The sequence below is a fragment of the Coffea arabica genome, chromosome 2e (genome assembly GCF_036785885.1).
Source record: "Coffea arabica cultivar ET-39 chromosome 2e, Coffea Arabica ET-39 HiFi, whole genome shotgun sequence".
Taxonomy (NCBI): Eukaryota; Viridiplantae; Streptophyta; class Magnoliopsida; order Gentianales; family Rubiaceae; genus Coffea; species Coffea arabica.
In genome coordinates, this window is record NC_092313.1 from 52,390,847 (window position 1) to 52,462,494 (window position 71,648).

A 71,648-nucleotide genomic window follows, 5' to 3' on the forward strand; every position below is an offset into this window, starting at 1 on the left:
TTCTCTTTTTTCAAAATTCCCCAATCTCCTTCCCCAATGTGGGGTGCGATCATATGTGCAGTCGAAAAGAACCACCAATTTTTGCTCAAATGAGGATGCAAGGGATAAATAGTGTTTGGATTGTAGAAACGATGGCCAAAGTATCATTCTTACACTTCATGACAACCAAAGTAACGAAACGGTCATTGAAAATCCATTCCCCTATTTGATATTTGAAAATTTTCCAATATAGGGTAGAGATCATTAAGGCCTTTATTTGAAACGAAATTATTCTTTCATAGGCTCAAATGGGAGAGCAAGTGATAAAAATCTGTATAGGTAGTGAAACGAATGCTCAAAGTATCATTCCAAATTTTCAAAACAAACAAGAATAATGCACATTTTTGCTTTCACTTAGATGTGAATTGAATCCGGTTAAACCAATGGATATTTTCAAGCAAAGATGGCCCCAATTTGCGATTTATCAATCAATGTGACTGATTTTATTTTGAGGTTCAGTGAAGGAAAAAAGATATCTCATTGGGCCTTCTGAATGACCTCTTTTAATTCTGAACACTCTTATTGTGAATTTTCAGGTCGGAGGTTGAAAAAATCCCAATTTAGTCTTATTTCTTAAAATTCATCATGAAATCTCCAATTAATAAGAATAAAGAATGAAATGTACATAAATATACACAAAACAATGATTGTCCAAAAAGTTTATTGCTGAAAAAGTTTGAAACAAATTTTCTCATTCAATTACGATACAAGTGAGAAGAGAGAAACTTGTAAAGAGCTCCACATATACACTTTTTGTCTCCTTTTCAAATATACAAAATTTCCCTTTGGAAAACAATTACAACATCTCTCAGAGGGTTTTCATCGTAGGATCCGCCCAAGAATCAAATAACACTTGTACTCTTCAAACTTTATTGGATTAAAATTATCATCAGATATAGAAGAATATTTTTGCCTTATTGAAATATTTTTATGAATGCAGGGGAGGGGGGAAACAAAAGAAAAATACCCCGAGTTAGTAGGCAAAACTGCAAAATCGGTATGCATGTCCTATGGGAGAACCCTTTTATGCCAAGGGTAGGCCTAGCATGAGGATGCAGTCCTCTGAGGTAGGCACTATACTATACCTGATGGATCTGATCAACTTATTGAGTGAAGAATAATTTCGAAAATTTTGGTCAATTGGAGTGACGAGAGACATTCGTCAAAATGAGGTCAACGTTCGAATGGATTGATCACTTTTGATCGATACAAGATATTGCAAAAACGCACGGGTTTGACCTTGACGAACTTCCTATCAAAGAGATTGGAATTCGTTTGATAAAATTTCTCAGTGAAGCATGAGTCAAAAACCCAACTGATTAAATAGTTGGATATAATGGATGGTTTTCTCAAAATTGACTAGATTTCCCAATTTGGAATTCGATATCGAAACCCTAATTGGTCAATTGACAATTTATTAAAAATTGACCGGATTACCCTAAAAAGGGAAACAGGTCAAATGAATTCAAAGAAATTTATCCAAAATTAATCAGATCACCCTAAAAAGGGTAAATTGATCAAATAGATTGAACGAAACTTGATTTATTCAAAATCGGCTCGGTTGCCCTAAAAATGGGTAAATTGGTCAAATGAATGAAATTGAATTTAGGGATTTATTCAAAAATCGGCCGAATGACCCTAAAAAGGGTAAATTGGTCCAAAGACCCTAAAAAGAGTAATTTGGTCAATTGAATTGATAATTTATTCAAAAGCGACCGAATGACCCTAAAAAGGGTAAATTGGTCAAAAGACCCTAAAAGGGTAAATTGGTCAAATGAATTGACGATTTATTCAAAATCGACCGAATGACCCTAAAAAGGGTAAATTGGTCAAATGATTTGACGATTTATTCAAAATCGACCGAATGACCCTAAAAAGGGTAAATTGGTCAAATGATTTGATGAATGAATTTATTCAAAAATGATTAGATTGAACTAAAATTGAATGAATTGAAAAAAAGTGGATTGGACAAGATGGATGATTTGTTCAAAAATCGATTGAATTATTCGCCCACTGGGTGGTTTCAAAAAATCATTACAATGCCTTGGTCTATGAGCCTCTAAAATCAAAATTTGGCCTCTATATTTATCGTCTCAACAATGAGGAATCATTTGTGAATTTTCTTGGAATTAATGTCCTTTTATGCAAGGGGATTTTACCAATTTTGAGAAAATGGCCAAAAGATGATTATTAGATGCTCATATTCCAAAGATCACTCTATGAAAATGATCGGATCCTACCTTACCTTGTGCACTACCCCTTCGGACGGTACGAGAAAGGTAAACGTGCAAGTCTCATTTGGATTATATATCCGAGACATGGGGTGGTTTATTCCTAACACGGGATCCCCTAAATGGCATTCCCTTTCTAGGGTTTATGCATGATGCCAGTTTATTAAAGCTATGTAAATATGTGACAAACATGAAATGTGAGCTAAAGGACATAAATAATGCAACGGGGGGAAAAGGTCTAAACATGAAATGTATTCACTGAAAAGTAAGTGCAAAGACTGAAATTTAGACATGTGAGCTATCTAGTGGGTGAGTCACTAAAAGAGTGCCAAAGAGGCCCCTTATTGCTAAGGCACATGAATGCAATCCAAGAAAACAAAAGAATGGTTAGTGCAATTGATAGTACACATAACACATTGGGAGCAATTAAGAAAAAGAAATACAATAAAGCGAGTAAAAGGGGTAGAACCCCCTCCCTCGTGCCTAATGTGCTTAAGAAAAGGTGAGGCCGACTCTACCCTAGGTTATTCTAATATGGATGCATGCGGTTTGGTTCACTAATGCCTAGACTCGATAAAGCTTCGGCTCCCAAGCCTTCAGACCTAAAGGCGAAGGGTCATCACTCCCAGGGCCTTCGGTCGGTGGCTCGAGTGATCCCTTAGGTAGCGCTATGGGCGCAGAGCACACCATCCGCCTACCCAAGGCAATCGATCCTAATCCTACAAGGCGGTGTGGGATGGCGCCCACGAAAAATAAAATAAAATGGGATAAAGCAAGTAAACATGCACGTATGAAGTGTTCCCCTATTTTGAGGGAAGGGGTCGAGAACCAACGCGAGGCTCTAAAGGTGACATACCCCCTCCCAACTGCAATGCAAGCGTGAGATATCAAGTAAACATTCATTCAAACATACATTCATGAGTCGAAGGATTGGTTTGATCACGTACATAAGACAAAAGGTCCTAAAAATGAAAAATGCAATCCTAATATCCACATGCTATGCATAGAAAGGGTAGAAAAAGGAAACGAATGATTAAGTCAAAAAATGCTTGGACCCACTTAGGAAGTCCCCAGTGGAGTCGCCAACTGTCGCGCCCCACTTTTCGATTGGGTGAATGTGAGTGATGAAGTGTGGTGTGAATGTGTGCAAAATGAAAAGTAAAAGGCCATGGGACTTTGGAAAGCGACGATTTGGCCAAATGAAATTTTAAAAAGGGTTTTTTAAATATGAAAACGGAGTCGCCACTTGGTATAGATTTGGGGTGTACCAAGTCACCCAAAAAGTGTTTTTTAAAGACAAAGTAGTAAAACCCTTTTTAAAACGACTCCTAGTCCACGTAAGCCAAAGAAAAAGGTTCGGGGGTCACGTTTGACAAAGGGGAAGGCAAGGATAGAATCCAAGGCACCCCTTTGACCTAGCCAAGGCTAGTTGCGCGACTTAACCAATTTTTCCTAATTTTTCTACCCAAGGTATGTATCGCGTATTGGATATGTCTATATGAATGCAAAAACCTAGACCTAGGGGGATTGGGGGAAATTTCTCTTCAAAGGTTGAGTGGTGCCAATCACATTAATTGTGAAGCCCAATAATGATCCTTTTGGAGAGGTCACACCTAAACCTAAATGACGTGAAAAATGAGTGGAATGCATGCCATGTGAAAGTGTGAGTTTGTGTGAAGCGAGAAAAATGATAAAAGTAATAAGATAAGAGTGCAAATGTAGATGAAAGTACTCGTGTGCGAGTGAAGATAAAATGCTCGTGTGTAAGTGAAAATAAAAGGGTTCGTGTGCAAGTGGGGACAAAAAAGTGTTCGTGTGCAAGTGGGGACAAAAAAGTGCATGTGTGCAAATGAGACAAAAGTGAAAGTGTAATGATAGAGTGGATTGAGAATGCATGAGCCTAGGGAATTCATGCATATTGGGTACGGGGAGACCTAAATCGTGACTCAATTTGCCCTTTGATAGAGGGAATACAAGCGTGCTAAGGCTTAGAAAAAGCCACACTCGTCTATATCCCATATTTAAGGGGACTCTTCAGGCAAATGTACCCTAACTAGCATGAGATGCAAGACCTAAAGTGAGGGGACAGGGGAATCGAGGAGCATGCCAGATGATAAAAGTAAGGAAAAATGCATGATATGTAGTGAACAGGCGAATAATGCATTAATGAAAAACAAAGGAAAAATCCTATTGGGTCTAGCGTTGGACTAGCCCTTTCTATGAATTCCTAATGAAATAATGAGCCACAACTAGCATTGGACTAGTGTGGTGACGTACATTCATCCATCACATTCATTCATGCTATAGAAAGCGAGTAGACATGCCAAACACTTATAAACACATAGCACATAACAATTAGCATGCTCGACTAGATGCAAGGCCCTAACAAAGCAAATTAACACGTAGTAACAATTAGCATGCAAGACACATAAGACAATTAAAGCCCTAACTATTACATTTGCTAGCTAGGCACATGACTTCGATAGGTCTTCATTGAATGCTCCTCCAAGCCCTATCTATTACATTAGGGAGACCCTACTACAATCTAAAAGGGGGAAGAGGAATAAAATAATTAAATCCCTAACTATTACAAGCCAAGAGGTGTACACATACCCCAAAATGAATAACTTAAATAAAAAGCAAAAGTAAATAAAATAAGTGAAAGAATTAAAGAAAAGCAAAGAAAGCAAAGTAGACATGCATATTCACATAACACGTAGGAGCACGTAAGAAAAATAAACTCAAGAATATAGACGTTACCTCCCTTGCAATGGAAATCGAGTAAATGAGATATTAGCTTCAAAACAATACAAAGGTCAAGGTACCAATTTATTTGGCAAATAATCACAAAGGATAAAAAATAAGCATGAATTTGAATCAATTAAATCATGTCAACAATTCACATTTAAGAAGTCAAGAGAAGAAGGGACTTAATTGCAAAAATGAACAAAGTTTTGGGGTCAAAAATTAAAGAAAAATAAAGCTCAAGGACTTATTTGCAATTAAAGTAAGGACCCAATTGAATGAAATTGAAAGTTTTTGGGGCCATAGTGAAAACACTCGAACGTCAGGGGACTGGAATGAAATTTCGTTATCAGGCTTCTTGGCATAACAGGCCATTGGGCCATTTGTATTTATTTCGTGGGCCAAGGCCTTCCTAGCCCAACCGAAAACCCTAAGAGCACAAGCAGGCCAGCCTATCTTCAAGTCCGAACAAAATTCAACTAAAACAGACGGGATTCATTTCTCAAGCCCATGTCACAACCCAGAAAAAACAAGTCATCAATCCACTTATCAAACCCAAACAAATTATGATTACCCACAACCCAAATCATAATACCAAACCTAACAAGATTAGCAAATCAACTAAAATTATTATGCCATAATTATAATCCAAATCTAAGAATTAATCTATCCAACAAATCGCATAAAATATGCAAACAGAGGAATAAGCTTAAAGGGCAAAATTAGGTCGATTTTCCAGATTTTGGGTCATAGTGAAATTAGACAGGAATTGAGGGGCTACACTGAAATTTACAGAGATTCATACTTCATGCTTCGCAGAATCCTTCTTCTGCGATGCAAACTTTCAATGGAAAAGTTTCTGCAACTTCTGATGTTTCAAAACACCCGACAAGTTTACACGGCAACAACATCACATCGTTATGGAATGCAAAAACAGCAAAATTAAACAAAATCAATTTCAAAAGTTCATGGCCTCTCTCCTTGCGCCAACTGATGAAAATGCACAGATTCTGGCCAGTTTCGGACTGGCCAGATTTCATCCTGAACTCATGCAGAAAAAGGAATAAAAATCTTCTCCTTTTTGGTTCAAAATTTTACTCAGTCATTTTATCAAACAACTAACGGTCATTGGAAAGTTCAACAACTCTCTGCCTAATTTACACTACAACCGGCCCCAAAATTTATCAGCAACCAAAACATTCAATCCAATTCACGTATGCAGCATGTGTGTTCAACCAAATGAGGTCAATTAACAGGAAAATTGCACCCAAATGAAACCACAGAAAACCCATGTCAAAAACTAGGCAGGCACTGAAAATTCTTTGGAGAGAAAGAAACTTACAGTGTTCTTGTTCCGGTGAAATTTTCACAGATGGTGATGGTAGATTCGATGAGGTTATGGCAGCTCGGTGAATTGGAAACCTCTGTTGCCGTTGCTGCTCAAATCATCCATGGAAGAGGAGCAGATGGAGAAGCAGTTGACGAGAGGCTCTGGTCGCGGCCTTTCCCTCTTACTTCTGCCCGAAGCTCTTCTGAATGGCCTCGGCTTCTACCTTCACGGCTGCGGTGGTTTCGATGAAGGTTGCGCGCGGTGAGGCAACGGCAGATGGCGTGAGGAAGAGAGGAGATTTGGGGTGGGCGGCAGTGCGCGAAAGAAAAACAAGGGGAGAAAACAGGGGCGGCCTCTGCTTCTCGTTTCTTTTTCCAGAAAATTCTTCCCCTGCCCGAGCTCTTCTTCCACCTTGATCAACCTTTGTCCGCCGCTCTTTCCTTGCTCTTTCCTTTCGTACCTCTTCTCAATTTCCATTTTTTCCCTCTGTTTTTCCTCTCAAGGCCGAAGCCCCCTGCTTAGCTCTCCAGATTTTCATCGTCCCCTCCCCTCTGTTTTTCCTCTCAAGCTCTGTTCTTTTTCCTTTTTCTTTTTGTTTTTTTTTGCCTGTCCGAAGCCTTTTCTTTTTTTCCTCCTTTGTGTTTCTGCTATTCTTTTTTTCCGTTCCGCCCCGTAGCTTGTTTTTTCTTTGTTTCTTTTTTTCCACAAATTCCCTAAGCCCAACAAGTGTCCTTAACACCTACCTCTCTATACACTTGTCCTACAATTCCTTAGACACTTGTCTAATGATTATTTTGTACACTTGTCCAACATGCACACTTCCACCTATCCACACATTTTTCTTTCTTTTTCATTTTCATTTTTCAAAAATCAATTAAAAATAAATTAACAATTTTCAAACCAAATTTAAGAGAATTAAAGCCACTTTTGGTGTCTAACCCAATTAATAAATAAATAAATAAAATGAAATTAAAAATAATAAAAATTTGGTGTCTACACTTGGTCTAGGCAAATGTACTAAACCAATATAAGCACAATGTATGGAAGTAAAACCCAAAAACTTTTACAAACATATATATACATTCCAAACAAGGCAAACAACACACATATCAACAACCAGTCAAGTCAAGTACAAACATGGACAATCCACGAGAGAATGGCCTCATCAAAAGAAATATACACGTAGCTAATCCAAACGTACAAAACGATTAGCTAAGACTCTTTTCCCTATCCGCCCTATATACAAAAAACAAAACTATCCCAAAACTCTAGGAGTCGTGACCTAGTCTGACGACGAGCTAGAAGACCCACCCGACGAGGTGGATCCAACCCCAGCCTCGGGTCCCGTACACGAGTCCTCGTCACTCACGCCCTCGACCACGTCCGCGCAGAGGTTCAGGATCGATGCGGCTCGAACCTTCACCTTTCGGGCTCTCTTAGACTCGCGCTCACGCGTCTCCCTCAGCTGAGTACAGAGATCATCAACCCTATCCTCTACCTCTAGCACGTCGTACTCCAGACCCTTAATACGCTCAGCCTGTTTCTCATTGGCCGCCCTAAACTGGTTCACCTCGGCCTCAAGCCTAGCATTATCTGCGGCCAACTCCTTACGCTCCTCGGCCACGGCCCACACTAAGGCGTTAGGGTAAGCGTACTTGTGTCGACACTCGCAACGTCGGAGGCGGTTAGCCGGGCTCCAACGCACAACAGCCCCTCTGGGCCGGATCTAGTACGGGATCACTGGGAGCGCTCCACGGGGTAGCTCTCTAGCAGGGGGACTACTAGGCTCACCATGACCGTCCATCCTACACCAAAAGAAGAAATAAGTATAATAATCTTAAAGGACGTAACCAAAATAATCCTCAAATCGAGCATTTCTATTACACCCAGGCTAATTCAAACCTAGGCTCTGATACCACCTGTGACAGCCCCACCTTCCCCTAAGGCGAACCAAAGGGGTTAGCGGACTGCCTGCCCAACTCTCGCCAGGACTAACGGTTCAGTTCAGAGCGATCTAACACGTTCCGGAACTTACAAACGCGAGTAAACAAGTCAAAATCCCAAAATAAAAAAAAAATGAAATCGGAGCCGGTCATGAATAGTAACCAACCCGTCAGAACCCAACCAAATATCAAGCAAACATTCACATCTTGAAATTTAGCATTTACAATCCAAAGTGGCATACAAAAGTATTCAAAAGTGGATACATGTATGGTTTGCCAAATCAAAAGAGAAACGGACCCAAAAGTACATTTAGGGTTTCAATCTAGGAGTTATACAAAAGATATGTCCATCTAGCTCAATTCGGCAACCAACTATCAATTGCAGTCCAAAAGTATTTATTTTCCTGTAAGGAAAACAAAAGGAATAGGGTGAGCTTACGCCCAGTGAGATAATACCACTCAAGCAGCAAAGTTCACATAAGCATAAAGCTTTTCATTCCAATTGATCAAAAGTAAGCAAAGGCACACATCAAAAGTGGTGATAAAAGGATACGGGCGGCTCTCAAGAGCCCTTTTCCTCGTTTGCATTCTTGATCGAACCTTATTGACTCTCCGTCAATGTTTTAAAGTAACCAACCGTAGACTCCACTTTACTTCCATTCCTTCCACCCAACATACCCCTACCGGGCCCGAACTCCAAACACTTGCAATGTGGTATTACTCGAGTATACCGGAATCGAGAGTCTCTCATACTACAAGATTCCATATAACAGTCCCCAAGGTTCATTAATTGGCACGACCAAGCCCTCGCCGGCTCGATTCAATCAACTACCAATGGGGTTGAGCTCAATGGTAACAATCATGGTCGTTGGATACTCGTCCAAACGACACCAAGTCAAGTACTTTCATTTCATGTAACATTCCAATAACATGATAAACATTCAACGCATCAAGTTCAAGTATCAAAGCCATACAGTAACACACAAGTGAGTAGTACACTCACCAAGCTTGAAAATGATATTTCATACACCTCCGTCAAAGGAGCGTCGTGAACCACCGTCACGCCCTAAAACATGCAAACAAGTACAATGAGACTCGATAACGAGTCATAAACTAATGTCAAATACTACCAAAATAGGGTTCCATAAGCATACTGTAACAGCCCCACTTTCCCCTAAGGCGAACCAAAGGGGTGAGCGGACTGCCTGCCCAACTCTCGCCAGGACTCACGATGCAGACTAGAACTATCTATAGCGATCCGGAACTTACGAACGAGCATAAACGAGTCAAAATGGTAAAATAACCCAAAATTTAAAAAAATGAAATCCGAAGTCGGCCATGAATAGTGACCGACCCGTCAGAACCCAACCGAAATAGCCAACAACATTCACATCTGAACTTTAGCGTTTACAAATCAAAATGACATACAAAAGTTTTCAAAAGTTAATATATACACACGGTTTGCCAAATCAAAAGAGAAAACGCCCCAAAAGTACACTTAGGGTTTTAATACATGAGCTATACAAAAGATATGTTCAACTAGCTCAATTTGGCAGCCATTTGTCAAATCCAGACCAAAAGGGTTTATTTTCCTGTAAGGAAAACAAAAGGAACGGAAAGGGGTGAGCTTGCGCTCAATGAGGTACCAAACAGATAGCATTAAATCATGGCATTTCACATTTAACAAATCAGATACACATGTCAGATGTAAAGCAAAGGAACCAATGATTCAAATCAGAAGGATACGGGTGGCTCTCAGGAGCCAAATTTCCAGCGCAATACTTGATCCAAACCGGTTGACTCTCCGTCAACGTATATAGAACCAATGCGTCCGTAGACCCCTCTTATCACCGAATTCCGTCCACCAAACACCCCTTTACCGGGCCCGCTCACCTCAAACGAACAAAATGGTAATACTCGAGTATACCCGGAATCAAGGGTCTCAATACCCAAAATCTCCGAACAGACTACCGTGGTTCGTTATCTAATCGTCCAGACCCTTGCCGGCCCGACTCGAATAACTTAGCCACAGGATTGAGCTCATAGGTCATAGAAATCCGAACAGATGCAGACACAGATAACAGATTCAAATTTTGCATAGTAAATTGGCATATGAACAGACTAGAGAACGAGTGTGATAAAGTACACCCTCGTCTCGAACAAATAAACAGATTGCATAGCAGAAATCAAGTTAAACAGCAATGGAGGGGAGTGGTACACTCACCGGCTCAACTTCAAAAGTTTTTACTTCAGATTGGCCTTAATCGCCAAGAAACCCTAAAATAATCAAAATAAACCAATTGAAGGTTTCATATCCAAAATCGAGTAAACGGAATGCACAAGTGAGGCTCGACTACACGTCGTACGCCTTGCCCAAAAATACTAATGCAAGGGTGCAAAAACATGATTTTCTTGGAAACAAAAGATAACATGAAGACCTAGGGTCAACAACCCAAAAGCCCTTCATTTCCATCAAAAGGCAAATCCAACTTAAAGAACCAAACGGCCTAGAAAATCGGACAGCATTTCCCCTCAATTTCTTACTTTTCCAGCCATTAAGGCTTCATGATTTCCTCAAATCAGTCCCAAAACCTCACACAAAAGTCATCTCATCCCCCAAAAGCCGTTCACTAGGCTCAAAGCAATACAAGTACAAAAGTTAGCTAGGAAATGACCGGAATAAGAGTAAGCCTTAAAACATGCAAACAAGTACAATGAGACTCGATAACGAATCATAAAGCCATGCCAATCACAACCCCAATAGGGTTTCATATACATATATAAGCATAATAGCAAACCAGAAAATCAGAAAATATAACTCATTTGATCAATCAACAAAAACAGGTTTGGCCTCCGTATGCGGTAATGGCACAAAATGCGCTACGCTTATCGGATGAGGGCGTAAACCCACCATCTCGAAGCTAAAAGACAGGGCTACAACAATGTAGAAGGCCTCTCAGTCCAAATCCTAGCACCACTAGGTCAAATGTGCCAAATACTAAACCAGAATTACCAAAACAGGTTTGCAAAACACACAAAACTGTAATGAACACAACTCAGTCTATACAAGTCCAAATGCCGAAATTCCAAAGGCATAAGCTAGCTAAGACATCCAGCTACATTTCATCAGAAGACACTAACTTCAAAATCCAAACCAATGCCAGTCAAAATAGACAATTACTATCGCAGTTCGTACATTCTGTTCACCCAGAACAGCAACAGTAAAAATGGCATAACTCACTCTACACTACTCCAAATGCCCTGAAATTTTGCAGGCACTTCAAACTCATCAATACCTACAAATTTCATGTTTTGAGCAAAGTCCAATTCGGCCTCTATCTATGACCTAAAATTTCGGACAGAATGTTCAACCAAGAACCCTAATTTTCCAGAAATTCTTCCAAATTCAAAATTGATTGCAATTTCCTATCATATGCACCTACTAGAGCTAAAGCCCCTTATTACCAACCATCAAAAACAACCACACCATCAAGATCATATGAAACCAGAAAATTCATCATAAAATTGAAAACTCCACCAAAACACTTCAAATCAAGAAACAAGTCACATAATCCATCACTTTAGGTCCCATTAAGCACCATATAAGCATCAATAAGTGTAGTAGAATGTTTAATCATCACTTACCTAAGAAATAAGAGAAGAGGAGTTGTAGACCACCCTAGCTCTTCAAGAAAACTTCACCAAACAACCTCTATCACCAACTAGAAAGATTTTTATGGAGTAGAAATGGATGTAAGCAAATGTTTTTGGGTGATTTGCACCAAGTAGTAGCTAGAACTTGAAGAGTTTCTTCTTCCTTCCTTGCACAAGAGGTTCGGCCAACAAGAGGTAAGAAATGGTAATTTTTTGTGCATTTTTGAGATATTTAACCAATTTTTGGTCAAAAGTCAAAATAGTGAATAGTAACTCTTAAGTCAAAACCAATGTAGTGGTGACACTTGTCACCTACATTAATGAAATCTTATCTTTCTTTTTCCTCTCACATCAATCAATCTCACTCTCTACTTATCTCGTAACACCCGATAAATTTTACACAGTATCCGAAACTTAACCTTATTGGCCGAATTTTTCCGAATTTTTCGTACTAGCGGGTCCCACGTCCAATATATATTCTTAATTTTCTAAAAACTCTCCAATACGAGAAAAATTATCTAAAAACTATAATTGCTCATAAAATTTATCTAGAAAATTTTCCGGATACAGAAAGTGCATAAAACAAGCCATGAAAAATGAGAAAACCTAGAAAATGTAAATTACGGGTTCTCACACATACATAAGCATGAGAGGAAACCAGAAAAATCCGGAAATGGAGTTAAGTGTTAACCCAAAAAAACAGTTTTTGACACCATTTTGCGGTTTTGGTACCAATGGCACTACGATTATCGGATGGAGGTGCAAGATATACTGTTTCGAAGCTAAGAGATAGGGATACAATGTTCCAGAAGGTCACTCAGCTCAGTTTCGAGTGCAACCAGGTCAAAAATGCAATCTACTACACCAGAACTGCAAAAATAGGTTCACAAATCGCATTCTGGTGCAAACATCATAAATCAGGCTACCTAAGTCCAAATCCAGTAATTCTAAAGTCATCCGAAAGATAAGATACAAGGCTACATTTCATCAGAAGACCTCAACAACCAATTCTGAAGCATTCCCAACCAAATTAACCAATTACAGACGCAACTATCAAATTCGGGTAAAACCAGGGCAGCAAGGGTAATTCCATCTTTTCTCAAGTTAGGCTACTCCGATTGATCTGAAATTTTACAGACATCTCTAAAATATCATTCTCTACAACTCTCATGTTTTAACCCAAAGCCAATTCAGCCTCTAACTATGAGCTACAGTGCCAGGCAGAATGAAGAACAATGAAACCCTAACTTTTCAAGTTTCTTTCCAAAACAGAAATTGCTTGCAATTAACCACTTTTTCCACTTTCTAGCTTCCTTAAATATCATTTCCAATCATCATACATGACCACATAATCATATTCATATGAAAACAGAAAAATCCCCAATAATTATAAAACTTCACCAATTCAACCAAAAATCAAGATATAATCCATAAAATTGCATCTTATACCACCACCAATCATGAATTAAACATCATTAGAGGGAGGAGAGAGGTCCTTCACTACTCACCTTAGTAATACAAGAGAGAGAGCAATTAGACACCTTAGCTTTCCAAACAACTTCACCAATCACCTCACCAACCCTAAGTGAAGATGTTTTATGGAACAAAAGTAAGTTTAAGTGGTTGTTTTGATGGATTTGAGCTAAATGGAAGCAAGAACTTGGAGAGTTTTCTTTCTTTCTTTCTTGAAGTTGGCCGGCCAAGGAGAAGAAGAAAATGGTGAAATTTTGGTAATTTTTGTGATTTATTTGGTCAAATGGAGAAAGGTGAATAGTGGTCATCAAGTCCAACCACTCTCTAAGTGACACTTGTCACTATAATTAATGCATCTCTATCACTTTGTTTCCTCTCTCACCAATCCAAATAGCAACCTCTAATTATCTCTTAGCACCCGATAATTTAAACCCAGTATCCAAAACTTAACCTAGTTGGCCGAATTTTTCCGAACTTCCTACACTAGCGGGTCCCACGTCCGATATATACTCTTAATTTCTCAAAAACTATTCGATACTAGAAAAATCATCTAAAAACTATATCTGCTCCTTAAAAGTATCTAGAAATTTTCCTAATCACGAAAATACAGAAAACAAGCCATTGAATATAATAAAACCTAGGAAATAGAATAATTACGGGTTCTCACATGGTCAACGTCGGAAATGGAAATTAAAGAAACGGCAAGTGACAAGAAACTTTGACACAAATTATAAAGGAACCACATCTTAAAAGAGGCAATTACACGACGCAAATCAATAGTTGGTAAGAGGGTTGGCGAACCGGATAGTTACACGGTTGACGGCTCTGTGGACCGTATCTTAGACATTTGAAAGCCAATTAAAAGAGACTAAGGGGCATTTCTCAGTTGTTTTGACTTTAGCAAAAAGTTGTTTCATCAGCAATAGCAAAAAAAAAAAAAAAAAAATCGACCTGGGCAGCTCCTCTGAATTCAAGTTTCCCAAATTGAGTTGTATTTTAATTTATATTTGTATTAGTTGCACTGTAAATGAGTTACCATAGTAACTTACAATCGGACCGGATTCCACCTGCAACTGCAGAGAATATTTAATGACCAAGAGAAATTGGGTTGAACTCGATCATTGGCTTGAAATTCAAATCAACAGTCAACTGCCGATCGTTGGTACACTCGGGAGGAGCTATAATGGTTTTGCCAAGAATTGAAAGAACTGAAGGCACAAGGAGCTATGGGGCTGTCGCTTATTCACCAAGGGTAAAAGTGCCGCGACCAGATGCTTATAGTGGAGCATGGAAGGCACGTAAAGAACATCGTCTATGAGTTGAAACGATATTCCGATGCGCTTGACATCGTGATCGTGGGTGATGCAACCAAATTGCGCACAAACCCCCACTCGGCGATTGCACTTGCTACCACATCCGCCACAGACTCCTTATATTCGTGTCACAGTTGGAAAATGAAAATGTCAATTAATTCGATGTATTTCGCCCAACATTTGAAGATTTCCATATTTTTTTGATAATGTGGAACTCTTTATATATATATTTTTTTTATCACAACGATAATATTTATATAATTTACTCTAGCCTAATTTAAAAAGGAAAAAGAGCCGACAAAAAACTCCGTCAGAAAAATCCACTTGAAAGTGACAACTAAAATTAGGTAGCAACGTAGGCAAGGGTTAAACCCTGGTCTTCCATCTTCACCAGGACTTAAATGTCTTGATGGTACCAACAGCCTGAGAGGCCTCTTGGGCTGTTGGCCTGGAGCTCTTTATATAGTTTCCCGTAAGAAGGTCTACGAGGTACACCCATTAATCAGTTAAGTTGATAAATACACTCATTTGGATAAGAAGGTCTACGAGGTACAGATGTCCCACCCCTAGCTGCATTAAAATAGATGAAATCTACACAGACCCACATATATGGCTCCTTCTTGGTTGTAATTGACAAGCAACCAAGTTGATTACGCTGTATCCAGCATTACTCTATTGTTCTGGTCCTTTTATTACAGAAATTTATATAGGCAAATATGCTTGGTTGCTTGTCTATCCTGGAAGAGGAATCCGAATTGACTCTTTTTGTCGTCTTGTCAATTTTGTAAGCAATTCTATCAACATGGTTACTTTCTTTATGATAATCCGTGGTGAAAATTTTAATATATCCATTTTTTTGTCAATTAGTAATTTCTACAGTGCTCTTATGTTAATCTATCATATTAAGAGAGTCTAATTGGGCCAAGAGGAGTTAGATGAGAGAGATACATCCGGATTAGAGGGCCGCAATACTACACAACCTTTATATTTAACTCTAGTGCAAGAATTCGAACCCTTATTTTACAATTTACAACTAGGAGTGTAACTTATGTGATCTCGTAAGGCAATTTAATTTAATTATAACCAACTAATAAACCAAGTAGTTGGACACACATATTAGTGACAACGATGAAATGTCATGCCATCATTCTTTTGTATCCCTTCATGACCAGGCACCAACCCCATAATAAAAAGGCATCCGAAGCCATAATAATCAACTTGTACTTTTGGCACACAAAATATTATTTTACTTTTATTAAAAATACACTTTTTAATTATTCTTTTTTATCTTTTTAATCTCATTTTATTTTACATGTATCACGTTATAAAAAGTGTTATAATAATTATTTTTAAATAATCACACACACATAATAAAACAATGTTCAATTTTGATTTTGATAGATTGTTGAATTGGTTGCTCTAATTTTTCTGCCAAATAAACTATCTATCTTTTTGCCACATGGACGTCTTTCATGTTTTTTTTAAATTTTTTAATTTTTTTTCTGTTTTTTAGTAACAATTAATTCCCTTACTTTTTTACTTCCTTATTTATAATATGGTTTCTTATTTATAGTCAATTTCAAAAAATCTATTAATAACCTACCTTATATAAGTTTGTATTAATTGTACTTTCTTTATTTTTTTTGTCAATCAATTCATATCTTTTATTTTCTAATCATCTTCATTTACGTCTTTATTTCTAATATTGGTTTGATTTTTATTGCTATTACTAAAATTTGGACAAATGTAGCATATAATGTTCACATTGACAGTTTTTTCCTGCACTTTCATCTGTAGAAGATTCTTATATATTCGCTATTCACTTTCTTTTTTGGTAATTTGCTGAGTTTGTTGTATTTTGTCAAAAATACAATTTTATCTTTTTGAAATGTGAAAAAAGAAAGATTGTATCTACTTATATTTCTTGGTGGATTTTATTCTTTATCTATTTTTTATAACAATAATTTATAGTCCTTTTTACTCTCTTATTTATAGTAAATTTCAAAAAATTTATTAATTTCCTGCTTTATATACAGTTTTATAATTTATGCTTTAATTTATTTTTTTGTCCATGGTTCTCCTATTTTAATTCTCTACAATCACATTCTCTTTTCCTATTATTGGATTGATAATTTATTACCATTACTAAAATTTGGAAAAACTTTCATTTTTTCCTTGTTATTCTATACTTCTTTAATTGTAGTAAATTTCAATCTATTAATTCCCTATTTTATATACATTTATATTGAATATATATATATATATATATATATATATATATATCTTTCTTGATTTTTTTTATCAATCGACGCATTATTTTCTTTTCTTAATTTTCTTCAATTACTTTCACATTATTATACTTAGTTATTTATTTGTAATTCTAAAGTTTTGATAATTTTGATTTTTATTAATGAATCTATATTACACAATTTTAGCATATTACTCATACAATTCCATTTTAATTAAAAAATCTATTTAATTTGTATAAATAGTCATTCTTTCCTAAAATATTCTTTTTATTTTTATAATCTCTCCATTCAAATTCGATTTAGGCCAAAGTAGTGTTCATATAAACACGAGGTTGTAAAAGTTCTTCCAAATTACTTGTTTGCTTTTAAAATTCCTTTTAGTTGTGAAAGAATCAAATATTTAATTGCACTTATTTCCTAATATATCTCCTTCATTCATATGTTGATTTGCCACCATTAATTAGAGTAAACATAATTGAATTATGGGATAAGATTCAATTGAAACTAATTATTAAGTTTTTATAAATTAACAAATTCTAATATGTTTAATTTTAATGTTTGTCTTACAATTAGTATATTAAATTTTTAAAATAGCATTTTAAATTCTTTTTTAACAATTTTTTTGAAAAATAAAAATTATAGAACATAAAAAAAGTGCCTATACAAATACACAGAAAAGAAACTAGTATTTTAGATAATCTCCTATTCTGGAAGCTTTCATCTTAAGTAGCTTTTTGTCTCCATTTTTTTTATTGGTCAAGGAATTTGTTGTTGTGAAGTCACGAAGAGGGAAAACAAAAGTGATATGGTTAGTTTGAAAAAGAAACTAACTAATAGTAAAGGTAGCTTCGGTAGTTTTTTTTTTTTAATCACAAACAGCTTTTGCACTTAATTTTTTTTTTAAACAATCCAAAACTATTTTTTTACATTACAAATATCATATTTGAAATATGCATCACAAAAAAGTATTACAATGTTGTTCTAAAAGTTTTTAAGATAATCCTCTATCAAGTACTATAACATTATGAATCTTCGACCTGACTTCTTATCCCCTCACGCAGGATCCGTTGTGCTTTTAGCTGCTAGATAACACGCGTATTCTTTTGACAAGAGAATCCAAAAAAAAATAATAATAATAAATTTCTAACAACCAAAACCACTCCTAACCCGATTCCAACTACTCTTAGCTGTTTTGTCTAAAATGCCCTTTACCTACTGCCTCCCATTATCCATTTTATATATAACCTTTCTTTAACCACCACCCCACCAAAGCATCTCCCACCTTTCCTTCTCCTTTGATTGATCATGGCACTTTTTCTACTGCTTCTCACGTTCATCTTCATCCTCCTTCCATACTACCTCTACCAGAAGCTCAGATTCAAGCTTCCCCCCGGTCCCCGGCCGCTGCCGGTCGTCGGAAACCTCTACGACATAAAGCCGGTCAGATTCCGATGCTTCGCCGACTGGTCACGGGCCTACGGTCCCATCATATCTGTATGGTTCGGTTCCACGTTGAATGTTGTAGTCTCCAATGCAGAGTTGGCTAAGGAAGTGCTGAAAGAAAATGATCAGCAGTTGTCAGATAGGCACAGAAGCAGGTCTGCTGCTAAGTTTAGCAGAGAAGGGCAGGACCTCATTTGGGCTGACTATGGACCTCATTATGTTAAGGTTAGAAAAGTCTGCACACTTGAGCTTTTCTCACCTAAAAGGCTGGAAGCTCTTAAACCAATCAGGGAAGATGAAGTCACAGCCATGGTTGAGTCCATCTATAAAGATTGCACTCTTCCTGGTAAGTTTCAAAATCTTTTTTTTTTTAAATCTTGTTTATGATCTTAACTTATGTTAGTTTTCTATTTTCTGATTTGGCACTTGATTTGTTTCATATTATATTGTGACAAATAACAAAGATTACACCACTAGTAACAAAGAGTAAGTGTGGCCTTTTTTTCCCCAGTCACTTCTTGCAATCTAATGTTAATAGTCATGATTACCGTTTTTTTTTTTTTTTTACCTTCTACTTGCAATCTTTCCCACCTTATTATCCAATTCAATATTCTCCCACTAATATTTTTTTCTTGATTATTCTTTATTAGGTTCATTGTGGTTCCTGTTTTCTTTAATGAATGAAAAGCTAAACTGTCCTCCCCTAAGAGTAATTGTGGCAACTCTTCATTATGGCTTTTTTTCTTTTGACCACTGGTAAAGTTTCCAGGGTGATTAGCAATAAAGGGTAGTATTTTAGAGTTAAACTTGATGTTAATAGTTCTAGTGAAGGTGATTAGTATATCATCCAAAATATCGACAGGAAGTGTGACATTTATAGCAGGATATGTCAAAGCAATTTACTACAAGCAGAATTCATGATTTCTAGACCTTTTCACAATTTTCTAAAACTTCCTCTAATTTTTAAAATTTTAACTGGAAAAGCAGGACAGTTCTTTAGGTATTATTTATTTGTTTATATATATATATATATATATATATATATTGTGGGGAATGTTTTATTTAGGTTTTAAATGTTTATTTGTTTATTTAGGTTTATATATATATTGTGGGGAATGTTGGTTTGACTAAGTGATTTTTGGTGGCGAGAGAAGTTGGTTTTGGTCCTGAAGATGACAAACAAGGCTGCCTTCTAATTTAAGCGTTGTGGGTGGGTGTTTGGTAAACCAATTCATGACATTGACACCTAAGTTGGTACGAAAAGACGTCGTCAACTAGGGAAGTCCCTGCATCCTTCTGTGTGTATAAAGTTTGAGCAGGGTTTGGTGTAAAAAAAATGTCATTATTTATTTTGTCAAATATACCCTATTAATATTCGCTATTATCTATTTACATTTTATCTATTAAATTTTTCATCCTACACGACTACCAATATATTAAACACACATAAATACGTACACATACTCCTTTTGTTTTAGCCTAACAAAACTTCCAATGAGAACTTTCTATCCCAAAAAAAATGAAAAACAAAATTCTTCCATCAATATTTCTAAAACAACATCCAACAACTCCTAAAAATTTAATATATTTTAAAAAAAATTCCTTTTGGATTTGCACACACATAGGATGTGTCATTCCCACTAGTTTATGTGTGTGTGTAAGCATGTAGAGGAAGTGTAAATAAAAAGAGAAAAGAAGGACAGGAATGTAAATAAACACGCTGAAGTAGAGATACTAATATAGTGAGTCTTTTGGAACAAAATATAGTAACAAAATAGTAACTGACATGTATGTTGTGGGAAATGTTGCAAATGTTGAGGAAAAAGTGTTTCAATATACCCATCTGGTCTATGTGATGGTGATATTTGGAACACTATGATAGTATAATACATGGTTCATGTCCCTTTCAATTGTAATCTTTCTATACATATTAGAGGTCCAAGCCAAATTATACACACTCAAAAAAAAAAGAAAAAGAATAATTGCAATCTTTTTATACAGATTAGAGGTCCAAGCCAAATTATACACCCAAAAAAAAAAAAGAGGAAGAAGGGCAGCTCTGACAAACAGTTTTACTTTGTATCCCGAAAAAGATTTTCAATACTAATTCTTCTGAAAAACACATTTGAATTTAAAGCTTATTCTTAAAAAATTTTGTTATGCACTTTCTCTTCTATTGTTGCAAGCTTTTAAATTAAAACTTTTATTCACTAGCTTATCCTTTTCCGGACAAAATAGAATAGGCACGAAGCTGTTATCATCGTGTATAGTTGTGTCCGATTGTTATAATTCTTATACTATGCAGTGTTCACTTTTTATAAAATCAAAATCCACGCTTTTAATTAATAAAAAACAGCAAATTTTAAGCATACAACAAAATGATACAAGTGCACACTAAAATATGAAACAGGCATAATAATCATACAAAACCATACCTAACCTAACCGTGCTTTGTCTCAATTCCAAATAGAAATGGGCAGTATTTGATGGTCTTACAACTATTGTAACTTGCAGAGGGTTCAGGGCAGAGTCTACTAATGAAGAAATACCTAGGAACAGTGGCATTCAACAACATTACAAGACTTGCATTTGGCAAAAGGTTCGTGAATTCCGACGGAGTGATGGATGAACAAGGAAAGGAGTTCAAGGAGATAACTGCAAATGGCTTGAAGCTTGGTGCATCGCTCGCTATGGCAGAGCACATCCCATGGCTACGGTGGTTGTTTCCACTCGATGAAGCTGCTTTCGCGAAGCATGGTGCTCGAAGGGACCGCCTCACTCGAGCCATCATGGAAGAGCATAGATTAGCTAGAGAAAAGAGCGGAGGAGCCAAGCAACATTTTGTTGATGCATTGCTCACCCTCAAAGATAAGTATGATCTCAGTGAGGACACCATCATTGGCCTCCTTTGGGTACGTGTTCCATCACTTCTTCGCCTCACTTGCATGTTTTACGTTTATCACGAGCATTTCGATTCATGCAAAACTATATCAATTGCTATCCTAAAATCTTATACCAACTCGTGGAAATTGATGTTCTTAATGTAGAAAAAACCCAAAAACATGGAAAAACATAACAAAAGCTTGGTACTTCATTAAAAAATATTCCCCAGAAAAAAAGGCTCAAAACAGCACATTACCTTATTTTTTACTTGTGGTTAAGTTCTTCAATTACTGTAATAGACCTTATAATCAACTTGATTAAATCTCTACTGTTCAAAATGTCTTGCAATACAACAATCTGAACAGATTGTCACAGCCTAATGTTCTTTTACCTAAATTAATTAAAGAGCTGGTGAAACTGAATTGCCTATCTGCTATCAGGACATGATCACTGCTGGAATGGACACCACTGCAATATCTGTTGAATGGGCAATGGCAGAACTAATTAAAAATCCAAGAGTCCAACAAAAGGTCCAAGAGGAACTGGACCAAGTTATCGGGTACGAGCGTGTTATGATCGAGACGGACTTCTCAAACCTCCCCTATCTACAATGTGTGGCTAAGGAATCTCTGCGATTACACCCTCCTACCCCATTGATGCTACCTCACCGGTCCAATGCCAGCGTCAAGATTGGTGGCTACGACATTCCCAAGGGCTCAAATGTGCATGTCAATGTCTGGGCAGTGGCTCGTGATCCTACCGTGTGGAGGAATCCGTTAGAATTCCGGCCAGAGAGATTCTTGGAAGAGGATGTTGATATGAAAGGGCATGATTTCAGACTACTTCCATTTGGTGCAGGAAGGAGGGTATGCCCCGGAGCCCAATTAGGCATCAATTTGGTAACTTCTATGTTGGGCCATCTCTTGCACCATTTCAATTGGGCTCCTCCTCATGGACTTAGCCCAGATGAGATTGACATGGGAGAGAGCCCTGGACTAGTCACCTACATGAGGACTGCACTGCGGGCCGTTCCCACACCAAGATTACCATCTCATCTATATGAACGTGTGGCTGTGGATATGTAACTTCATTATTTGTTGGTAATTTCTTTATTTTCCTTTGAGGATTATTTTTAGTATTATTGTTGTATAGGGCAACATAAATTCACCACTGGCCTTTCAATTAAGGGTTGTGTTTTGTAATGTTTTCAAAACAAAGTTTGGTTATATTGGGTCCCCTAAACTTTATTCTGTTTAACAATACCACAAATCAATTTGCCAATTAAATGTAATGGTTAGCGAGGATTTGCATTCTACTTGACTTTTTTTATTTGGACGAAGGGATAAAATAACCATTCCACTCCCCAATTATTTGAGTATGAACTAATGTCGGTCCCGTGTGTTCTCATTAAAGCCAGTTTAGCCCTTTATGCTTGTTATGTTTGATTAATATTGTCCAATAAAGTTCTCGGATGTTTGTTTAATTCTTTAATTTTGACTGTGTACAGCATAAGTTACAATGTTTTTAATAATTATAATGAATACAGGGTTGAGATATGGCTTTACTTGCAAATGATTTACAGTATTTCCATAACAAAACCAAAATTGAGTTGAAGACATTTGCCAAATTCTCAACAAATTTCAGTCAAATGCACTGATCGAACATGAAATACAAGAGGTAAACAGTTAAATTAGTTTACATCCAAATGATGGGATTAAATTGTTCATTAAGTTCTTTTGAAATTGAATGTTGGTGCCACTTCGATTCTTTATATTATATTATTACAAACACACAATAGCAACTATGAATCATTGTCACTTTTTTAAACAAGTTTTTCTAACAGGTGTTTAATGGATATTCGTTAATACACTTAAATCCCACCTAACCTATCAAGTATATGCACACTAATAATTAATACCCCCTCTTACACCTATATACATTTTCTAATTAATTTACTTTTTAAAAAATCTAACATTTGAAATATATTTTAACAAGTGCTCAATGAACATTCATTAAACATGTTCTTTTTAAATATTAAATTAGATTGTACTACCAAGAGACGTGACACAAGTTAAAATTTCAATATTATAGTTTTTCTTTTTTACCAAGAGACGTGGCACAAGTTAAAACTTCAATATTATGATTTTTCTTTTTCTTTTTCTTTTCCTTGAATTTCCATGGTTTTTCTTTTTCTTTTTCTTCCATGGATCATGATCACTTTTCTAAATAACAGTCATGTTTGCGACCCACGAGTTACCCTTTCAATATTATGAATTTTCTTTTTTTTAAAAAAAAAATTTCTTTTACGTACCATAGAACATCTGTAAATCCAATATAAATGCAATTCAGCGTCGTACCAGAAAATATCAGTTGATCAGCTTTCTCTGTAAACACAAGTATAAAGAACGAGTACATTTCAACTTTCAATATAGTAGAAGTTCGAACTCGACCTTAGCTGGCTTCAAACTAAGACCTGTTAACGAGAAGTGTAGCAGAGTTGACACAATAACTTAAAAATGGAAAAAAGCTCCTCAAACATGGAAGGGGAGCTAGAGGATTACTATTGTGCTGCAATCACTTCCGCAGAACACAGATCTAAATGCACCGAAAATGCAAGCATTTGGGAACATACCAACTTTCAGGGAATCCAGTAACAAGAAGATCACAGCAGTTTTGCCAATCACATACCTAAATGCACTGAAAATAAATCTAATATTATTACATATCAGCATTACATAAAGTACAGAGTATATTACATCTAAAGCAGATCTGAACAAGGAACTAAAATTAAAGGGAAACAAAGAAACAGAGACAGAATACAGCCGTTTTAGGACTTATCAGCCCTAGTGCATTCACATATACATCATTGTCTCATAGCAGGAAATTCATGCTATCTGGCAATAGAAAAGATTGAGCCTACTACATAAACAAATTCTTTCATCCTTCCTCATCATAATCTTCCTCTTCCTCATCCAATCTTGAGCTAAGGTGAGCAATTTGAGAAGGATCAATAGCCATCCTATCCATCTCGGAAAGTGCCCACCCAGGATACTCTTCACCTTTTGTATCAGCAGGTCCAGCTGATGAGGTAGACGGTTCTGTCAGAGTTGCAGCTGTTTTGTCTCCACCTTCACCTACACCTGAGTTCAGATCGATATTTTGCAAAACATTATCATTGTCACTGCTTTTGATGTTTTCTTTTGATGATTCTAACTCTGCCAAAGTATCCGCTGTGCTTCCAGGACTTGAGATTTGCTTACTGCTTTGCTGGATGGACATAGAGGATTCTGATTCATTTTCATGCCGAATAGCTTCTCTATCAGTTATCCGGCTACTACGACCACGCCCTCTTCCTCTTCCGCGACCTCTTCCCCTGCCACTGCTACTTGAATGGCAAACCTCCTGTGGCCATGACAGAAATCTCTTTCATTACAGCTATAAACTAAATCAAAGGCCAAAGTAATCTTTGTCTGTGTACGGGCAAATGACTGGAATGCATGAGCCACAGAGGCTCTAGATTCCAGAGAATCAAGATATTTAGCAGATAATAAGCAGAAAGATGCAATGAAAACAAATTCAGATAATACTCAACAAGTTAATAAAGATCCTGACAGTGTCAGTAAACAACACATGGAATTTTATGTCAGATTGGTTTCAAGGGCGAAACAGCTAGTGTTATTCTGCTAAGCCACAAAAGCAACAAGCTGTAAGTGCTTATAAGTGGGCAATGCTAGAACACGTTCTTGTCTTCAGTTTGGTGACCATAGTTTTTATATTCTAGGTGTTTGATGAATACGAAAGCGGAGAAGATTAAAAAGATTATGATGAATACAAAAGCAGAGAAGATTAAAAAGATTATGATGAATATTACTTGAAAAGTGAAGAGTGATAGTCTTACAAGATAAGATGTGGAATTAGAGTAGATTGATTTCAACACAAGGAAATATTAATTTTCAGTTCTCAATGCAAACCAAACCACAAAAGCGACAAACTCTAATTTCAAGAGTATTCGACAAAGCTAGAATAAGTTTTTATGGCCAGTTAGTGATCTATGAGAATCCCTCTGCCAAGCAACTAGGTGAAAACCTCTCCATGAAGTAAACCTGTGATGAAGAGTGTACATTTGATTCTTTAAAACTTCTTGTAATTAACATGGACGGTATTTTAATTGGTAAAGTCAGATGATAGTGTTTTACCATTCTGTTCTTCCTGAATTCTTCATCACTGTCATTATATTCTTCAGGAAGAATTTTCCTGTTATGGACACCACCAGACAATGCCACCTTGTCAACAGAAGAAATGGACAAAACTAAGTGTAGGGTAAAGAAAAAAGAGTGTAGAATTATTCTCAACCTTCTTTTTGACATGTCAGCAGAAGCAGCATCAGAGTGGCCATAGTCAGGAACCTTGCTGACAACTTCCCTCAGAAAATCAAATACATTATAGCTTTGGACACAATGCTTTCTGCACATTAATACAGAACTTAATTAGCTGTGCTCAGAAATTCCAACATAGAGTTAGAGCAGTCATGTTGCCTCTTTTTTTTTTTGGTCTGTCTCTTCTACTTTCTTTTTGGTTTGTTGTACTTGAATAACAAGAAGAGGGACTTTAATAACACACAGAAAAACACTGGAGAAGTTAGAACCTAATAATTCAACCCCATTCAGCTAACTAGTGTCATGAAGTGACTGGAGATCCAGTCAAAACCTTTTGTCCCCACCACTTTTCTGTTTCTTCCCCAGGTAAACAACACAACAGAAAAGGAAGAGACAACAATATACCGGACAAAGAAGGGAAGCAATGCTAACAATGATAAAATGCACATATACTCGTGATTCATTTGAAGAGTTACAAACTTGAAACAACCGATTAAAGCCCCATTTCACTGACTACTGACTGGAGATTTGCTCCCTCCCTAGCATACCCAACTCCTCACCTGCCCCAACCCAGGTTTCTTATTTCTTCCCAGGTAACAGACTGACAGAACGACAAAAGACAGACAATCTGCACATAGGAGGAGCAATAAGGATGCCAAAATCAAAATGGTAACAGAAAAAGTTCTTAACAAAAGATGGAAACCAACAGCTTCAGCTAGTGATGACAGATAAAGATTTAGGAATGTAAGCGGTTTTCTCAGCCAACATTTTATCAGTAGTAAACAGACTTCTCCCTGATGTATTTAAACTCCTTTTAGGATTTGGCTCCACATTACTGGTGTTCCCTCAGCATTTGTGCAAACATAGATATGAAAGCATGACTTTGAGATCAAATACTGTTTCAGAGTAAGCAAACTCAAGGATTAAGCAGCTTCAGGAGTAAGGAACTTGGTGGCTGTAACTGTTTTAAACTTAAGGATAAAACAAGTCAGTCCAGTTTAATTGCCTAAGGAATCTGGTATAGGAAGTAACAAGATTAGTTGTCTTGTGAATTCCATGAAGCCTATATTAAATAAACTAGGAGAAAAAAAAAACAAAGGTTCTTCTGATGTACACATATATCAGCAATGTTCTAGGATTGGTAAACCCAATCTTCAAAGATGGTACTGGATTTTTTGCAGACATATCCTCACAAGACAAATACCTACCTGTACCAATACATAGGCTGGACATGATCAAAATTTAACTCATATTGAACGAAAAATCAATTGGACCAAAACATGAGTACTTGTTCGCATATCACAACAACTAGCAAAACTCTTTTCGCCCACACCCCTGCACGGCCATTTTCTAGGTGTTAAGAAACATGGTTTCAGAACTGTATTTTCTTAGTCGTCCTTTAAAGTAGCCACAAACTATTGAAGAAAATGTTGATGCAAATTTGGCAGCCAGATAGCAGCAGACAGAGGATACAGATGGGTATACACAGTATTCATAATAGAAGAAAGAAAGATCAAGACATAATATCAACTTCCAACTTCAGCTAAAAAAAAAAAATGCTATCTTGTAAGCAACACTATGATTCATAGTTTGGGAAATTAAACAAAACAACACCTACATCCCCATGACAGCAACATACATTAATCTAGAAATAGATGATACCTGCTAATACTGCATGAATGTTTACAATGTATAACATAAAATTTTTTCATTCCTAACCATGTTTTGGGCAGTGTTTTGTTCTCCTATCAGCAAATAAACTCAAATTTTGTAGGAGTTTAAGTTAAGATATTGGCCAATCATTTATTTGGCGGTATTTTGTTCTCTGCCTTGGCAGATAAGTTGTGAGTTTGTTGATTTCAGTCTTTTTCCCCTAAAGCAAGGGAAACATCAAGTATTCACATTATTCTCAATTGAGTTTCTTACAAAATCTTTAACATGTACAAAGAAAAATATTTTATTACTTCAACTTTACATTCATGGATTTATTTTTTTGGTACACACGGATCCAGATTACCAGTAAATTCTTCCTTATTTTGCGTTACTTTTTGCCCAACCAAACCAGGCCTATATGTCAAGAAACTAGATTACTAATATAAATATATTCTGACATTTTACAACCAACCAAACTGGTCACCTGCCAAAGTTAACTCTATAGGTCAGCAGCTTTGACACACATTTACAGCTACATCACCAGCAGAATGCCCTTACATACCGGAATCCTAATAAAACCTAGTGACTATGATAATGTAAAAAAGAAAGTTTAGCTGAATTATCTCAATAGACGACATGAGTACTCAGCAATGTAAAGCTATCTAAATTCGTCCATTCATCTGTCAATCTCTTATTACAAATCCAGTGCATTCTAGTTAAGAAAATCAACCATCATCAGCAGCAACCTTCAGCAGCTTTATTGCTTCTGAAGTACAGTCAAGACTGTTGATTGGAGCCCAGTTAGAGACACTGGACAGACCTCAACAGGTAGTAGCACCTACAATCTAAAAGATAGAGAAAGCACTAAAGCAAGGTTAAGGGTCTTAAATTGGTTTGACGATTATTGTTATACAATAATACCGAAATGCTCTGAGGGCTCTGAAACTGATATTTTCAGGCTTAATGTGATGCCCTGTTGCCAGCATAAATGCCGCAATCTAGAGGATAAAAAGGAAGAGGTCGAAAAATGTAGTCATACATCAAGTGGGTGAAATTGAATTGCATTATAACTCCAGCAGAAACTTATTGTGCGATATATCAGTAAAAGAAAATCAAAATTAAAACCACAATGATTGCAAGTCCAAAGCTGAATCAATTGACTTCCAAACCAAAGTTTATTTCAACTATATTAGGATTCCAAAGAAAGGCCAAAAATAAATCTAATCACCTCTTTTAGAACCCTTTAGGCATCATAATCTAAGGTCATATTGCATCTCATTAGTTCCACAGAAAATAAATGACTTTGGAAAGAAAATCAAACTAGTTTACACGCCAACCATTGAGGAAATCCCACTTTATTAGGGACTAGCAGTCAAGATGAGATAAGAAATAAATCAAAATGCCAAATTCTAGAATTTATATCAAAAACTACCTAACCTTCAAAATAACTGAAGTACACTTGGCAGCTAAACCCCTAAAGGACAGTTTAGATACCAAAAAATTGAATTAGTCCACGCATAACAACTTACTACTTGAAACTTTGTACGATCTTAGCTGCATCAATGATAAACCTGAGTCAACTATTGCCATTATTCTCAATAGCTATAATAAAAAGGACCCTATACAACTGATAGATCTATGTGTCCAATTAACTCATGGTCCTGATGGGCTTCAAGCAGCGTTACTCGCTTACCATTTAATGTAGGTCCGAAGGCTAAAGCTAAGTACCTTTCAGACAGAAGGCTAAGGCTGAGTACCATTTAGTGGCTCTAGTACCATATAGGCACTCAGCAAAAACCAGCCTTCTTGGCAACAAGGCCTTGTACTCCCTCTAATTAAACTACAAGGATGATTGGAGAGGAAATGGATCCGAAGAGAGAAAAGGGAAGAGTTACCCACACACGAGAACACTAAAGTCCTTTTTTTTTTTAACTTTTTTCACACACAAGAACACTCAAGAAGATTATTTCTAAGATAACTCGCATAGGATTACAATTCAGAAGAACTCCTCTTATAAAGGCTGGGAGTCTTCTAGACAACTACATTATTGGCTCATGAAGTAACCCATGACATCACACTCCATTATTACAAACTAGTGGCTTAATACATAAGCCATGACATACGGATTGAGAAGACCATGTTGCCCATCGGAGAAGTTGTGGATCAGGGATTGACTTTTGCTTGAACTAGCACATTTTAGGAAAACAACGCACATCCATTTCTACTAGGAAATAGTGACAAATGAGATGAAAAGTGAATCTCTTGATCTCATTTTTGACTGCCAAAATTTCTATAAAAGGTAGAATGACAATGCTGCTCTGAGTCTTTGAATTTTCCACTTGCACATCCACAGAATTTTCTGTGTCTGTCAATTTCTTTGAGCAGAATTGAACCACAATACGTATCACTTGCAATTGTCTGCAAGATTCTTTTTCCTCTGTCTAGAATATGAAGTGTAAGAAGACTTTGCAATTAGGCTTCTGTCTGTGATGATCCCCAGGGAGGAGAGTTTTTCTTTAGCATCTTGGTCACTGAGTTACCTTGGGGAATAGAATCTCAAGCATAATTCACAAAGAAATTAGTCCTACTGCAAGTCAAGATGCTAAAACTAGTTCTCAGTTGATAATTTCACCTGATTATACCTTCTGATCATAGATAATCACATTTTTTCACATTCTCGTTTGCTCTTGAATCTAGATTTTTTATTTTTGATAGCCAAAAAATAAATAAATAAACAAAACCCATCCACCATAAAGTAGCTTTAGCTGATTCTGATTATGCACTATAACAAATTTTTATAATCAGCTTTTGCAAAATCTAAAACAAATGAGAACAAAGTCTATGTCATGACCTATGCAATAAGCCACTAGTTTGTAATTATTTAGGGTGAATGTCACGACTTACTTCACAAGTCAATAATGCAATTGTCTAGAAGTCTCCCAACCTCTATAAATAGGAGAGTTCTTCTCAGTTGTATTCAGATTGTAACTACCTTTGGAATAAACTTCTCGAGTGTTCTTGTACATGGCTTGGCAAATTTCTCCAAAAACAAAATCATAAAATCATATCCATTTCTTAATCCAGCGCTACCACACTTCCCATGTGCGGTGGCAGGCTAAACTTTCTCTTTTAAAAAAAAAATAAAAAATTAATGTGCAGCTACACATTGTTGTTGTTGTTATTATTATTATTGCATTCCAGTCCCTAATGCAAAATTGTAATTTTTTTTAAAGGTAGGTGTGTTGCCGCACATGATATATCAAATTTTTTTCGTAAAGTATCAACAATGAATTTTTTTTTTTTTGGCTTGAAAAAGCAGAATAAAGCCGTTGATCAACAGCATTTGGAGCCATTGGATTTAGCCTGTCCCTATATATAAACCCCCATTTGCTTCTCGTACATTGCCACACAACCTCATTTTCATCTATTCTCAATCTCTCTCTCCATTCTCTTACTCCCTCTATCCCCAACTCAAGAAAACTTTCTATCATCTTTCTCTTTATTTGCTTATCTGTTTGAAACATTTTTCAAATTTGGTGGTCGAAAGTTTGGATCCCAACAAAACCTACAACTTCAGTGGAAGAAGCATTTTCCATTCAGGTAGTAAAGCTTTGCCAAAATCCAAACTTTTGACCATCAAATTCGAAAAATACTTTAGACACATTGACAAATAAAGAAAAAGACAACAGAAAGTTTTCTTGAGTTGGGGATAGAGGCAGTAAGAGAATGGCAAGAGAGAGATCAAGAATTGATGAAAATGGGGTTGTGCAGCGATAGAGGGACAGGTTAAATCCAACAGCTACAAATGCCGTTGATCAATGGCTACCTTTGAATTCTTTTTTTCGTCACCACTCCTCGTGCATATCGAAAATAAACTAGCGATTGATCAATCGCTATTATCTGTTGAACGGACTTTATTCTTCTTTTTCGTCTTTTTCAAGCAAAAAAGAAAAATTATTCATCACTTCGAAAGTGCGGTGACTCTAACACTCTTTAAAAAAATTTCATAGTGTGTCACCACACATACCTTACATCCCATGTGCAGCGTCATTGGTTTAAAAAAAAAAAAAAAAAAAAATTAGCCAGTTGCTGCACATAGGAAGTGCGGCGATGCTAGATTAAGAAACAACTATGACAAAGCCCCAATTTTGTTTTTTTTCAGCATTATTTTGAGACATTTGACATAAGTAACTCTTCCTTTTTCTCTACAGATCATTTCCTCTCCAAACATCCTGGTAATGATCCTATGGTTTTATTAGAGGCAGTTTAGCTCAATTGCAAGATAAAACTCAGTGACAAAGTGCAGCACCTTAGGCTGGCTTTGGCCTAGCTTACCTTCAAGGAGTTTCTTCCTACTTTCTGAGTTTAAATTTGCCTCTAATACACCTATACAAACAGGAAAAAAAATGCAAAATTGAATATGTGCCAGCAAAAGTTAGAAAAGGTATCCTGATGGTGGGTATACTAGCCAAAAGGTATCCTAAAGGTGCTTAATAGAGGGCTCCACTAACAGAGCAAAGGACCTTTAATGATTCTGAAACATATAAGCTCTAACAGCCCTGTCATCGTGCTACCTTCCATGAAGCATATGACATTTTATGATTCTGGTATACGTAACCTCTAATTGAGCTACCTTTTGTGAGGATTAGTGATGCCCTGGATGTATAGGTTGACTTTCCAACTGTAACCTTGATAATTCAACTTTATAACTTGAACCAGCACAATTTTGCAGCAAGCGCAACCTTTCTAAGCATGAGTTTGGTCACCAATCTATGACAAAGAAAGGCAGTAGCTATCAGAATTATCTTACCAATGGAAATGATGTCAACCTACTGATTGTAGTCAGGGAAAAATAGGAATAAACGGCATCAATTGGTTAAATTTTACAAAAGACCTTGACAGAAAATTCAGGGCTCAAACTCTCAAGCATTAACTAGAAAAGAGAAAGTTCAAGCAAGCAGATTTGCCAACCTCCATTGAAACTCGATTCATGGTTCTTCAGAGTTCTGCAAGATTTTTGGCTGTCAATATTCTTTAGAATTCTCAGACTCAATCAAAATTTCTAACTTGAAATTTTGAAATTTCAGCTGGGCCATCAAGGATACTTAGAAGACTCAGACTCAATGAAATTTTCATATTTCATCTGATTTGTTTATTCACTTGTTTCTTTGTATCATGAATCAGGCTAAGCATCCATAACTAGTTTGAACTAGCTTTGATACTGCAGTACTACAGCATAGGAATTAAATTATCAGTCTAAGTTGAAATGGGAAACACTCTTTCTGTTCTGGAAACAAATATTTTCCTAGAAGACACCATCCATTCAGCTCCAGAAAAGTTTCATGTAGTGCTAGAATTCTTCAGCTAGATTGGGAGAGCAAGATGCATCTAATAGCAGGTGTAAAGCAGCTCCATGAGATTTATTAAATTTTATTCACCTTAGCTCATCTGTCTAAATTTTCTGCAGTCCTGATTATGGAAACCCCAGAAGGCCTTCAATTCAAGTTAAAATCACTTACAAAAAGAAAAGGAAATGCTTGCTGAGCATTACATTGTAACATCCAGCAAATAAATTCAATTTTTTAATAGCATATCCAAGGCCTTAGGAAGGTGACAAAAAGGAGACTAAAGAACTCCCAAAGCACCAAAAGCAGTCAGAGTAGCATCTTTTGGAAATTTAAGCATGCAGGCCACATAAGAGATAAAAAATCTGGATGCTCATTTAGGACAATGAAAGCTTCAAAAGAAACCATATGAACAAGTAGTTGGGGTTCCAAAAGTTGTTGTACACAGATAAACCAGATGATCTCATACAGACATAAAATGATCCTCAAGCCAAAAGATCACTAGGGATAAAGAAATTTAAGAAGTGGACACCAGCGTCAGCAACTTGTATCTGGAACTTATATTATGATATTCATTGTCCAGATCTAACCATGAGGTGTAAAGGATGAGAAATGCACTCACAAATGCAATGAACTAACAGTCTTTGCTCCTCTTTGGAGCGTAATGTCGTAGGTACGATCACAAAGGTCTTGAAGAAATAATTCCAAAGCCTTGGCTGCATTATAATCAAAAGAGCAGAAGTAATGAATTCCCAAAGATGAACGGAAAAGGACTCATAGTTAAAATCGTTAACCAGTAACAGCAATCATACAAACTAAAACAGGTACAGCCATGGCTATTTTCCCAACATCTTCATCAGCTTGCATAATTTTTTTTATCCGGGCCTGCAAAGTAGAATTTCATGAGATAAAGCAAATGTACTTGAGAAAATCTCAAATAAGATTTTGCCAAAAAAAGCAAAAAGTTCTTCTCATTTAAAAGATTAAAGAGTCAAATTTTATCACCAGAGTTGACGTATTAACTTTGCCATTTCATAGTAGACAAAGAACTGGTAGCAGAGGCTAAGCCTAAGCCAATTCCAACTCCAGTAATAAAACAAAAGCAAAGGCATACTAGCCACTCATGATTTGAATGGGCAGTCATACATTGATCTCAATATGAACAGCAGCAAGCACAGTCCATAAGCTGATAATTAGATAAAGCCAAGCAAAATCCCAAAAGGGTCCTTGGCAAATGGCAATATCTAGCAGACTATTGAAATGTGCACAGTGATTCTTCACAAATCATATATAGTTCACAACAAGACATGTAATTGCCAGCCTGCCAAATCACAATAGAAGCATATTGTCCATTTTCACATTGAGAAATGCTTGCATGGATATTTTTACACTTTACACAACGGTTTCAAAATACACATGCACCGATTTTGCAATTATAGCAGATGTCAAGACCCATGTCCAAAGCATGGTCTTCCCTTAATTCAAAACATGAAACTTTTAACTCCCATCATTATCCAGAATGCAAAAAAAGGTGTCCTTACCCATGCCAACCCTGTAACTTTTATAGCTCTCAATGTTTATAGTAAAAAATCTTGACAGACTTGGTGAAAGAAAAAGGTAATTTCCCATGAAAGAAAGATAAATCTTTCTTTGGTCCTTCAAAAGACCCTATATAAAAGGCCTCAAATAAAATATTCCAGCACCAAGCTATGGGCAAAAAACCAAGGTCATTAAGAGATTTTTTTTCTGCACTACCATTTAGCATGAAAAGAATGGACTTATAATTTATGCATTCACGTATTTATTCCCATAATCAGTTATCTAGCCCATAATTCTCATTATCTTGGACATAATTTCAGATTTTTTTCGACTGTATGATAATTTAGAGGTTGCAAACCTAGGAGCAGTAATACTTCCATTTATTACAGTAAATGAAATGGTTTCAGTAATGATTTTCTTTCAGGAGCTTTTCTGTTGCCGTTCTTTGAAAAGTTTTTAAAAGAATTTACCGATGCCACATGTTGGATAAACATTCATGTGAGACAAAAATGTCGTCACAAAAACTCTTTGATAAATTACTTCCAACTAAACAAGCTAAGTTTAAATAAAGAACTGAACTTTGATGCCGGCTAATGAGAAACCTGGTAAACTTTAAAATTCAGAAACCAGCACATAAACCATGGCAATTTCAGATAATCCAGAATCAGCAGGTGCTCAAATTTCACCCAAAAAAGAAAAGAAAAAAGGATCGCCAACAACTATAATTTTCAGTAACCAAATAAATTTGCAAATTTCTATCCATACTTCAGAAATTCCACTTGGAAAAATCGAGTGGTAATGATTTCAAAGTCACACCTATCCCATAAACCCATTTCAGAATACCCCTAAAAATGACTCAAATAGATAACAAAAGGAAAAAGAGAAATGAACTTCAGTCACATCACAATCTAAGACATAAACAACACATAAAATCGGACAAAAGAACCCAATTAAAAGAACAGAAAAAAGACAAAAGACAAAAAAAAAAGCAAACTTACAGCAGGGAAGCGGGTATCAAGTTTCTTCCTCATGGCTTTTATCAGATTTGGGCCATTCTTGTATTAAAGATACAGTGATAAAATAGCAAGCAAACTAAAGAGAGAGAATCTATCTAATCCAAATCCAAAATCTAATCACAAAAATCAAACCATTTTACTAATTCAAGAAAAAGGAGGGAGAGACAGAGAAGAAGAAGAAGAAGAAGAAGAATATTCAGAAAGACACAATCTTTGCTGCCGTAATCATTGACAGGGAAGGGGGCGAGAGAAGTCAACAGTACTAAGTATTTCAGATCCGTTGAGAAGGAAGATGCGATATTTTGTTTATTTTATTTAATATTATTTTGTGGAGATTTCTCTATATGATCCCTCACATTAGCAACTTGTACTGGTTTTAGTCCTACATTTTTTCAAATGTTGCACTATTGTCCAAACATATTCAAAATGGCACAATTTGGTCCCATGCCGGTCCATCAATTCACGCGGGAGTCACGTGCTTTCGGTAGGAGAAGAGGTGGAATTCTTGTTGTTGTCCGAGGAGTTTTGATTAAATTTGTTTCCAAATACCGGTCCATTTCTTTGGCTCTCCATGTGCGTGTGTCTTCTGAATACTTTTCTGATGGGATCATGACCACTTCAATTTACGGGGCTCAAGGTAACGACTGCAATCAATCTATTCCCACCTTTTCTTCTCTCGCCTTTTGACAAATAGTTATACTGAGTGAACAAGTTTCCTCAATGTTATCCTTTTTTTTTTGTACTTTATTGTGTGATCTTCCATCCCTCTCTCCGGAATCGATCAATTACAATTTAACACCCACTTCTTCTCATTTTCGCAATCTTTTCCGGGTAGCTTCCAGATCTGCTAGATTCTCTTGTAAGTTCTTCTTCGTCAATAAATATTATTGGTGGATTCTGCTTTCCCTAATTTTTCCTTTTGCAATTAATTCTCTCCCAATGCTTTCACTTTGACTGCCAAGATCAACCCAAAAAAAATTACGTCAAATCATTCTGGAGGGGAAACGAAAAGAAATTAAGCATTTGCATGGTAATCGAGTGACTTTTAAGGTTAGCTTCCTATTATTTTGTAGATATTTCTTGGCTGTGAATTTTTCTTTTTCATTTTTAAAATTTTATGACTATTAGGTATCATTTGGTGATTATTTTGTTTTTTGGTTTCTTTGGTTTCTTTTGTGTGCATTATGACTAGTAAAGAAATAGAGGAGTTCACAAAGAGAACTACACGCAGTTGGTTTCTTCAGGTTGTTTATTGCTTGGTGTGGTTATACGGTAGTCTTTAAAAGATTTTTTTTTTAGGGTTTTCTTGTCTAACTTTATATTTATTGTGATATTGCAGGTTCAGATATGGAAAATCTTTTGCAATGTGTCTTGCCTACGGTTTTTCATATAAATACTCCAAGAAGATTATTCTCATTGCTTAAAGGGTTTGTTCTTTCCTCCCCTGCCTAAACTTCTCTAGCCTTTTTTCCTTTTTGTTCTCCGGTTTAGTTGTCTAATATTGTGGCTTGTTGTGGTTTTTTTTTCTTTGTAGGATAATAAGGTTGCTCCAGATCTTCTCTCTCTGCTTGATCCTCTTTAGCTCCAGAAGCAAGGAAATTTGGAGAATCTATCTCCAAACTATCTGGTTTGTTGTTGCCTCTTAATCTTTATTTCCTTTCTATATTTATTGCTTTTATTCCCCAAAAATTTTCACCTGGTTAATATCTAAATTTTGCCTATATTGTTCCTTATTCCTTTATCCATGCTTTCTCACAAGACAGATGCAGCCAAGAGAAGATCATCACCGAGAAACATTGAGGGCGATTTTGCTTCCTTCGGTTTCGTCTTTCTTCATCTCAGTTTTCTCTATTTTATTTTTTCATTTTTTTAACTTTTGTACTCTTTTTTAAGTAGTTTCTATGTTACTTGTTTCTTTCTTTTGGGTCTCTAGAGCCTGTTATACAAACTTGTATGATATTTATTATAGATGGAAAAATTACTTGGTAGAGAAACTGAAGGAATAGGTTGTCCAGAAACTCTGGAAAATGGAGTTTTCATGGCTCATCTGATGGCTTTTTTTTTTTTTTTGGTTTGTTATGTGCAGGAGTACGTTCAATTATTGACTCACAAAAGACTATCCATATGGTAACCAACCCAAAGTCTCCATTTGCAGAGATCAAATTTCATGTCAATGACGGTTAAAAACTTTAGTTATTTTTTTTGTCTTTATTTTTGAGAAAACTATTCTTCTTATTTTTTTTCCCTTGTGAAGTTTTGGTTCTCATTTTCCGAAGAGTGTATATGGATTCTTTAAAACAAAAGAAAAAAAATACTTTTGTGTTTTCTTAGTTTTTTTTTCAACAAACATTGTGTTTTCTTAGTTGCTGATAAAAGCATTGAAACTGATCAAGGAGCCATTAGTTGAGATAGTCGTTTTAAGTACATGTTCCCTATATATTTGTATATGCATGCATCTTGCCTGCCCTCCTTCTTTTACACGAGTACCTTTTATTTTAGTTTTACAAGAATACCATTTTTTGGTTAAATTTTTGTTTATTTTGTTCCTAGAATATTGGTTTGAGTTCATGGGGATAACATTTTGAGAATATAAAGTGAATATAGAGTAAATATGGCAGATTGAGTATTAGCCTGTTATTGCAGTGAAATTTCTTACCATCTACTGCCATTTAAGTGGTTTACTACATGTTTCTTGCTTATTTAGACTTTACCTTTCGTGAAAATGATTTCAATGTTTATGGCAATTAAAAGTTTGGTGTGCTAATATGTTGGTCTTTCCAGATTCTTTATATTCCTTGAAAAGGTAAAGAGAATTTTTTGCAGCTAAAATAACAAAAAGATGTTAGGATTACTTTGCATTTAGATCCTATTTTCTACAGGCATCTTCTTTTTATTTTACTTTTGGTTATGTTATTAATTTTTTTATTCTTTTATGTTATTAATTTACTTTGTTCATGTTAAAGGTGCAAATGATTGAAGATGCAGTCACTCTGAAACCAGTTCATGGAATAACAAACTTTGTAAGTTAAAAATGCAGTCCTTTCTTGTTTTTTTTTATCTTGCTTTTGTGTTGAGCATGGTCATTATTAGTTGGTTTATTCTTAATTTCAGCCTTTCAGTCCTTCACTATTTGCATACCATTAATTCATTGTCTTGGAATCATAAATACTACTTTGTTTGCTACAGAAGGTTTTTTTAGGTCTCTTATTTTATTTAATTATCTTTTATTACAGCAAGAAACGTGAAGAATTATTCAAATTTTACTGAGGAAAAAAATGTTTAAGTGGGCAATTTTTTGTAGGCTTTACTCTTCATATATGTATTGATTTGCTCAATGGTTTTCTGCTCAAATTTTTTGTCAAGAGAGGGAAGAAAGAAAAAATGGTGGTTAATTCTTACTTTTAAGCATTAGGGGGGGGGGGTATACGACTACGCGAAACTTAATACTTATTGAATTTGTTGTTGACCATTACGCTGTTATTGTAAGAAAACTTTTAAGAATTATTGCCATCCAAGAGCATTCAAGAGGTTTACTCTATATTTCTTGCTCATTTAGACTGTCTATATTGTTTGGGTAAGATAGCATATGGATACGTCTGACAACACATTGTCATGCCTTAGGTAGTGGACATTTGTGGTGTGCATGGAATCACCATTGCCAAGATTGCTTATTTTGTAAATTATAACGATTTGTTTACATATTTAAATTTGTGAAATTTACTTTACGGGATTTATTCCTCATCTCACCATTAAATGGTTAAATGGAATCTTTTGAAAGTACAAATAGAGCTTCATGAAAACAAGAAACTAGATTCGTGCATACTTTTGGTGAAAATGGAACAATTTGGTTTGAAGGCAAGATTAAGGAATCTTTGATTTTTCTTTGTATTAGCTTCTCACAGTTGCAACAAATTTCTAATGGCCTTGCTTTGATTATGTTCAGGTTCCCATTTTAAACAACAGGAGAAATGGGACAAAAAAAAAAGCCATGAAAAGAAGCAGGGAGGGGAAAAATGGATCTTCATCAGAACATGTATGCTTTTGTTTTCACTTTTTTTGTGAAATTTAGGCTGGTTCTGTAAGTATTTTTTTGTTTAATTTTTCCCCTGATTAGAAGGAGAAGATGAGAAGAAGCACAAGTAGAAGAAGAGAAAAGTATGGATCTTCAGCCTAATCAGGTCTATAAGTTTCTTTTTATTTTAATTTAAGCAGTTTTTGTAAGGTTTTATTTTAGTTCAAAATACATTTTTATCTGAGTTTTTGAAATGAAAATGAGGTGAAGCAGATGAAGGGAAAGAACACATCTTTGGTTTGATTCAATGCTGTAAGTTTTTTCTGTTACTTTTTCTTTGTAACTTGAGCAGTTTTCTGAGTTTTTTTCTTGTTTGCCTTTTTTTTATTTCTGACTTTCTATTATTGATTCTGAAGCAAAAAAAAAAAGAAGAAATAATAAAATTACATAGTCCTAAGCGATTTTTTTTTTGGGAAAATTTTTTGTGTGAGTTGCATTTATGGTTGTAGAATTAGTTATTAGAATGATAGAAAAATTGGATTTTGATCGACTCATTATAGATGGTAAGAGCTTGAAAGTAAAATTGGATTTCTACTATTGCTTTAGGTAGAATAATTTCAAATGTATTACACTTTGAATATGTCTGAAGATCTATGTTTTATTTGATTGAACTGTTCCACTGATGATGCATTATCCTGCTGGGTTTAATTATTCTTGCTGCCTTTGGTTAAGATTGTCTTTGTTGCTTTTTCGGTTCTTGAGATATTCCTTTTCTTTTGTTTAGAAACATTAAATTACCTCTCGTGCACTTGAAGTGTGAAGATGCTCATGGGTTATTTGCATTAATATCATCAAGAAATTTTGTCAGATCTCATTGCTTTTGGTTTCTCCTGAGGTACTGTCTTGTCCTTTTACTTATTTATTTGCTTATTTTGACTTTCAGACTATTATTATAGGTTGGTATAAATTGCTTTTTTTTTTTTTTTTCCAAAATTTGATGTTTCTGATCAGAATTAAGTGTTCCATAGAAATTCAAATTCCTATGATATTTTCTTTAGGATTTTTTTTTTTCACATGTTTGGTAATCTGGTTTATGACATTGCTTCTTGTCTATAACTTTTAACTTGGAGTTTTGTCTATAGAGAGTTTTTCTAAACCCATCGTTTACTGCTGGATAGGTGTTTGCTTTCGGCCTTTCACGGGAACGAAAGGAGAATCTGAATGAAGCTGGAGCTCTCTGATGCTATTAGTCATTGAAACTCTAGAATCATTTTGCTTGTGGCCAATTAGAAATACTTTTTTCTTTTCTTTGTCAATTTGTTCAATTGGCACTGGTATAGGTTTAGTCTCACTAAGTAGATTTTCTCTTTATACTGCATGTATATACATTTTATTATTCGTTTGAATATATTGTAAAAGAACTTATTGCTGTTAAATATTCTTTTCTAGGAACTGACAACTTGATTTGTGGTTTTTATCAACAAAAAACAAACTTATATCTATTAAATGCCTTTTTTAGGAACTAACAACTCGCTTTGTGTATTTCTTCAGGCTATATTTTTTCCCCTTCTCCACCATTACATGTGTCTTTTTTTATTTCTATTTTCATTCTATGCAAAAGTAAGGAGCATCTTAATGATCTTAGTAGTCTACTCATTGTATTGTCTTGCATTTCCTTAATAGATTATTCATATTCACTGCTTAATAAAACTACAAAAATAGAATGGCAAAGTTTTTGGTGTATCTTTTTGTAACTTTTCATACTTAATATTTGAATTTGAATCATTGGGCATTTATGGGCAACCTTGAAAATTACACCGCGCATCACGTGGTGTTCTCCTCCTAGTTGTTAACAAATATAGAATGCATCCGTACCATAAGATAAACCAAAAGTCTAAGACGCCCGTAAGCCATTGTTCCCGTCTATTAAAGTTAATAAATTTTAGCACTTTTTGTAGATTTTGTAATTCTAATATCTAGACCCATTGTTTTTTTATCTTTATTCAATCTATTGCACACATGAGAGCTTTTCTATGCTTTGCTTAGCACTAGAAGTTGCACTTGCCTTGCCTTCATTAATAGAGGGGTGAACCTATGAAAGAAAAGTTATATGAGAAACTTTCTATTAATGTAGGCTCCGTTTGATAAGTGAATTTTTTGGAAATTTGTCTAAAACTTTACTGTAGAAGTTGTAAATATTTTTTGAAATATGTAAATTTTTGAATATTTTAAAATGTATAATTTAAAATTTTTGAGAAATTTTTTAAAATTACTGTAGTTAAAATTGTTTAAAAAACTTATAGCAGACAAACTTGATCAAAAACTTACTTGCCAAACAAGACAGTAGACTTTCCTCCCTCTTGATTTATGGAATGTGATTTGAAATTTTGAGATACAAAAGGAGTCTACATGCCTTGAGCAAAAAAAATCAATAGAATATAGCACAAGATCGATTTTTATTGCTATCATAAGATTGACTTGTGAATAAAGCTAATTCTAATGGGAAAAAAAAAGAGAAAGAAACAAAGAAAAAGCAGTACTCATCTGAAAAGTGAAAGTTCACTTAGTTGAAGGTAGGGACTTTGGAATTACTTTACTATTAAAAAGGGAAAGAGACAACCTATCTTACAAATAATAAGAAAATTGGCATAAGGTGGCTTGCTATTATGCTAGGAATAAAGAGATTGTGATTGAGAAAATCATTTGTTTGAGTAAAAATAATCCTTACTTTTTATCAAATTATAATATATTAATCAAATAAAACAAGATTGTTGGTAAACCTCATGTTTTATCAAATTATAATATATTAATCAGCTAAACAAGGCTACATGGAACTTTTTTTATCAAAGAATAATTAGAAAACAATTTTTGGAATAAATTAAGAAAATTAGTTACAAGCTAACTAGAAAAACAAAGATCATATAAAAAGTCAATAAGAGTCTCTAGTTAGCTACACTAATAAAGAATAAATTTTTGAATTAATCATTAAAAGTAATCCAAAGCAAATCATAAACGCATAAATATAATCGTACTCGATATTCGAACCGTTTATACCCCCAATCACAAAGAAGCCCTTTTCGAAGTAAATATAATATACCACCACACTTCACGAAGTAAATATAACACACCACCGCCGCTGTTGCGTACCTACACCCTCGTAAAGGTTTCAGATTATCAAATTACAGGTACGAGCTACTTCAGAAATAACAGCTCCATCTTCCACTACAGTTAATTCCCATTATAACGTAATATCAATTTGTTTTTGAAGTATACACTAGATCAATGAACAGAGACCCCTATTTTAAAAAGACAAACTTGTACTTCACCAGTTTGCTTTGAGGAACACCACCCCAAAACAAAACCATGGATTCCCAAAAAGAATAGGAAGAAAACAACATGAGCTACAGTATAGGCATAGTGATGAGCAGATATTGACCAAGAAAGTCGTAGCTTAAATAACATACTAGTATTTGTGTTTAGACGACTAAAAATGGAACAGATAAATTAGTCTCTATGAACAAAATTGCCAATGAAACTCAAGGTTCCACCTGATTCATACTTCAAACCTGCCTAGTAGAATCATGGCAGGTTGTCAAATCTAAATACCAATATACCTAGCGACAAAAATATGTTACATCTGTGAAAGGCGACTCGACAATTATTTCTGCACTTCAGCAGCTGGCTCTACTACCTCTGCCTCAATTGTCTCTGGGACATAAGTTGAGGAGGTCGTTTGCTGTTTGAACTCGCCAGCAGATGTTCCCCATTTTGCAGAAAGAGCCATGCTCATCATTTCGTAGATCTTTCCCCCAAGCTGTGCAGGATTTTCAGGCTGCATCCAATCACAAAGGCAGAATTGAAAACAGGTCTTCTAAGGGTGGGGGAAAAAAAGACACCATAATAAGGGTAACAGTGGTGTTTCTTGTCAATACCAAACACCTTCAGATTTTTGAACTACATTTTCAACCACCAGCGAAACCAACAAGATAGATCAAACATCTCGCACGAGAAATTAATATCTAATGTCAAGATTAAATAAAAACCAAGAATCACTGGATATTTCACATTACACATATAATCATAAGCGTAGAAGTTTAATTATACAAGAAAACAAATGTTACATTCTAAGTAGCAAATGTTTCCTGTTTTGATCACATTTCAATTTCTGAAGCAGAAAATCAATTTGGGACATCAAGAAAAATGGGCGGACAACAATCATGGGAAGGAGGGATCACGCAGAATAGGCTCACAAGAGAGAATATGACGTCATATGCAGTATGAGAGAACCTGATCATATCAGTTTTGGATCACCTATTAAGTCATTATTCTTTCTTTAGATCCCATGTGTATCTTTAAAATGGAAATGTGTCATACCTAATGGGCTAAGTAGATCACATCACTGGTGCATAAACTAGAATGATCAATACCTAGTGGGCTAAGTATGCCCCAAAGGAACCTATCCTACAGGTTATTGAGGTATTGTATGTCAAAATGTCAGTCACCACGAATACACGATGCCATACTAGCTTGCTAAAGCCAAAAACAAACTAGACTGAAAAATGCCAAACTGCCTCAGCAAAATTCTTTAAGCACCCAAGCTTGATGCATATTGTGACAAAACTGCCTTCGGCATTATCAGTGAAGCACATTCAGATACCTTCTGGGCTTCAATTAAGGTGCGTCTACCCCAATTACAACTTGACATCATTTCTAGTCCAATACTTTAAAGCCAAAACCAAAATGTTTTACTATAATATTCCAAGAGAACAATTTCCACTGAAAATAAGTTAATAATTACTTACAGTGAAACCACTTGAAACAGCAGCAGTATCATATAACAGATCAACAGCTCTCAATGCTTCTTCATCATTTGGGTTACTCTGACATGCAGCCTGCAATATTCAGAAATTAGCAAGATCAGGAAAAAAAATGTCTTTTGAGTAGATGCATGATCAAAATAAGAAAGTGTTTAAACCGTTCAACAAAGTTAGCTTTGTCCAACAAATTCTCATACATTTAATGTCTTGATGATTGGATGTTCAGGATTTATTTCAAAGATTCTCCTGCTTCTCATAAAGTCCAAGCTGGAGGAATCACCCATAGTTTGTGCTTTCATTAGCCTGCAAATAGATGAAATCACTTAACAAGTTACAAAACTAAACTAACTTAAAAAAAATGTCAGCACTGGAAGAAAAATTAACCTAAGTTACCTCTCCATATTGGCAGACCAACCAAACTTTGCCGACACAAGAACACAAGGTGACGTGCTCAAGCGATTTGAGATCTGGACTCCTGCAACTTTCTCACCCAGCCGTTTCTTTATCCAGTCACAAATTTGACCAAATTCCTGCTTCATCTCTTTTTCCTTCTCCTCATTTTTCTCACCTAAAAGTATTTAAACATTTAAGATACCAAACACTCTACGTCAACCATAGAATACAAAATGTGGAACAAATTAAGCTAAATTTCAATTAAAACAAAGAACAAATTAAATGCCAAAAACGTACATAAGACACTCAGTTAAGAGAAAAAAGGATAAATTAGATTATCTAGATTTCCAGTTAAACAAAGATGAATAGAATGCCAAAAAAAATAGAAGAAAAAAAGAAAAGGTAAAATATCTAATTAAGAGAAAAAAGGATCAATTTCCAGGAAAACAAGTATCATGTAACCATATTCATTGAAGAATTACATATTGCTTACTAAAAAGTTCATACAAAAGTAAAGTTAACCTAGCCAAAGTAAACAGTTAACCAGCATTCATATTGCCACCCTAAGTAAACCAAAAGTTAAATGAGAATATTAAAATACACTAACCTAGATCCAAATCTTCTTTGCTGATGTCAACAAACTGTTTATCCTTGAATTCTTTAAGATTTTGGACAGCAACCTCATCAATAGGATCAACTAAGAATAACACCTACAAACAAGAAAGTGCATAATACCATGAAGCAAGAACACTTCTGCAAATAAATAAATAGATAAATATATTCAAAGCAAGAGCTCATACTTCAAGATCCTTTTCAAGAAGTTTCTCCAAGAAAGGGGTGTTCCTTGCACTATTTACACTGTCAGCAGCAATGTAATAAATGTTCTTCTGCTCTGGCTTCATGTTGTCAACATACTCGTCCAGGCTTATTGGAACATCCTCACTCTGAGATGAGAAGAATCGCAAGAGTGGCGCAAGGCGCTTGTGATTTTCTTTATCATCAAGGATGCCCAGTTTAATGTGTTTGCCAAAGTTCTCCCAGAACTTATCATAATCCTGTTCAAAGAATGGTAGAGCTAAATCAACAAAGTTTGGGGGAAGATTAAAAGACAAAAGAAAAAAGAAAACAAAGTCTCAAACAAAAGATACAAGTTGTAGTTCACTTTTGGAGTCAGAATAATGGAATGAATGACTTCTATTTCCACCAAGAAATATCCTTGTAAGAAGGGAAATTCTTCACTAAGAAAATCCTGAGACAGTAAACATACATCTTTATTTTCGCTCATTGCTATTCCATTGATCATATCAAATGCCTTGCGGACCAAGCGCTTCCTCATGATACGTATCTTTCACGCAAGCAAATAGAAGATCATTAGTACAAAAGTTGTCAGAAGACCCAAAAATATAAGAAAAAAGAAAAATTACATAAAAAATGGATAACCAAATACAAAGCCCCACCCCAACACCTCCCCCCCCCCCCCAAAAAAAAAGAAAAGAAAAAATGAGATTATTCCCGTAATCAACAAAATACACATGAAATGAAGAAATAATTCATAGCACTTACAATACGACTTTCCTGAAGGATTTCACGCGAGACATTCAAAGGGAGGTCATTGGAGTCCACAACACCCTTGATGAAGCTCAGGTACCGTGGGAACTGTACATTCGCAGGAGAGGGATGCCTATCAGATATCGTTTATGTAGAGCCTGCAGTAATCTCAAACTAAGCACTTCTTGCTTTCTTACCAATTCACCATCAAAGTCATCTGAAATGAACACCCTTTTGACATAAAGCCTTATATTCTTTGTCTTGGGATTGATTATATCATCCTTTCCCATGGGGGCAATTGAAGGCACATAAAGTATGGACCTAAATTCCACTTCGCCCTACCACACACAGAAAGAAGGGGTTAATGCTTACTAATTGGCCATTAATTGCAGCATCCAAATGAAGCATGAATTATCCAGGTGGATAAATGAAAAGCCAATTTTTCCTGTAAGATGTCATCTTGTTCAATTAAACATAATTTACACAAAACCCTCTGCTTTTCTACTGCAACCATGATCAGTTATTTCATCACATGAGAACCAAAAGTGTGCTTATTATTTTGTGAAATAATTTGGCAAATGTTATTAGAAATGTATTCAAAAAGGGCAGTAGACTGTGTAAGCAAAATTATTTCACTAACCGAACAATAATCATACATGTTAGTTAAGCTACCTTCTTCCCAAACCTATTATTTATCTGTAAAATTACATTTTCTTCCAAACCCTTGAACCAGACCTCAGCTTAGTTTAGAATCTATAACTACCTCAGTAGTAAAATGAGTTGATGCGAGAGGCTCCAAGTACTCATTGAAAGTCTTCTTGTAGAATTCATTATACTCCTCTGTGCTTACTTCCTTAGGATTTCGAAGCTGCAAAAAGCAGGAGCTACTTAGAATTCCCACAAACAATAGCTAGCATAATAGATAGCAGATTAGAGACTGACCCATATTGGTTGAGTCTCATTTGTAAGGTCCCAATCCCAGTATTTCTCAACAACAGTCTTGGTCTTCTTCTTTTTCTGTTACAAATGAAGGATTAAGATGTCAGAAAGATAAACATGTAACCCATGGTGGAACTACAGCAACAGTAGCAGATGAATACCTCGGTCTTGTCACCTTGATCATCCTTCTTGGCCTCAGATGGGTCCTCATCCACCTCAACCTGCAAGAGAGCCACAAGCTCATATCAGAAAGGCAAGAGTAAAAGGTTGGCCAACTAGACAATTGCAGCACTTGACCATCCTTCTGTGCAAGGGGTATAGGAAATAAAAATGGAAGCCAACATGTTGAAATCAATAATATTTATCTTCTTTCTGCTGGACACTAGGGAGAGATGAGCGGTCCATTGGAGCAATCAATGATACCCCAGAAACAGTTTGAGATACTGTACCTCTTTTGTGTATCCCTTCTCTTGCCAGGTGTAAATTGGGAAAGAAACAAATTGGGAGTAGTTCTTCACAAGCTTCTGAACTCTTTCTGGATGAGCAAACCCTTTATCGTCACGCTGGTTAAACGTAACAAAGCAGGAGTTCAAAACATATACTGTGAATGTCTCGAGCATGAGAAAACATGTAACAATTACGGGTAACCTGGCTACCTTCAGATATAAAGTAAGTCTAGTCCCTCTAGGAATGAGCTTTGCAGGGTCAGTCTCCTCTCGAATGGTATAGGAGCTAGAGTTGGCCTCTCCTTCCCATACATATTGTTTATCAGATTTTGGGCTTTTAGTCGAGACTTCAACCTTTCAATGACAAGGGCAGACAATCTAAGACAAAATTACAAGAACGCCAGGCCATGACTTGCAAACTTAAAGATAAAGTAATTTCCAAAATAGCATGCCTACCCGTTCAGAGACAAGAAAAGCTGAATAGAATCCAACACCAAATTGGCCAATTAAATTACTGTCACCACCAGAATCCTTACTCTCCTGTAAAACAAAACACATGACAGTAAATACTTGCATTCAACTATTAAGACAGCAAAGCACGGTTTTAGTTGGGGGAGGTGACCTTCAATGCTTTCAAGAATTTTGCTGTTCCACTTTGTGCAATAGTACCAAGGCAGTCAACAAGTTCCTCACGGTTCATACCAATTCCAGTATCCCTGGACAGAGCAACTTATGTTATGACAATTTTAAAGCAGAAAGGGGGAAAAAATGCACAATCTGAATTCAACTCACGTGATTGTAACTATGCCATTGTCTTTATCAGTTTGGATACGAATATCAAGATCAACAGCATCCTTCAAAAGCTCTGGCTCTGTAACACTAAGAAACCGCAGCTTGTCCAAGGCATCGCTTGCATTGCTATAATTCAAAACAGCTGATATCAGGCTAATTGTGTATATGAGATCAATATTCATATTTGTGTCAAGAGATTGTAATATTCCTTTCTAAACCTGATAAGAAGCTTCAGTTATACACAATCAGCATGGTATAAATTAAATATGACTAAAATAATATCAGCGATTAACATATACAGGTATCATAAGATAAGTCTCCAAAAGACCTGATCATCAGAAGCATAAAGCACCCATAACTCGTACTAAATTCTAAAACAATCCAAAATACTCATTTTGATATCATTAAGAAAAGTAATAAAACTTGACAACATCATCACAACAGTAACTTTATTTCTTCCCTCCAACAACAACAACAAATGCTGCATGGGAAAAGGAGGCACCGTGTATAACCAAACCAGCTGGTAGTGATACACTAAAAGGTGAAAAGAGAACCAGGGCATGCCTGATAAGCTCTCTAAGAAACACCTCCTTATTACTGTACAGACTGTTAACAATAAGGTCCATCAGCCGGCTCACCTGTTGCATAATAGACTACTAATTAGTTATTGAAAAAATAAATTTGCTCTCCCCATATAATTCAGTTAATCAGGTCAAGTGATGCTCACCTCCGCTTGGTACTCATACTTTTCAGGTGGAGGATTGGAAGAGGAATCAGATGCGGCTGCAGTAGATTCATAACGGATTCTCAACAAATGGTGGCTGCTTCCAAAGTTAAATTGCTTAATGGGTTTACCACAATTAATCTGTCTGGTGGTTAAAACCGAGTACCATCTCACGTTTTCATCATTCTCCTCCACCTGCTCAACAATTTCCCAGAAAAAAACAAAATTAACATAACATTAAAAAAAAAATCCAAACATCATGTAAGGACAAAAAAAATGAAACAACATAATGTACAAACAACTAAATTCAAAAAAAAAGATACAACTTTTTACCAAATTTCAAATTTTCTACTCTGATGACTACAATATAGCTGTAACTTTTCTTTTTATTTCCTTCATTTAATTTTTTTTAATTTCTTTTTTCGTCCATACTGGAAATTGAAGGTCGAAAAAGACGAGTGCTATCAGAAACTATTACAAAAATGGAAATAATTCAACAAATCCCGCAAAATAAAACTCCAAAGAGAACAAATTCACTTTCAATTTCACTGCCACTGATTCGCTTGAAAGAAACAACACACCACCAATTATTAGTACCATAAATCCCAACAAAAAGCTTTTGGTGTGCATATATTGTTCTCTATTACGAAACATACTGATTTGTGGAAAATGTTGGAAGAAGAAATTGAGGCAGTAGCATTGCGGAAACGCGTGCAGCCACCGGCGCGAAGGATGGTGGAAACTGAACGCCCAGAGAGCCTGTGCATCTTCTTCTACACCGCTTGATGATACTGAATCGAAAAATTTGAAGAGGGTTGGAATGAATTACGGTAGAAATTGCTTGTTCGATCGTGCGAGAAGAAATAAAGGTCTGCAATGGGGGAGTAGGGTTTTAGGAGTGCAGTCCGAAAATCGTTGGAAGCGGTGGGGGGTTTAAAGGGTTTAAGCTTTGGCACAGAAGCTTCTGGAGAGTGGTTTTAAGTCTGAGGAGACCGGAGAACAGATGCAATTTTTGGGGGTAATTAATACTAATCGCTCGTGGGCCGGGGTCTTATATTATGATATTATCTAAATCTATTAATCTCGTGAATTAAAATAACCTAGAATGTAATCCCTTTGTTATGGTTTTATGGCCGTTTTCTATTTTTCTTTATTTTTATCTCATGGTTTAATTTGGGCCTTTTTATTATGTTTCTTGGTTTTGGGTTTTATATTGTTTGGATCTTAGGTCCCGTTTGGAACCTGAGTTTTTTAGAAATTTATCTAAAACTTTACTGTAGTGCACTGGATAAGTTTTTGGAAAAATTTTTCAATATGAAAAACTTTTTTTCCTTTTCTTTTTTTTTTCTTTCTTTTTCTTTTTCTTTCTTTCCTCTCTTCTTATTCTTCTTCCTTCCCCCTCTCCCTTCCCTCCCCCGCCACCTCTGCCTCCGACGTTGAAGAACCAGCAGTCATGGTCCAAATTTTTTTTTCCTTTTTCTCTTCCCCTCTGCTCCCCTTCCCCTTCTCCCTCCCGATGCCAGAGAACTTGCAGCCATGGTATTTCCTTTTCTCTTTTTTTTTGCTTTTTCTCTCCCCCTCTTGTGAGAACCCTCACTTTAAAATACAAATTATCCCAAGTTACTTGCATTACTCTAAAAGTAAATCACTTATAATATGTCCTTGCATTGCATTCTACATGCATTATAACATTTCCCTTGCATTGCATTTCATTACCTTTTACTTAAATTAAAACATTTCCTTTACTTGGTATTATTTTATTTCACCGCATACTCTATAACCAAATATTCTTTTTATTGTGATTGGAACTTTATATGATAGTTTAGGAGTGTTAGTAAGACATTGGAAACATTTGGAGGATAGAAACATGATTTGACAAAGATTAGAGAGAGAATGACCAAGATTGAGATAAGTGGCAAAACCTTAGCCATTCAATCTTTTTGACCAAAGAATTAGAGGAAATTTAAACCATTCTTGGTTCCATTTTTCTTCATGTTGGCCGGCCACCTTGAAGTTTCCAAGGGAAGAGAGAAAACTTCCTTTCATGCCTTTTAAACCCTAACTTGATCTTGAGCAAAAATCAAAAGTGAAGGACTTGAATTAGTGGAGTGAACAACCTTCAACCCTAGTGTGTGATTTCAAGCTTGGAGTTTTTGGAATGGTGGTTGTTTTGGGTGATTCAAGCTTCTTATAAGAGAGGTATATGATCCTTACCTCTTGGTTTTATGGTGTTATATCAAGTATTTAAAGCTTTGATGGTAAACTAAGAGTTGTATGGATGTTACTTATGGTTAAATTTCTTGAACTAAACAAGTGGTAGTAGGGTTGGTTGTTTAGCCTACCATGTGTTTGATTAATTGTTAAAGCTTTGTTTATGGTTTTCTTGATGTATTAACATGTTTTGGATCCTTTTTGAGTTAAGGATAACACTTGGTATGATGTTTAAGTTAGTCTTCATGAAAGGATGAAAGTTGATGATGCAAGTGAACTAGTGGACTGTTTTGCTCTCTCTTGACTGATCGGTTTTGGAAGAGAGGTTTCTCCTTGATTTTGTGGTTCATTTGCACCTTAATTAAGCCTAGGAATCTTGGCTAAACATTGGTTTAAGGTTTGGTGTGAGTTGAAATGGAAATGAAGCAAGTAAAGTGGTTGTTTTTGGGCAACTAGTGGACTGTTTTGGTTCTTGTTGTTGGCTAGATTGTTTTGGTTTACTTGATCATTTGGTGTGTTGCATTTTAAACTCTAATGGTACTAGGTAACATGATCCCCTGTATATGAATTCTAGGAGGTTGAATTGGATGAATTTGAGCCAAAACAAGTGAAGTTGGCAAGAGGAAATAGAGTAATTTTTGTTAGGATTTTGAGCTGATCAGAACCTAAAAATCAGACAACTTCCCTGGATCACTGGTATTGATAGGAGAGGAACTAGAGTCTGCATTTGGTACTGTTGAAAACGCTTCGAGTCTAGTTTCCAACGCTGCTAACGTCACATGATTTTGACTTTCCTACAGTGAAAAATGACCGTTTTCCCCGAATTGCGCGAGTGCGATTGTTTTACCCGCGAAGAAGACTTTGAACTTGAATGCGAATTTTCTTTTGCTCTACTTTCTTGAACTTGTCAAACTTGTTTTCTTATGACCTTTTACTACATTTTGGGCCTAACTTGCATGGTGAATTGAGTAGATTTAACCACTCACTTGGTCACCTAATGAGTTCACATTTGGGTTGGAAATGAATCTAGATTGTTAACGATTTCACTCGTTGCCCTAGGATTGGGAAACAGAGGTGAACGTAATCAAGGAACTTGACGTTTGAACTCTACATTTCTTGACAGGTGAGTGTTCCATTACCTGTTATCTGTCTATATGAAATATCTGAATGCTTGATCTATGACTGGTTGAGCTAAATGATTGTTTTGACAAATTTGAGGCGAGCGTGTACTTTATCACACTTGACCTTCTTTGATTTCATTGAGGCTCTGTATACTGCTATTATGAGATGTGATTTCTCTATATTTGACTCTATGTGAGTTGTTTGGGTGGCATCCTAGCAACTACTATGACTGTTTGGGTACCCAACCTCATAGGTGAGTCGGTTGTCTCGAGTTAGTAAGGGCTTGGTCGAGAAGGCCGATAAATCCTGAGGGCTGTTTACTGAATCTGGATCCTGTATACTCGAGTATTACCTAATTACTGTTTGTGGTGTTCGGGTCCGGTAAGGGGGTTGACTGGTGGACGGAAATTGGAGTATGTGGTGTTCTACGGACATTGTATTCTTTGAACGCAAACGTTGACGGAGAGTCAACGGATTCTTGTTATGATTAAGTTCAAGTGGATTTGGCTTTTGAAAACCACCCATATCCTTAAATTGAACTGTGCTTTAATTGTTATAGTACAATACGGTGGTTACTTGTTTATATTACACCTTTAATTGGCCATGTGCTTACATATTTATTTGGAACCTCACTGAGTTTTAGCTCACCCCACTCCTTTTGTTTTCCTTAACAGATCGGGGAAGGAACTATGGTCGTGAACTTTTATAGTTTTAACTTTTGTTTTGAACTTGTACTTTAGATTGTAAACTCTTGTTTAGAAGACCTTACTTTTGACTCTTGTAAGCGTGAATTGTAAGTTCGATGTATATTATGTAAATTAAGTGTGGAATTGTAAGTTTGATACTTAGCTCTATAGTCTAAGTTTTGGAAAGTGGTGTGGCAACTTATATTTCCATTAGGGTTTGTACTCCTTTCTTTGAAGATATTTCATTAGTTATCTTGAGTTACTAGTTCTTTCTTCGACTGAGCCCCGGTGAGAGTTAGGCAGGCAGTCCGCAGATACCCTAGGGTTCGCCCTAGGGAGAGGTGGGGCTGTCACATGTGGTATCAGAGCCTAGATTTGAATTGGTCTGGGCGTATTAGAATTTTTTGACTTTAAGATTTCATTTGTTCATTTTTCCTTAAGTGTGCTTAAGTTTTATCTATATTTTGTGTAGGATGGACGGACCTAGTGGCCCTAGTAATAGTCAAGGTGGAGGGCAGCCCCGTGCTCCATTACCGATGATTAAGTACCAGATCAGGCCCAGAGGAGCTACTATACACTGGAGTCCAGCTAACCGCCATCGGCGTTGCGAATGCCGCCATACTTACGCCTATCCTAACCCAGTAGTTTTGGCAGTTGTGGAGGAGAGGAAAGCACTAGCGAAGGACAATGCTAGGTTTGAAGTTGAGGTGAATCAACTAAGGGAAACTATAAATATGCAACCCGACCGGATTAAGGAACTTGAGGATGATGTAGTCGAGGGTCAAGAAAGGACCGACGATCTCTGCGCGCAATTTGGGGAAGCCCAGGAGCGACTGATTAAGGGAACCATGAAAATGAGGGCTAGAGCTGAGTCGACCCTGAATATTTGTGATGACCTATTTGGGGATTTGAGCGATGAGGTTTCTAATGTAGGAGGCGAGGCAGAAACTGAACCTGCCCAGGATGGGAGATCAGCTAGTCCCGCGGCGGACTAAGTCTTGACTACTAGGTTACATTTTTGGATGATTTTGACCATTGTACATAGAAAGGATATGAGAGGTGGTGACTCGGTGGTTGTATAGTTTTCTTTTGGCTACTTACGCTGGTTTTTGTATGATATGGTTGGATGACTGTATCTGTACTTTTGAGACTCGTACTTGATACTTTTGGCCTTGTTAGTTTGTAAATAACTACTATGAGCCTTTGAATGTATAATTCATTGACCTTGACTCTGATTTTGACTTTGATTTCAATCTTGACTTTGACCTTAAACTTTGACTTTAACCTTATTTCGATTTTAGCATTTAACTGTTTTGTGTTTTCACTTGCTTATCATAATTTTGACTTTATTTCCCTTTGACCTTCGATTACGCACAAGTATCTATTATATACCAATACTTGCCTACACCATTAGTTATAATTCGTGAACCCTAGTCCAGTGAGAAATAATGGAGGGTAAACGACAATGTGGTCGGGGCCATGGGCGTGGACCCAGGCAAGAAGAGGAACAAGGATCTGTGGCGAATTTGAACCAGGGACCTGGAGGTGAAGAAGGGGACCAGATAGCTACGGCTATCAACCGTATGACTGATTTGTTAGCTCGACTGGTTGACCAGTAAGGTCAAGTGCCTGGTAATCAGCAAAGGGACCTTGAAGTAGGTGAAAACAGGGCCCTGGAACAATTCCAAAAGTTTGCTCCTCCAAAATTTCTTGGAGGATCAGATCCCGAAATTGCCGAGAATTTGTTCGAAAGAATGGTGGATATATTTGCTGCATTGCACTATATTGAGGAGAGGCAAGTGACTTTGGCCGTTTTTTAGTTGGAAGGTGCGGCCCGTTTCTGGTGGAACGTAATAAGGGCAAAATGGGACAGGGAGCAAACTTCACGTACTTGGTTTAACTTTACCAGGGAATTTAACGAGCAGTTCCTTCCGCCATTAATTTAGGAGAAAAGAGAGGATGAATTTATCAAATTGCACCAAGGCACTTTGAGTGTGGCAAAATATGAGACCCAGTTCACCAGACTCTCTAAATTTGCTCCGGAACTGGTGGTTAATGAGCAGAAACGCATAAGGCGATTTGTACAGGGGTTGAATATGAAAATTCAAAAAGACTTAACTGCAACCCAGATTGATACGTTTAAAGATACGCTGGAGAAACCTCAACGAGTGGAGCAGACCCGATTTCAGGTTCGGACTCTTCAAGTAAAGAGATGAGGTGCATCTAGTAGTACTACCGGGCGAGGCGATCAGTATGTACCACCTCCTAAGTTTGGAAGAGATACGAGTGGAGTTCGTATCTCAGGAATACCGAGAGGAGCTCCATCCAGAGGGGCTCACAACGGGAGAGGACAACAGAGGACTGTCTCCTAAGGAGGTCCTGCACCAGCTCCTCGAGTAAATTGTGGGTATTGTGGTAAGACGAACCACACCGATGATACTTGCTAGCGAAAAATGAAGAAATGTCTCCGTTGCGGTAGTTCCGAGTATCAGATCGCAGCCTGTCTTGTTAAACTCCGTGAAGGGAATGAGGGTGTGCAGCCAGAGAAGTTAAACTCTAAACAACCTATTGCCAGTGGGAGTAGACCAAAAGCTTCTGTTAGGGTTTTTGCCTTGGACAATCAGCGAGCCCCTGAATCATCTGAGGTACTGGAAAGTACGATCCATATATTCCACCGCTTAGCTAAGTTTTTAATTGATCCTGGGGCAACTCATTCTTTTGTGAATCCTACCTTCATATGTGGTATTGATATAAGTCCTGTTAAATTACCCTATGATTTGGAGGTTAGAACACCTACTAGGGATCAAAACTGAATTACCAACATGGTTTACAAAAATTGTGAGATTTGGGTAGGAGAACGGAAGTTGGTGGTAAACTTGATAAGTTTAGACCTCAAGGGGTATGACGTGATTATAAGCATGGATTGGTTAGCTCGTTGTAATGTTTAGTTGAACTGCAAGACTAAAGTGGTGGAGTTCTCTATACCCGGAGAGGCAACTCTAAGATTGGATGTGAGAGGTAGATTAGCCTCGTCTGCACTTGTTTCGGGAATTGGAACCAGGAATTTATTAAATAAAGGGGCACAGGGTTACTTAGCTTTCTTGATTAATACTCCTGGAGATAAGGTGAAACTAGAGGATGTGTTAGTAGTAAATGAATTTCACGATATTTTTCCTGACGAGTTGAAGTCGATGCCGCCAGAGAGGGAAGAGAATTTAAGATTGATTTGGTGCTTGGAACCGCTCCCATTGCAAAAATACCATACCGAATGATCCTGGCCGAATTTAAGAAACTAAAACAGCAGTTACAGGATTTGTTAGAGTTAGGGTTTATTCGAGAAAGTAAATCACCTTGGGGAGCGCTTGTTCTATTTGTTAAAAAGAAGGATGGCAGTTTGAAACTGTGTATTGACTATCGCGGTTTTAATGATGTAACGGTGAAAAATAAATATCTTTTGCCGTACATTGACGAGTTGTTTGACCAGTTGCAAGGAGCAGTAGTTTTCTCTAAGTTGACCTTGAGGCAAGGTTATTATCAGCTACGAATTAAGTAGGAGGACATACCGAAAATTACTTTTAATTCCAGATATGGACATTTCGATTTTGAAGTGATGCCGTTTGGTTTAACAAATGCTCCGGCTGCATTCATGGATTTAATGCATCGAGTCTTTAAATTTTATTTGGACCAATTTGTCGTGGTGTTCATAGATGATATCTTGGTATACTCTAAAACTCGAGAGGATCATGAACGATATTTGAGGATAGTTTTGCAGATCTTAAGAGAACACCAGTTATATGCCAAGTTTAGCAAATGTGAGTTTTGGTTGGATTAGATTTCTTTTCTAGGGCATGTAAGATTTAAAAATGGCATTTCTGTGGATCCAGTGAAAGTAGAAGCCGTATCTGAGTGGAGACAGCCAGAAACCCCAACTGAGATCCGTAGTTTCTTGGGTTTAGCTGGGTACTTGTGACAGCCCCACCTTCCCCTAGGGCGTACCCTAAGGGTTAACGAACTGCCTGCCCAACTCTCGTCAGAACTACTAAATTGAAAACACGATTACTAAACCATACGCTTGCATAAATATATACTCCCTTCGTCCCATTCATTTGGTTATGTTTGGGGAATCCAACTTTTTAAGAATAGTGGTTTGATTGTGATGTTTGTGCTTCTCTCCAATTTTACCCCTCAAATTCAAATTTTAAATTTGAATGTGTGATTAAAAAGAAGGGTTATATTGGAAAGAGAGTGTAAAAGTTGTTTTGATTTTTCTAACATGACAATTGTTTTGGGACATCCCAAAATGAAAAGTATAACCAAATGAATGGGACGGAGGGAGTACATTGGAGTCATTACAAGCCAAAATGTTATATTGGATCAAAATACAAATAGGGTTTTCTATTACAGAGAAGTTTAACAAAAGAATATCTATACTAGCTCGACTCTTTCTTCCAAAAATCATGATTTCCAAAATATTGTTCCCTGTAAGGAAACAAAGGTAACGGGGGTGAGTTTTTCGCTCAATGAGGTACCAAAATCCAGGCAATCAAGAATCATGGAACTTCACTTAATCAATTAAATAGAAACACCAATTAAAGAGATGAACAAACATCTCAGTGGATCATAATAACTCACATAGAAAGGATACAGATGGCTCTCAAGAGCCAAATTTTCGTTGTAGTACTTGATCCAAACTCGTTGACTCTCCATCAATGTTTAGAGAAAACAACCATGACCGTAAACCCCACTTACACCGTATTCCGTCCACCAAACATATCTCTTATTGGACCCGAACGCCATACAGAAACAGAGGTGGTAATACTCGAGCATACCGATTAGTCAAGGAGATAACACTCCACTCGACAAAATAGAAGACCCATGGTTCGTTACCTAATCGACCAGACCCTTGCCGGCTCGACTCGAGTAACTAGCCATAGGGTTTGAGCTTAGAAGTCATAGCAAGGCCGTTGGATACAAGCCTCCAAACGACATCAAATCATATACAAATAACAGATTCAAATGTATACAGTAACCAATCAAACAGACGAGAGAAACGAGTGTGATAAAGTACACCCTCGTTTCGTCCAGAATAGATAGAAGTCACAAATTGCATGTACAAGTAAACCAGTTAAGCAACAATTCATGCTAGTGGTACACTCACCAGTCAAGCAAAACAACTTCACAAGTTCCCTCCTGAGGTACGCCCTTGATCACCGGCACGTCCTAGAACAACCAAGGAAATACAATTGAGACTCGACTTCAAAACCTAGTGAACGGAATTCACAAGTGAGACTCGGATACGAGTCGTTTGCCTATCCGAATGAACCACTAATGCAAAGCAAAAAATGTGACTTTGGAGTGAAAAAGGTAGCAGTTGGTCCTAACGACATGAACAACCCTAAAACTCTTCATTTCTACCCAAAATCAACCAAACTCGAAGGAACTAAATGGCCTCAAAATTTGGACAGCACCTCCCCTTAAATTCCTTTACTTTTTCCATCCTACAATCAATACCAAAGTTCATCCAAAACAGCCTCAATTGCACATACAAATCACAAGCTATTAAAAACACTTAATTAGGGTCACAACACCCTTCAATTTTAGCCAATTGATAGCTCCAAAACCCAAACACAATCAGGTCAAATTTGGAAACCCTAAGCTGAAATTTATGCACCCAAACTGGAAATTTCCTTAGGCAAAGTAAACTAGCACATAAACACTAGATATTTCACATGTCAAAACTAATAAATCATGGCCAACCCTTAACCTTCATATATAGGCATAAAATTCACCAATAAAACTGAAAATCTACATATCACTATCTTCAATCATGAAATTTCCCACAAAACTACACATTTAGCAAGTTTAAACCACTAATATGCAATTATTAGAAGCAAAGAGGGATTTCTTGGCAAGTTACCTTAGAACCATAAGAAAGATGGTAGTTTAGTACTTTTCCCTCTAAAATCACTCCACCAACACCTTGAAATCTACCTTAGTTAGCATTTTTATGGAGTATTTTGCAAAATTGATGGTTGGAACTCAAGATTGTAATAAGAAATTAAAAGACAAGATGAAGTTCTCTCCCTTACTCTCCCTCAAGAAGTTCGGCCAAGCAAGAAGGAAAAATGAGGAAATTTTGGTCAAATTTTGATTTTTAATAAAGTTAAGACACCTTGGTCAAAATCCAATTTCGAATAGTGTCGCGACAAATGGCACCTTAAGGTTTAATCTCATCCTCTTGTTTTTCAATGGTTAATCTATCTAACTAACCTCTAATCATCTCTTAACACCTTGTAAAATAATATCTCTTGATACAAAACTTCATCTAGTCGTCAAAATTTATCGCACTTAACGCACTAGCGGGTCCCACGTCCAATATACACTACTAATGTCACATGAACTAATTTATACTAGAAAAATGATTTAAAAACTTAACTCCCTTATAAAAATGTCTAGAAAATTAATATACTAAAGGAAAGTATAGAAAATGTATGCAAGGAAATAAAATAATGACTAAAACATAAGAAAATTTTCGGGTCCTCACAGTACTACCGTCGGTTCATCAAAGATTTCTCCAAATTAGTAGGGCCTTTAACCGACCTGACGAAAAAGCATGGTCAATTTGTCTGGGATTCTAAGTGTGAAGTTAGTTTCCGAGAATTAAAGAAATGGTTAACGTTGGCGCCAGTCTTAGCCTTACCAAACGGGAAAAACAGTTTCATTGTATATACTGACGCCTCAAGAGAAGGATTGAGATGTGTTCTAATGCAGAATGGAAATGTGATTGCCTATGTCTTTAGGAAATTAAAATCCCATGAGCGGAATTACCCGACTTACGACTTGGAATTGGCCGATGTAGTCTTTGCCTTAAAGAAGTGGAGGCATTACTTATATGGGATGACTTTTGAGGTTTATACCGACCATAAGAGTCTGAAATATCTATTCTCTCAGAAGGAACTAAACTTGAGACAACGTCGGTGGGTGGAATTTCTTGAGAATTATGATTGTACCATTATCTACAACTCGGGGAAGGCCAATGTTGTAAGTCAGAAAGTTCAAGTAACTGGATTAATGGTCAAGGAATGGAATTTATTGGAAAAAGTGAGTGAATGGAATCCACGATTGGACCAACAGAGAGTAATCTTGGGCAATATCACGGTGAGATCTGATCTATTGGACCGAATTACAAAGTTCAGAAGAATGACCAGATGGTATAGAAGTGGGTGAAAAAAGTGCAAAAAGGGGAAATCTCGGACTTTAATGTGAGTTCCGAGGGTATTTTGAAATTTCAGAATCGAATAATGGTGCTGCAAGATAAAGTAATAAAGAAAGACATTTTGGAAGAAACACATCGATCTAAGTATACCTTACATCTTGGGAGCATAAAAATATACCAGAATTTGAGGAGACTGCATTGGTGGGATAAGATGAAGAAGGAAATTGCTCAGTTTGTCCAAAAGTGTTTAGTGTGCCAATAAGTAAAAACTGAATATCAGAAACCCTCAGGTCTTCTACAGCCTCTTGAAATCTCTGAGTGAAAATGGGAACATATTATGATGAATTTTGTGTCAGGATTACCCCGTATTCAGAAAGGTCATGAAGCCGTTTGGGTAATAGTTACGATGAATTTTGTGTCAGGATTACCTTGTATTTAGAAAGGTCACGACGCCGTTTGGGTAATAGTTGATAGGTTGACCAAATCTGCTCATTTCTTACCTATAAATATGAGATACTCCTTGGAGAAATTGGCCCAATTGTACATTAATGAGATAGTGAGATTGCATGGGATCCCTGTAAGCATTGTTTCTGACAGAGATCCTCGGTTTGTGTCTCGTTTCTGACAACAGTTATAAGAAGTTTTGGGGACCAAGTTGAACTTTAGTATTATTTATCATCCCCAAACTGATGGACAGTCAGAGAGAACTATTCAAACACTCGAGGACATGCTAAGGACTTGTATCTTGGATTTTGGTGGAAGTTGGGGACAGTATATGGCGTTGGTTGAATTTGCATACAATAATAGTTATCATTCCTCCATACAAATGGTACCGTACAAACCTCTCTATGGAAGAAAGTGCCTGATGAGAATATAAAGACCAAGGCCCGTTCAAGCACATGGGGAATTGGAAGATTCAAGTGAAGACTAGTTGATTGCACGAATGCTTGAGTTTAGTAGGATTATTTGATTTTCCTCGTTGATTTTGGTTATTTCTCGTTTTAAAAAGTCTAGGTAATTAAGATAGTTTAATTGCGGCCCATTTGTTAGTAAGTAAGGCCCAAAATCTTTCTTAAGTATGTAGGGTAGTTTGGTCAACTTTTGGATTAGGGTTAATGCTTGTAAGGGCTATAAATAGCCCCACTTCCTCTTTGTTTTGAGATCAGTTTTTGACTATTAAATACAATTAGTGAGTTTTCACTTTCTCTTTGGCAAGAGAGTTGCCTTTGAATACTTGAGAATCTTCTCAAGTTATTCACCCGAACTTATCAATCGAGTATCTCCTTGATTGTGGCGTTCTACTACCTCCAATTTGGTTCGTTAACTCGAGTAGTTACGGGTTGAGATAATATCAAAATTGTTCATGACTTCTAGGAATTAGTTGGGTCAAATTTCCGCTGCCTAAGCCATGATGTTTTGGTTGTCTAGATCGGGGTTTCATATTAGTTGGTACCAGAGCTAGTCGACAACCACTAGGTTATATCTTTTTTTTTCATTTATTTCGAGTCATATATGTTTATCCCAATCTGTTTGTTTGTTTAGAACCAAAAAAAAAAAAAAATATTACTGTTCATCGTCACTGTTCACCGACACTGTTCATAGTTACTGTTCATCCGAATACAAAATCTGTCCAGCCTTGTTGTTTGTGTTATCCAACTTGTTTACTTGGTTTTTAAATCTGGATTTTGGTAAAACTTGTTGGAATTTTGTGAATCTTGAAGAGAACTTACAATAATGTTGAGCTTCTTGAATTCTTGACCACAATCTTGAAATTTCTGAAGTTCCTGACAACTTCCTTGAACGTTCTTGAAAGATCTTGGAGTTCTTGGTTGTTATTATTTGTGGACTTCCTTGTTTTGTGTCGTGGTTGATAGTTGTAGTTAAAAAAAAAAAGACAAAAAAAAAAGAAGAAAGAAAAGAGGAATTGGTTGGCAAGAGAAAAAAAAAAGGAAAGGAAAGAAAGGGGCAACCGAATTGTTTTGAATAGAGAACCAAATCTGATTTGTGCAATCTTTCTTGGAGTAGAATTTGGAAGTTACCAAAAGTTGTTTCAAGAAGATTACCAAAGGTTGTTTCAAGAAGGTTACCAAAAGTTGTTTCAAGAAAGTTACCAAAAGTTGTTCAAGAGGAAGAGGATTTTCAAAAGGTTTCCAAAAACTAACTTGTTTCCAAAATCAATTAGGAAACTAAGTAAAGCACTTGGATAACTCCTTGTACTCACTTGGACACTCTCTCTCCTACATTTTTAGGAAACTTTCCTAAACTCTCTCATCCATTTTTTTGGAAACTTTCCTAAATTCTCTCATCCATTTTTTAGAAAACTCTCATAAAATTCTCTCATCCATTTTTAGGACCTTTCCTATATTCTCTCATCCACTTTAGGAAACTCTCCTATATTCTCTTCCTAGATTCTAGGAACACTTTCCTACATTTTCTCCTACATTCTTGTGATTACACTTGTGGAAAGGTTGGTAACGGTTGTTGGACTTGAGCAGCATTTCTCAACTACCTAACCCAACAGGTAAAGGTATTTGGTAAGTCCATTAGAGTGACATCCATATACACGAGTGCGACTGGATACACGTAAGGGAGCGTGAAAGGCAATATCTTCGGTTTCGTTGCTAACTTTTTGCAGGTTCCCTCATACGTCATGGCGAGTATAAGACGCATAAAAGCTAGCCCACAACATTGTCTTCCTGATCCTAAGGGAGTCAAAGAAGTGGCATTACGTGGTGTAGATGAGCAATTGGACCTCGTCAAATCTCAGTTGCTTGGTTGGTTTTATACTCGTTGCGGTATCAAAGATAAAATTTGTAGCTTGGCCATTGATGGTAGTTGTGAAGTCAATCTTGCAAGTGCTATCATGGTTAAGAAATTAAATCTTCCAACCATTGATCATCTTCAACCGTACAAGTTGACGAGCACTCATGGGGATGTTTGGGTTACTAAGCACACACTTGTACCTATTCAAATCGGCAAATATGTGGATGAGGTGTTGTGTGATGTAGTCCCAATTCAAGTGACACATGTGTTGTTGGGCAAAGCATGGATGTCGAGGCGAGAAGTTAAAATTGATGGACATACTAATAAGTATTCCTTCTTATTTAATAGTCGTCGTCTTGCACTTGTATCACTTACTTATGACCAACTTTGTATTGATCTAGCATGCATGAAAAGTGAGCTTGAGCGTTATAGAATGGAGAAAAAGCTAGATGAGGGAATTGTGCCTGCAGAGGTAAAACCCGAGGAAGTTGAAAGTAATGAGATAAAAGGGTCAGCTGTTGAACTAGAAAAAGAGATGGAAAAATCTAATGAGATGGGTGGTAAAAAGGAAGAAAGAAGAGAAAGTGGGCTGATCTTGAGCAACCCGGTGAAGGCCTATTATTTTCTTAACAAACTTACCTTTGCTTTGTTTAGTGTTTCTTCTTTTATACAGATCAAGCAAAGGCAAGTTGAGCTGATCTTGGTGTGTTCCATTCCAAAATCAATTGTAGACGTTGCAAGCCTCCATGGAGTTGGTACTCCAAGAGTTAAACCCCCTTGGTATCCATTCATGGAACAATGTCAACTCAACTCAGTCCACACCAAAGGGGAGTTGATTCGAGCTCATCTTGAAGGGAACACTCCATATTTTAGGGATGGTTGTGTACCAAGGGTTCGTTTAAAGAACAAGTACCTCAATGACCATTATGATTTTCGTCTTGCTCTTAGTCCACATGCAGCTCCAACATCACCAAATCCGCCTTGGTGCCTTGTAAGTGTGTTCGAGCCGGAGTTCGATTTCACGGGATACACTTCATACCACTTTGAGGACCCTTACCTCATGACCACAAACAATAAAGTTGAGCATACATTGAAGATGGTTTGTGAGATTCAAGGTTCGACGAGGGTTATTTTCCAACTTAGCACATGGGCTTTGCATTGGATGCCATCTGTAGCCATCATAACAAGATTGAGTCGAAGGCATGTAACTCGTCTTGTCACCATTCGTGCTTCAATTTGTGGGCAAATTGCTTTTAAGAGGAGGGGAATGATGAGAATATAAAAACCAAGGCCCATTCAAGCACATGGGGAATTGGAAGATTCAAGTGAAAACTAGTTGATTGCACGAATGCTTGAGTTTAGTAGGATTATTTGATTTTTCTCGTTGATTTTGGTTATTTCTCGTTTTAAAAAGTCTAGGTAATTAAGATAGTTTAATTGCGGCCCATTTGTTAGTAAGTAAGGCCCAAAATCTTTCTTAAGTATGTAGGGTAGTTTGGTCAACTTTTGGATTAGGGTTAATGCTTGTAAGGGCTATAAATAGCCCCACTTCCTCTTTGTTTTGAGATCAGTTTTTGACTATTAAATACAATTAGTGAGTTTTTACTTTCTCTTTGGCAAGAGAGTTGCCTTTGAATACTTGAGAATCTTCTCAAGTTATTCACCCGAACTTATCAATCGAGTATCTCCTTGATTGTGGCGTTCTACTACCTCCAATTTGGTTCGTTAACTCGAGTAGTTACGGGTTGAGATAATATCAAAATTGTTCGTGACTTTTAGGGATTAGTTGGGTCAAATTTCCGCTGCCTAAGCCATGGTGTTTTGGTTGTCTAGATCGGGGTTTCACATCAGTGCCGATCACTAATATACTAGGATGAAATAGAGGAAAGAAGGGTTTTAGACCCAATTGCAGTGCCATGGATCGAGAATACCTATGAGAAGGTGAAGGTAATACGTCAGAGGCTTCAGACAGCACAAAGTCGACAGTAGAGTTATGCAGATAATCGACGAAAGAACTTGGAATTTGAAGTTGGGGACAAGATATTTCTAAAGGTTACACCACTTCGAAATCTCACGGCGGGAAAAGAAAAGAAATTTCAACCGAGATATGTGGGACCTTTCAAAATTCTCCAATGAGTTGGAAATATGGAATATCAGTTAGAGTTACCGGCGAGTCTATCCAGGATCCATGACGTATTTCATGTTTCTATGTTGAAAAAGTATCATCCAGACTCCACTCATGTACTAAAGCCAGAAGAAATTGACATTGACGAATTTCTGACTTATGAAGAAAGGCCGGTACAGATCTTAGATCGAAAAGTAAAGGAATTAAGAATTAAACAGATACTCTTGGTAAAGATTTTATGGAGAAATCATGAAGTGGAAAAAGCTACGTGGGAGGTGGAAGAAGCTACGTGGAAGAGGATATTCGCGCCAAGTATCCTGAGCTATTCAGTGATCAAGGTGAGAATTTTGAGAACGAAATTCTTTAAGGGGGAGAGAGTGTAAGAACCCTCACTTTAAAATACAAATTCTCCTAAGCTACTTGCATTACCCTAAGACTAAATCAATGATAACATGTCCTTGCATTGTATTCTACATGCATTATAACATTTCTCTTGCATTGCATTTTATTACCTTTTACTTGAATTAAAACATTTCCTTTACTTTGTATTATCTTATTTCACCACATACTCTATGACCAAATATTCTTTTATTGTGGTTGAGACTTTATATGATAGTTTAGGGGTGTTAGTAAGACATTGGAAACATTTGGAGGATAGAAACATGATTTGACAAAGATTAGAAAGAGAATGGCCAAGATTGAGACAAGTGGCAAAACCCTAGCCATTCAATCTTTTTGACCAAAGAATTAGAGAAAATTTAAACCATTCTTGGCTCCATTTTTCTTCATGTTGGCCGGCCACCTTGAAGCTTCCAAGGGAAGAGAGAAAACTCTATTTTCATACCTTTTAAACCCTAGCTTGATCTTGAGCAAAAATCAAAAGTGAAGGACTTGAATTAGTGGAGTGAACAACCTTCAACCCTAGTGTGTGATTTCAAGCTTAGAGCTTTTGGTTTGGTGGTTGTTTTGGGTGATTCAATCTTCTTACAAGAGAGGTATATGATCCTTAACTCTTGATTTTATGGTGTTATATCAAGTATTTAAAGCTTTGATGGTAAACTAGGAGTTGTATGGATGTTACTTATGGTTAAATTTCTTGAACTAAACAAGTGGTAGCAGGGTTGGTTGTTTAGCCTACCATGTGTTTCATTAATTGTTAAAGCTTTGTTTATGATTTTCTTGATGTATTAACATGTTTTGGATCCTTTTTGAATTAAGGATAACACTTGGTATGATGTTTAAGTTAGTCTTTATGAAAGGATGAAAGTTGGTGATGCAAGTAAACTAGTGGACTGTTTTTCTCTCTCTTGGCTGACCGGTTTTGGAAGGGAGGTTTTGATACGAACGTCGCCAACCTTGTGACGAAACCCGTAAAAGATTAGCTTCAGGATCGACAAGAGGACACCAAGTTTGGAGCGGATGACCTCAACCTGTTAATCACGTGGTTAACGAACCTTGCTATAATGGTAGAAGGCGCCACAACCTAGTGCGATTCTAGATTGATAAGTCACTAACACCTAGAGAAATTCTAAGGTATTCAAGAAGTCTTGGAGAAACCAAGAAAACTCTCAAAATCTGATTTATTGATTGAATGCCTAAAACCATTGGAAGTGTGAGCTATTTATAGCCTTACATAGAGATGAAAAACTAAATAATGTGAAACTATTCTAGAATTGTGGGCTTGACTAAGACTAAGAATTGTAGGCTTGACTATTTCCATAAGACTAAGGATTGTGGGCTTGACCGAACCTTATGAGGTCATCCCTTAGGTAAATAACCCTATGAGGTCATCCCTTAGGTAAATAAAGCAAGGCTATGGACCATTAATCCCTTATTACAATGACTTTAACTAAAACAGCAAATGTGACTAGAGAAGTGTCACGCATGGTTCTCTTTGACTTGCACTACATGGATGGCCTTCATTCCTTCATGCTCAAGTCCCTCAATGACCTTGGGGACAATTTCTTGGTCTTGTATCTCACGAACAAGCCCTTGGAGTTCCTCCCTCATCTTTTTAGCTCGTGCTCGAGTCACGGGTCCTAGGAGAACTCGAATAGTTCACAATGGTGTCTCTTGGTTCGTATCATTCCCCTCCTCTTCAAAAGGATTTATCCTCAAATCAGCTTCATCGTCTGCAAGAAAAGGAGATAGATCAGAGACATTGAATGTAGCGCTCACATTGTACTCACCGGGTAGGTCCAGTTTGTAAGCATTGTCATTGATGAGCTTGACGACTTGAAATGGCCCATCTCCTCGGGGAAATAATTTATTGCACCTTTGGACTGGGAACCTTTCCTTGCGTAGATGTAACCACACCCAGTCACCAGGTTTAAACACAACGCATTGGCGTCCCTTGTTAACCCGTTGAGCAACTTGGTCCATCATTCGCTCAATGTTTAGGTGTGAGGACTCGAAAATTTTCTTATTTTTATAGAATATTACCGGGTTATTTAAATAATTATTCACTCATTTTCTCCGAATTATTTATTTCGACCATTTAAATCCATTTAGATGGAACAACGTCTCTTTTATGTTTTTAAAGCGTTTTGTTGGAAAATTTACTTTTCAAAAATTTCGTTTAGTTTGGAATAACGAGTGCACGTCTTTCGAGGCTATACTTGAATCGGGAGTGTATTAATATTGGAGAATTAAGAAAAGTTAATTGAGAAATTAATATTCGACTCATGTAAGAACTCACAAATTTACCTATTTTAAACTCCAGTTACGAGCTTATTTAATTATTTATTTGGCCAATGGCCCCAAATATTATTTTCTATCCTTATTAGACCTAAATACATGGAATTATAGCTTCATTATATTTTTAAAGTGTCTCGTTTCAAAAATTATTTTCTTGGAAGCTTGTTTAGCGAAAAAAATGAAAACGCGTTAGGAAATTTTATCCGATTGAGAGTACAATAGGCTTGGAATATTCAAGACTTGTACAATGGTCCTAAAATAGGTAATTTTATGTTTAAGTACTCAAGTGATAGTTAGTAGTACAATCGTTATAAGAATTTCTCGAAAGTTTCGCGTTATAGCGTTCAAATTGGCGATACGCGTTTTCACACGCGCGATTTTAATTGAGAGACTTTAGACCCTTATTTCGAGACAATTAAGAGTGAATAATATTTATATGAAAATAAGCACATTAGAGGTTTAGTGCACTAGTGAACCAAACGCGAGAGAAATCGAGCCCTAAACGCACCAAACGAGCCCTAATGTGGGTTGACTTTGGAGTGAATTTACACCACTCATTTTAATCTTCTCTTGGAAGCTAACCTTGATCAAATTTCACTCTTTCTTCTCTCACCAACAGCCGGCCAGCCTTCCCTCTCTCTCACTCCCTTGCTTCACAAATTTCTTCATCAAATTAACCACAAAACTTCAATCAATCTTCACCAAACTTGAAGACCATCTAGCAAACTACTTGGAGGTTGGATCTAGCTAACTAAAGGGCTGCATTTCACGGTTTCTTGGAGCCTCTTGAGGACCGAAAATTTCTGGTTTAAAGCACTAAGGAGGTATAACCTCATCCTACACCTTAAACTTGGATTATGATGGTAGAAATACATCTTTAAGCTATTGCATGTGTATGGATGGCTTGATATTGTTGGAAAATTTGAAAAATGGGCTCTATGAATTCCCACACTTGGGTTGTTGCTGATTAGAGGATTAATGTTGGATTTAATGGTAGTTTAGTGGTTAAAATGATGGATTTATGGAGTATTATTGTTGGAAACTCAAAGTTGAGGTCATGACAAGAAATTTCCGAAACTGCCCCTGTTTTGTTCGGCCATGATAAGGCCAATTTTTGGTGATTTATTGGCGTGAACCTGATGTTTATGTGTTATGTTATATGTGTAAAAATTTTCATTGGAAAACATTAACGTTTAGATGGGCAAATGAATTTATTCGTGAACTAGGCAAGCTGGAAAATTATTTTCGGATAACCCTGTCCAGCTGTAGCATTTCGACAATAACTTTGTTCTCCGACGTCGAAATTGAGTGCCGTCAGTGGTATTCGAAAATAGACATCCATACCTTTCCAACGGTATAAAATGCGTATTCTGATTCCATGTGTAGGAACCGAACCATTCGTTTTAAGATAGCTGTCCTGTCTCTCGGATCTGCTGGAATGGTTTGTAGAGGCAGCAACTTGAGGCTCAATTTCGAGCTGGTTGCTTGCCAAATTTCATAATGTTTCCTTCTGTGAACTTTTAGTCCTATGAATGTATTTTCCAACGCCATAAACCATGCTCAATTCTGAGCTAAATTGACGGAGTTGTGACCAAAACAAGAGGACTGCCCTGTTTTGGAAAAACGTAATATTTGGACTGGTTTGGGACAAAACCCGGGAGCGATCTTATTAATTGAAATTTTTTATGCTAAACCATTACCAAAGGTATCATGGATGTATCTTAGACCTTTATTTCACAAATGAACCATGGTTGGATAGCTTTCTTGGTTAAACGATTTGAATTGGGAAATGAAAGTCAAAAGGCAGATTGCCTTAGAAATTTTCCGGAACTTTGGATGATTAGTTAACTACCTTCCTGAGGGTATTTTTCCCTAAAATTTGATAGAGAAATACCTTTCACATAGGAGTAAAATACTGCCAATTTTGGTACCAATCCAAGTTCGTTTCAATACCTAATTAAATTTCTAGTGTTGGAGGTTCAAATCTGGAAATTCTTCTCCAGTCTTGAATTTCCCCAACTTTGAGTTACCGTATCTCGGTACTCGAAACTCTGATTCTTGATCCGCTTGCTTTGCTATAAACCTCACTTGCAAATCTAATTGAGTTACAAATTTCAGAGGCCGGTTTGCAACGTGTGAATCGTGCCGAATTTTCAAAGTTGGCCGAAATCCAACTTAATTCTGCCTTGTAAACCGAGTCTGTACCTTCAAGCTCATTTTTGAGCACTTTCCACTTCAATTCATGGAAAAGTGTCTTCTAGGAACTTATAGTACTTTCGAAGAGGTTTCCAACGGTATAAAGTTTTCCAATTCTCGACTTGTGCCGAGTGAGTTACGATTTTTCAAAGATTCATAATAAAACTGAAATTTTCCAATTTCAAGGAAATAGAGTTTTTCAAGAACTCTTTATTCTTTTGATATTATCTAAACGTTTTATCCCCGATTTCCTAGATAAAGACTTAAATACTTTTGAACGTTATCAAACCCCACTCGAACCTCGATTTACGAGTAATTGAGGTTCATTTTCACGGAATTCCCTCGATTAATGCTAGCGAATGAATTATTCCTCGATATTTGGGTTGTGAATGATAAATTTACTATTATTTGCTCAGGCACACACGAGGACCTTCAAGAGGATTCCCCGGTGGACGCTTGAACTTCCCTTGACCTTACTCACACCTAATATTTGGTGAGTGTCAGGTGTATGTAACCTTGTTACATGTTTAATTGTTATTAATAATTGGAAATCTTGAAAGTGGAGTCGAGTGTGTACTTTACCACACTCGTTCTCATTAGAAATGAAATTTTAATGATTGAAATGCATTGAATGAATGATTGAAATGCATTGAATGAATGAAATGTATTGGTATGCTAGCTGCATACGTCGTTGGAGTGAATCTCCTCGACACACAAGTGCACATGGGGGACGCCCAAATCTCATTGGCCGACCTTGGACTCGAGCCGGCATGGGCTTGGTCGGGAACCTTGGCGAACCATGAGATATATAAGCTTGACCTAATGAGAGGTCTTTCTTGGCATACTCGAATAGTATCGCCACAAACTAATGACAGGCGGGCCCGATACAGGGGTATGTAAGGTGAAAGGGGACAGGTTAAGTGGAGTTCTACGGACTAAACCTACCCGATTGACGGAGTGTCAATTCGTGGAGGTTATTGCTCGTGCAAGTGGAACTCAGCTCCTGAGAGCTACTATATCCTTGAATTGTTTCTATTTACTTTTCCCGCTCGAATTGTTAATTATTGCAATATTATTGCTTGACTTGTAAATTGAGATTGTTATTTGAGCAATGTGCTTGCATGTGTGTTCTTGGCCTCACGAGCGTTTTGCTCACCCTGTAGATTTGTTTTCCTTAACAGGACTGGATTCGGAGACGTATTGGAGAAACCCTCCTGATGTACTTTTGTTTAGGGTTTCTATCATATTTTGACTATGCCTCTTGGTTTTGGGTTGTACTTTTGTAATTGGAATGTAGTATTTGGGCATAAGGTATTTTGGGTTTAAAGTTGTATGTTGAACACCCGATGTACGGGTTGGATAATGGATGACCGTGGTTAAACTTGAACGCTTCCGCATCTTTGTATTTATGTTATTGTACTTGTGACGTTAGATTGGTAATAAGTTTGAATGTTTTGCGTGAGTCCTGGCGAGAGCTGGGCAGGCGTCCCGCAGATACCCTTTGGTTCGCCTTAGGGAGAAGTGGGGGCGTCACATTAGGCGTACCTGCTCGTGTAATTTCTTGACAAAATCTGCTCGTTTAGCACCATCCATGTTAATGTGCTCAGAAGAAGGTAAATGTGATAAGTCTAGTGGTGTTAAAGGGTTAAAACCATAGACTATTTCAAATGGTGAAAAATGAGTAGAACTATGCACCGTGCGATTGTATGCAAACTCAACGTGGGGTAAA

At 36.6% G+C, this 71,648-nt stretch overlaps 4 protein-coding genes across 22 annotated transcripts; 2 read left to right on the forward strand and 2 right to left on the reverse strand.

The window, feature by feature from the left end:
- Positions 1 to 18,245: 18,245 nt before the first annotated feature.
- Positions 18,246 to 22,594, forward strand: LOC113732560 (cytochrome P450 98A2). The gene is made up of 3 exons (XM_027258411.2): positions 18,246 to 18,766; positions 20,935 to 21,332; positions 21,744 to 22,594. Exons 1-3 carry the CDS (start codon positions 18,283 to 18,285, stop codon positions 22,386 to 22,388), a joined length of 1,527 nt encoding a protein of 508 aa, XP_027114212.1. The 5' UTR covers positions 18,246 to 18,282; the 3' UTR covers positions 22,389 to 22,594.
- A 1,402-nt stretch (positions 22,595 to 23,996) lies between these two features.
- LOC113732562 (uncharacterized) lies at positions 23,997 to 35,521 on the reverse strand. Its single transcript, XM_027258412.2, has 6 exons — positions 35,215 to 35,521; positions 33,490 to 33,562; positions 33,300 to 33,393; positions 25,657 to 25,767; positions 25,500 to 25,557; positions 23,997 to 24,705 (listed from the first exon to the last, which is right to left on the reverse strand). Exons 1-6 carry the CDS (start codon positions 35,245 to 35,247, stop codon positions 24,241 to 24,243), a joined length of 834 nt encoding a protein of 277 aa, XP_027114213.1. The 5' UTR covers positions 35,248 to 35,521; the 3' UTR covers positions 23,997 to 24,240.
- A 175-nt stretch (positions 35,522 to 35,696) lies between these two features.
- LOC113729567 (uncharacterized) lies at positions 35,697 to 40,680 on the forward strand. 19 transcript variants are annotated; one of them, XM_072080565.1, is made up of 13 exons: positions 35,697 to 35,869; positions 36,068 to 36,091; positions 36,195 to 36,282; positions 36,425 to 36,476; positions 36,572 to 36,659; positions 36,767 to 37,052; positions 37,319 to 37,359; positions 38,196 to 38,252; positions 39,176 to 39,265; positions 39,347 to 39,410; positions 39,518 to 39,556; positions 40,029 to 40,139; positions 40,423 to 40,680. In XM_072080565.1, exons 6-10 carry the CDS (start codon positions 36,977 to 36,979, stop codon positions 39,404 to 39,406), a joined length of 324 nt encoding a protein of 107 aa, XP_071936666.1. In that variant the 5' UTR covers positions 35,697 to 35,869; positions 36,068 to 36,091; positions 36,195 to 36,282; positions 36,425 to 36,476; positions 36,572 to 36,659; positions 36,767 to 36,976; the 3' UTR covers positions 39,407 to 39,410; positions 39,518 to 39,556; positions 40,029 to 40,139; positions 40,423 to 40,680. The 19 variants fall into 19 exon arrangements, 12 of the variants coding, with proteins under 12 accessions (XP_071936666.1, XP_071936665.1, XP_071936668.1 ...); XM_072080564.1 differs by having other exon boundaries at positions 36,430 to 36,476; XM_072080567.1 differs by having other exon boundaries at positions 36,075 to 36,091.
- Positions 40,681 to 42,675: 1,995 nt separating this feature from the next.
- On the reverse strand, positions 42,676 to 49,921 carry LOC113732563 (heat shock protein 90-6, mitochondrial). The gene is made up of 20 exons (XM_027258413.2): positions 49,560 to 49,921; positions 48,907 to 49,098; positions 48,744 to 48,817; positions 48,180 to 48,305; positions 48,010 to 48,103; positions 47,844 to 47,927; positions 47,598 to 47,741; positions 47,391 to 47,504; positions 47,103 to 47,162; positions 46,945 to 47,019; positions 46,766 to 46,870; positions 46,200 to 46,340; positions 46,018 to 46,110; positions 45,722 to 45,799; positions 45,255 to 45,509; positions 45,062 to 45,164; positions 44,455 to 44,629; positions 44,259 to 44,364; positions 44,047 to 44,136; positions 42,676 to 43,076 (listed from the first exon to the last, which is right to left on the reverse strand). The coding sequence occupies exons 1-20, from the start codon at positions 49,668 to 49,670 to the stop codon at positions 42,903 to 42,905; spliced, it is 2,394 nt and encodes a 797-aa protein (XP_027114214.1). The 5' UTR covers positions 49,671 to 49,921; the 3' UTR covers positions 42,676 to 42,902.
- Positions 49,922 to 71,648: the final 21,727 nt, after the last annotated feature.

Bases quoted from the DNA above. Each gene is read 5' to 3' on its own strand.
- LOC113732563 (XM_027258413.2), bottom strand. From the start codon at position 49,670: ATGCACAGGCTCTCTGGGCGTTCAGTTTCCACCATCCTTCGCGCCGGT. The intron at 47,928-48,009 runs GTCACCTCCCCC...TTTGTTTTACAG, and splicing joins AATTCTTGAAAGCATTGAAG to GAGAGTAAGGATTCTGGTGG. The intron at 47,020-47,102 runs GTATTCATCTGC...CATTTGTAACAG, and splicing joins ATCAAGGTGACAAGACCGAG to AAAAAGAAGAAGACCAAGAC.
- LOC113732560 (XM_027258411.2), top strand. From the start codon at position 18,283: ATGGCACTTTTTCTACTGCTTCTCACGTTCATCTTCATCCTCCTTCCA. The intron at 18,767-20,934 runs GTAAGTTTCAAA...TGTAACTTGCAG, and splicing joins TAAAGATTGCACTCTTCCTG to AGGGTTCAGGGCAGAGTCTA. The intron at 21,333-21,743 runs GTACGTGTTCCA...ATCTGCTATCAG, and splicing joins CCATCATTGGCCTCCTTTGG to GACATGATCACTGCTGGAAT.
- LOC113729567 (XM_072080565.1), top strand. From the start codon at position 36,977: ATGCTTTCTCACAAGACAGATGCAGCCAAGAGAAGATCATCACCGAGA. The intron at 37,360-38,195 runs GTAACCAACCCA...TTCATGTTAAAG, and splicing joins CACAAAAGACTATCCATATG to GTGCAAATGATTGAAGATGC. The intron at 38,253-39,175 runs GTAAGTTAAAAA...GATTATGTTCAG, and splicing joins TTCATGGAATAACAAACTTT to GTTCCCATTTTAAACAACAG.
- LOC113732562 (XM_027258412.2), bottom strand. From the start codon at position 35,247: ATGAGGAAGAAACTTGATACCCGCTTCCCTGCT. The intron at 25,768-33,299 runs GTGAGTGCATTT...ATTAATGTGCAG, and splicing joins ACTGTTAGTTCATTGCATTT to AAAGCATTGTGTCCAAAGCT. The intron at 25,558-25,656 runs GTTGAGAATAAT...TGTCCATAACAG, and splicing joins GCTGACATGTCAAAAAGAAG to GAAAATTCTTCCTGAAGAAT.